General features: G+C 46.3%; 2 protein-coding genes across 4 annotated transcripts; one reads left to right on the top strand and one right to left on the bottom strand.

Moving 5' to 3' along the window:
- Positions 1–17,511: 17,511 nt before the first annotated feature.
- Positions 17,512–25,434, top strand: Oxa1l (OXA1L mitochondrial inner membrane protein). The gene is made up of 10 exons (XM_057786055.1): positions 17,512–17,624; positions 18,026–18,175; positions 19,688–19,901; positions 23,417–23,560; positions 23,767–23,852; positions 24,021–24,185; positions 24,338–24,442; positions 24,542–24,704; positions 24,922–25,002; positions 25,083–25,434. Exons 1-10 carry the CDS (start codon positions 17,562–17,564, stop codon positions 25,205–25,207), a joined length of 1,296 nt encoding a protein of 431 aa, XP_057642038.1. The 5' UTR covers positions 17,512–17,561; the 3' UTR covers positions 25,208–25,434.
- A 731-nt stretch (positions 25,435–26,165) lies between these two features.
- On the bottom strand, positions 26,166–69,338 carry Slc7a7 (solute carrier family 7 member 7). 3 transcript variants are annotated; one of them, XM_057786052.1, is made up of 10 exons: positions 69,168–69,338; positions 67,668–68,210; positions 34,934–35,059; positions 33,637–33,781; positions 30,410–30,533; positions 30,066–30,169; positions 29,712–29,808; positions 28,229–28,378; positions 26,997–27,180; positions 26,166–26,616 (listed from the first exon to the last, which is right to left on the bottom strand). In XM_057786052.1, exons 2-10 carry the CDS (start codon positions 68,164–68,166, stop codon positions 26,513–26,515), a joined length of 1,533 nt encoding a protein of 510 aa, XP_057642035.1. In that variant the 5' UTR covers positions 68,167–68,210; positions 69,168–69,338; the 3' UTR covers positions 26,166–26,512. The 3 variants fall into 3 exon arrangements, with proteins under 3 accessions (XP_057642035.1, XP_057642037.1, XP_057642036.1); XM_057786054.1 differs by lacking the exon at positions 69,168–69,338 and adding an exon at positions 68,869–68,887; XM_057786053.1 differs by lacking the exon at positions 69,168–69,338 and adding an exon at positions 68,296–68,454.
- Positions 69,339–71,268: the final 1,930 nt, after the last annotated feature.

Here is a 71,268-nt window from a genome sequence, read left to right as displayed (position 1 = left end):
ATCCCCCCCTCTGGAAGCCCACCTATGCTCTCAATTGTCTTATTTTCTTCCTGGGCATCTTTTTCCTCCTCTTAACCCTTGTGCTTAAGATCTATATTAAAAATGCCATTTTATAGTCAGGCGGTAATGGTACATGTCTTTAATCCCAGCACTCAGGGGGCAGAGTCAGGCAGATCTTTGTGACTTTGAAGCCATCCTGGTCTACAAGAGCTAGTTCTAGGACAGGCTCCAAAGCTACAGAGAACCCCTGTCTTAAAGAAAAAGAAAAAGAAAACCAAAAAGTCATATTATAGAGCACAGTTGTTCCCCGCCATGCTATGCTGCATGTCTGCCTATGAGCTGAGACAATATTAATAAAGTTCTTCCCTGGAGGACAATTTGACTCGCCAACTTTCTCTCAACCCCTCCCCTCAATAACTTTACACACCCACGTCTGAGCTGTCTCACAATCTGTAGTGAACCACGAGACAAACAGCAGTGGTTGTATGAGTTTGGCTATGAGACACTTCAACCAGCCTTCCCTGGAGAAGAGACAAGTTTACCTGCATTGACTCCTTTGCTACAGAGACCATTTATTCAAGCCGAGGCTTAAGGAAAATGGGGCAGGCATTTCCTCTTAAAGAGCCACCACTACTCACGGAGGGGAGTTGACTTTCCTGCTGCTGGGACAGAATATATCCTGGCCAAAAGCTACTTAGGGAAGAAAGGGTTTGTCTTGGTTTCTGATTGCAGAGAGATAGAGTTTATGTGCTTGTGAGAAAACAAGACAAGAGCTTTGGACCTCAGTCACAAAGACACAGGCAAACCTGTGTTATATTCTGTCCAGTTTGAAGGAGCGGATTCCCCGAAGGGAACTCTGATGTACAACACTGTGCTCTTCGATAACTGTTGCTTGGAGTGGACAGTAGAGAAGGCAGAAACCAAGATGAAGGTGAGTCTGGAATCAGCAGAAGAATGGATGGCTTTTAAAAGCTGCAAGGCAGATGGGACAACTTCAGGTCTGGTTGCAGGAAACTTCTTGGGGGTTGGAAGTCGCCAATGGAGAGTCACTTTCAAGATGATCATTTTTGCAGCTGTGATGCAGACTTCACAAAGAACCTACAGAGAAGAAAAAAGCACAGGGGCTGGAGAGATTGCCCAGAGGTTAAGAACACTGGCTGCTTGTCCAGAGAACCCGGAGTTTAATTCCAAGCACTCATATGGCAGCTCACAATCGGCTGTGGCTCCAGTTCCAGGGGACTTGACACCTCATCCAGGCATATATGCAGGCAAAACACCATACGCATGAAAGAAAACAGATGTGGGGAAAGCACAAAGACCATGTAAATGTTACAGCGCTGAGGGGAAATGCTTCTCAGTGGAAGTCTTACGACTCTGCTCAGGTGGGAGAAGGTTTTCCCTAATGTAAATATTACGGCTCCAAAGGGAAAGGTATCCTGGCAGTCGGGAAGCCAAGGAATACCACAAAGTCATGCCACACATCTCTCCATAATAACTCTGGGGTATTAGAAGTTTCAGGTCACTGATAAAAAGAGACAGAGTAGCACACTGACTTAGAACACAGGACCCGTCTTCTTGTTGTCTCCAGCTTTGATGACCCATCACCCATGGGGTGGACTTTGGTGATGCAGCATCTTTAAGTCATTTCTGCTCCTGAAAATAACTCCAATAAAACCCACTGCCGGGTCGGTGGTAGCGCACACCTTTAATCCTAGCCCTCGGAGGCAGAGGCAGGCGGATCTCTGAGTTCAAAGCCAGCCTGGTCTACAAAGGAAGGCCAGGGCTACACGAAGAAACTGTCTTGAAAGAATAAATAAATAAATAAATAAATAAATAAATAAATACTTTACAGAAACAAAGCCAACCCAAAAACAGTAGACAGGAAGAAATCGTTAAAATCAAGGCAGAAGCTGAAATGTAGCCTGTAGTGGGAATTGCTGGTGTTTTACTTCCATCCTCTGTAGTCAGAGCCTGGTACCAACTAAAAGCACAAGTGGGCCACGTTTAAAGATTATCTCCTGCTATATAGCAGGCAGGGACATCAGTTGTTAGACTTGGGGCACAAATCATATGAGCTGCCGGCATTACAGCAGCAGCTATGAGATGAGAGAGATACTCAATAAATACGGTTGTAAGTGCCAGACCCAGGAGGAAGATAAAGGCTATTGCTGCCATGGTACTAAAGTGGCCAAGACCATCAGATGTAGGAAAAAGAAATGATTTTCTGTTGTTTGCCCAGCCACTTGCTTCCAGTTTTATATATTGTCAAGAGTTTCTGCGTCATTGTGAGATAATTATTTCTACTGAAAAAGACCTAGAAAGACTTAAATATGTCCTTGAGGCATGGGAATTTTCCCCCAGGAAGGATGAGTAATTGCATAAACCATTTCAATAGCTAGAGGAAACTAATAAAGCTGACGCTATTTCCATTAAAAAATCAGGGTAATTCCCAGTAACCACACTGTGGCTCACAACCATCTATAATGGGATCTGATGCCTTCTTCTGGCATGAGGGCACACGTGTAACAAAGTACTCCTACACATAAAATAAATAAATCTTTTTTAAAATGTCAAGGTAGAAATTAATGAACCAGGAAAGAATAAGACGGGCTAGAAAGATGATTCAGTGGTTACGATCATGTATTACTCCTGCCGAGTTGGTTCACAACGCACACATCGGACAATCACCTGTATTTCCAGCTCTAGGGTACAGCTGCAACTTGAAGGAATTCAACATCCCCCTCTAACACCATGAACACTTTCATTCACACACATGCCCACACACAGGCATCCAGGCAGGCAAAACATTCCTATACACAAAATAAAAAATAACTAAAACAAAACAAGAGATGAAAACAGAGACATTGCAATAGATACCAATGAAACTCAAAATCATGAGGGCATGCTTTAAACACCTATACTTCAATAAATTAGAAAACTTCACAGAAATGGCATAATCTTGTATAAAATATTAAAGTTAAACTGAGAAGAAATGCGTAATTTAACTAGATCTATAACCAGCAATAAAATTGAAGCCATAGTAAAACATTTCTCAACTAAAAAAAAAGTCCGGGACTCAGCCCAGATGGGTGAAAGACACCCACAGGCCAGCCTGGGTCCTCACAGTCCAGGCTGGCTGGAGGCATCCATAGTCCGCACCACCCCTCCTCCACCTCCCACCCATGCCCTGAGTCACCAGGCAGGTAAGTGTCAATATGATGAGCAAATATACCGTGGAGAAATAGGAGAGAAAGAGAAGCAGAGCGGTTCATGTGCTGTGGAAACAGGCAGAACTGAAGAAGAGAGGTCAATGAGGAACAGGCCGATGTGAGTTGCCTGCGTGCCACCTGGGGCCAGGGTGATGTCTGGGCCTGGAATGCTGCCAAGGGCCGTGTCAGGTTCATGGCCCTATCACAGTCAGGGTCTATGTCAACGTCCATGACTCCTGTTACCACTGAGGGCCGTGCAGATGCCCAGAGTCTGGTCAGCCACCTGAAACCATGCTGGTGTCTGAGGGTCATGTTGCCACCTGGGCCATACTGATCTGGGTGGCTTGTATTGCCACAGGGGTCATGGTGACAACCGGGCCTTAGCTGCCACCAAGGGCAATGTCTGGGTCCATGATCCTGCTGCAGCTGGGGTCTGTGCTGATGTCCATGGCCCATATTATCACAGGGGAGCACAGGAACCATGTATGTTGGAATCTGAGGGCCATGATGAGCTCACCCTGCCCTTCACTGGCCCTGGGAGAGCTGGCCCTGCCCCCTCTCTGGACACTGCAGTGGGAGAGCTGGCCCCACCCCCACTTGGGAGAGATGAATCCAACCCTCACCACAGGCTGTCTCTGCCCCGCACCTGAGGTGGGAGCAGTCCCAGCAGCCCAGATTGACCAGCTCAGCTGCCACCCAGGCACACATCCCGGACCATGGGTTGGCCTATCCTAATATCTACCCATCTATGACCTTCTGGAGCACATGAAGGGACTGGTTTTACAGAAGGATAGCCACAGAATGTCCATGACTCAGGCCAGCAGCAGGACATCTGAGAGGAGTTCCTCTGAGGGTCCAGTGAGGATGGTGTGCCAGAAACCAGAGGCCTTGAACCAGAGCAGTGACTTATTGCGATGCACAGCTGTAGGTGGGGCTGATCAGACAAAGGGTACTGTGTGACACACCACAGCTCCCAGTGCCACCAGGATGAATGAAGAGGTGTTGGAAAGATGGAGGAGCAAGGTGGATTTTTGTTGTTTTATTTTGTTTTTAATTAATTTGGGGGGAGTTCTTTGGGAAGGATGCTGCAGGAATGAGGGGCAAATATGGAGGAATGGGACGTGAACAGGTTGGGGAGCCTGATTAAAAATTCCCAAAGAATCAAAAATAAATATAAAGAATATGTTATTCAATAAATAAAAATAAAAAAATAAAAGTCCCCAAAGATACACAGCTTTGCCAGGCAGTGGTGGCATATATCCTTAATCCCAGCACTCGGGAGGCAGAGGCAGGCGGATTTCTGTGAGTTCAAGGCCAGCCTAGTCTACAAGAACTAGTTCCAGGATAAACCTCAAAGCTACAGAGAAACCCTGCCTTGGGGGAAAAAGATATACACAACTTTGTATCATGGGGTATAAACCTGCTATTTGGGGCAACCCCCAACGACAGCCACTGTTCTACACAGCCAAATGTAAGACACCGTTAGAAATTCGTGTGACTGTGTTTTGTAGGCTGTTGGTAGTGACTGTCCCTCTGAGCAGTGGGTTTGAGGACTATTTTACTCATTTATACTCATGAGCAGGTAGCATACGTTACATAGTAAACCACCACATAAGCTTAAGCTCACTGAGACACTGGCTCTGAAGGCAGGTTTGGCCCCCACTTCAGACCCGAGCACATTCGTTTTTTAGAGTTCCCTTCAAGGCCCCTTGTCTGGAAAGTGGCTTGACCCTGCACTGTGTGAGAAAAGGAAAGGAGAACAAAGATGGAAAATGTTGTGTCCTTGAGAGTGGGGGTAGCATGAGCCATCTTTGATCCCATGGATCAGAGCCCCGGCTAACACTCTTGGTTCCTGGGGCTTCCTCCCCAGTGGGTTGCTGAATGGTGGAAGTGTCTGAGCCAGGACTTGCTCTTTTATTCTTTCACTCCTGCTCATTGTAAACTTAGTAAGCTCACTCATTGGAAACCCAAAGTATGTGGATCATTTAAATGATTTAGAACCGGCAAATGCCACTTAACTCTTCTTCCTTTGATTCCAGAATATCATATTTCTTCTCTGCCCACTTTAGACACTGTGGAGGTCAGCTGGTCTTTAGGAAATCCACAAGTTTAACAAATGAACATTGCTCTCACCCAAAGTCATAAGATTACAATAGACAGCAAAGCACATGGTGCTTTTCTGCCCTCCAGAGGCCATTTGACTTCAGGCCCAGGGTCGGGGTGGTTAGAATTGAAGAGGCCTACCCTTGTCTATCCTGACCACAAAACACTTAGGAAGCCAGCTGATTCCAAAGCCCTTCTAAAATGAGTGCTGCATTCCAGAACTGACCCGAAAAGCCTCTTCCCATCCCCCCCAGCCAGACCAGTCTCGCTATGACAAGGTTCCAGCTTGCTCTGGGGAAACACTGATGAGAACAGAAATATAGAAAACCAAGACTTGAAGTGGCTCTGTCCACACACACCCAGCGTGGTGGTGGCTCACCCTTCACATTTTTCCCCCACCTGTTTATATTGATTCCCTTCCTCTCTTCCCACTAAATCAATGGTTCTCAACCTTCCTAATGCTGCAACCCTTTAGCTCAGTTCCTCATGTTGTGGTGACTCCCAACCATAAAATTATACTTATAACTGTAATTTTGCTACTGTTACAAATCATAATGTAAATATCTGGGGTTTCCGATGGTCTTAGGTGACTCCTGTGAAAGGGTCGTTCAAGCCCCAAAGGGGCCATGATCAACAAGCTGAGAATGACTACAATAAACATAATTAACTCTCAAGCATTAATCACTTTAAGTTATAAAACATCCCAGCACAGTGGAATGTCTTCAGGTGCCAAATTCTTACTTTGAACATCTTGAAAAGTGTGAGATTCTTACTACGGAGATGGATGAGTATCAGGATGGCTCTTCCTCTTTCCTTCACATCCTTGCTTATTCTGAGAAGGAGGGATTATGACATGGAAGAGGCAGACACAGTAAGACAGGGAAGCAAAGCAGATGTTGATCCAGGAGAAGGTACTTGGAGCTAGACCAGAAAGGTCAGCAGGTCAAAAAGAAAGCTGGAGAGGAAGCAAACCACGTGATTGAAATGCTGGTGATGTCTAGGAGGTTGAGAATGTAAGGCTGCTGTGGAATAATCTTTTTGTACACTGTGAAGATGTGTCTCATTGATTGGTCTAATAAAAAGTTGAATGGCCAATAGCTAAGTAGGATTTCCAGGCAGAGAGGACTCTGGGGAGAAGAAGGCAGAGATGCTAAGAGACACAGAGCAAGCAGGTTTTACAGCATGGAGACGAAGCAATAAAGCCACAAAGCAGAAAGTAAATTAGTAGGAATGGGTTAAGTTATAAGAGCTAGTTAAAAACAAGCCTAAGCTTGATTTCTTAGAAAATTGGGAAACAACCTACTAGCAATACCACTTTTGGGTATATACCCGAAAGATGCTCAATCATACCACAAGGACATGTGCTCAACTATGTTCATAGCAGCATTATTTGTCATAGCCAGAACCTGGAAACTACCTAAATGCCCCTCGACTGAAGAATGAATAAGGAAAATGTGGTACACATTTACACAATGGAGTACTACACAGCAGTAAAAAAAATGACATCTTGAAATTTCTGGGCAAATAGATGGATCTAGAAAACATCATATTGAGTGAGGTTACCCAGACCCAGAAAGACAAATATCATATATACTCACTCATAAGTAGCTTTTAAACATAAAGCAAAATAAAAAGCCTACAATTCACAATCCCAGAGAACCTAGACAACAAAGAGGACCCTAAGAAAGATGTACGTGGATCAAATGTACACAGTAAGTGGAAAAAGACAAGCTCTCCTGAGTAAATTGGGAACATTGGGACCATGGAAGAGTGTAGAAGGGGAGGGAAGAAAAGGGGAGGGGAGTGCAGAAAAATATACAGCTCAATAAAAACAAGAAAAGAAAAAAGGAAGGAAAGAAGGAAGGAAGGAAGGAAGGAAGGAAGGAAGGAAGGAAGGAAGGAAAGAGCCTAAGTTAAGGTTGAGCTTTCATAATTAATGTAAGTCTCCATGTTGTTTTCTGTGAGCTGGAAGCCCAAAGAAAATCCACCTATATAAGATAACATATCCAACATGAGTGCCAATTTATTGATAATCAACACAGAAATTTACATGAGTGGAATTGAAAAAGACCAGGAAAAAAGCTGAAGCACTAAATTGGAATTGGAGGTATTGATGTTAGTTTATGCTTGACAGATGATGAAAACGATGGATAGAGAGGTAAATAAAATTAATGTGTGCATGTGATAACCTAATCACAATGAACTTTCTGAGCACTAAAGATTTTGGTTTCTAAATATCATCCTCCAAAAAATCCTCAGAGAAATGATCAATGACCAATTCCAGAACTGGGGTATAAGATGAGCTGGAAACATTGCATCATCTTGAACAAGAAAGGCAGTTCTCAAAGAAGGATGGGGAAGCGTTCAAAGGGCCTGGGACTCAGATTGACAGGATTCTCACTGACTAGAACTGACACAGTTTGAACTTCATACTGTTTAATAATGAGAGCAACAAATCCTAATTCATCAACTAACACAGAATTCGGGATATTCATATTGATATGAATAAATTAATGAAGTTGTTAAATAAGAAAAATATTGGGACTGAGAATGTAGCTCAGTAGGTGCTTGCCTAATAGCTCCCACCAGTTCATTTTAAAAGTGGGATGGGGCATCTGGAGAGATGGCTCAACAGTTAAAAGAGTACTAGCAGCTCACAAAGGCCTCTGATACCCTCTTCTGGCCTCAGTGGGCACTAGGCATGCTCACAGTGCACATACATGCATGCAGGAACTCACACATATACAAAGAATAAAAGTTTAAAAAATGGTTTTGAAGGGGAAAACATGGTGGCACATAGCTATAATCCCAGCACCCTGAGGATCATCCTGGGCTACATGAGACCCTGAATCTAAAGAAGAACATTTCATTTTTTTCTTTTAAAGCAGAAGGAATAATGTGCTTTAAAAGTTGTCAAGTGAGGTGGGGAAATCATTTAATTGGTACAGTGCTTGCTTGACAGCCACAAAGTCCTGGGTTTAATCCCTAACACTTCATACTCCACATGCCTGTAATCTCAGCACTCAGAGAGTAAAAGCAGGAAGGTCTGGAGTTTAAGGCTATCTTTGCCAGCCTGGGATACATGAGACCCTACCTCTCAAAAATAAATAAATAAATGTTGGTGGAAGGCTGCTCAGCCCCAAAATAATCAAACAGAAACCATATTACTTGCTTATTACATATTACTGTTTGGCCAATAGCTTAAGCATATTTCTAGCTTGCTCTTATATGTAGAAGGAACTGCGGGCAGGCCTGCTTTTCGTCCCACCTGGCTCCTGCACGGTTAGCTCTACACCCAAAATAACAACACACAAATTGTATTCATTTAAACACTGCTTGGCCCAGTAGCTCTAGCCTCTTACTGGCTAACTCTCACATCTTGATTAACCAATTTCTATTAATGTGTGTAGCACCACGAGGTGGTGGCTTACCAGGAAGATTCTAACCTGCGTCCATCTCAGAGAGGAGAGCTATGGCATTTGCCTCACTTCCCTTCTTCCCAGCATTCTGTTCTGTCTACTCCACCCACCTATGTTCTGACCTATCAGGCCAAGCAGTTTCTTTATTAATTAACCAATGAAAGCAACACATAGACAGAAGACCCACCTACATCACTTATATCCTAAACTAACCCATCTCCATTAATATGTGCATCACCATGAGGTCGTGGCCTACCGGCAAAGTTTCAATGGGAGAAGCCCTGTAGCCTCCACCAGAGACAGGTGCCTCTCCCTGACTCTGCCTTCTTTCTCCCAGCATTCAATTTCGTTTTCCCACCTAGCTCTATTCTGCTAAGCCACTGGACAAAACCAATTTATTCATTAACCAATAAAACAAAACATAGACAGAAGGACTTCCCACACCAAATAAAAAGTTGCCATGTGGCAAATAGCACAATTGTGACTGCTGAACAGGTGCAAGGAATGAGGCCGGTAAGAAATGTTTGCAGAGTGTCCTGGTTTCTTTCTGTTATTGCAGTAAATACTGTGACCAGAGCAGCTTGAGGAGGAAAGTTTATTGTATCTTACACTGCCAGGTAACAATTCATCTCTGAGCCGGGGCACTAGAAACAGAAACCAAGGAGGAACAGAATTTATTGGATCATTCCCAGACTCATATTTAGGTTTCTTTATTATTCTTCCCAGGACCACTTGGCATTGTCCACAGTGGACTGGGCCAACCAAAAAAAGGCCATGGAAACATTTACTCATTTGAGGTTCTCTCTTCTCAGGTGACTCTAGTTTGTGTCAAGCTGCCAAAAAACAAAAGCAAAAACCAGCACACAGAACAATAGGATAGAAGCATACTCATGAACTATTCCCACAAAATACTTCTCAATTGCTCATGAGAAAAATGAACTTAGTCAATAGCAACTTGACCAGGTGATCAAGGTTAAGCTCCAGCAAAAGGGAAGGTAAAGAAGGTATAGAATCAACTGGGGGCCGGTGGGCAAGCGAGGGTCACTCTTGCCAAAAAAATCCATGACATGAAAAAACACAAAACAAACCCCAGCTGAGTGAAAGGGTAGAATTTTTTTAAGCTGCCAAATGTTGTGATGAGCATGGGGCCCCTTTGTGCTGTCCTACCCAGCTAGCTTACACCTAAAATAATCACACAGAAATTGTATTGATTAAATCACTGCCTGGCCATTAGCTCTAGCCTCATATTGGCTAACTCGCACATCTTGATCTAACCCATTTCTATTAATGTGTATCACCACTTAACTGTGGCTTACTGGCGTGAGTCTAACCACCATCTGTCTCGGGCAGGAAAACCATGGCGTCTGCCACACTGCCTTCTTCCCAGCATTCAGTTCGGTCTACTACACTTAAGTTCTGCCCTATCAAAAGGCCGAGGTAGTTTCTTTATCCAACCAATGAAAGCAACACAAATACAGAAGGACATCCTACACCAGCCAAAGTCATAAAAGACAGAGAAGGAATCAAGAACTATTGTGTGACACCAGTTGACTGCCATCATGGATAAGGGAAATCTCCCAAGACCTCACCCTTAGATGAAGACTAAAGAAAGACAGCAGTTTCTGAGAGCAGAAATAAGTCTTCTCCAAGGATGAGTTTCCTGATAAATTATCCAATTCCAAGTGGGCTGCACTAGACACACATACATACAAAGAATGCTGAATGGATTCAGTAGTGCGTGTGTGTGTGTGTGTGGTATGTGAAACAATAATCAAAGAAGAGGTCATGAATGTGAGATGGAGTAGGAGGACACAGAAGGAGCTGAAATGGGAGAAAGATGTGGAAAAAATGTGAAAGGAAATGGTGTACGTGTATAAAATTCTCACAAATTTTTATTTCAAAAAAGAATAAGAATGTAGACATATTTTTCTTTGGTCCACCAGCTCACAAATAGACACAGAGACTTATTATTAATTATGAAAGTTTGACCTTAGCTTAGACTTTTTCCTAACTAGCTCTTGTAACTTAGTTAACCTATTTCTATTAATCTACGTTCTCCCACGTGGCTCGTTTACCTTTCCTCTGTACCGTGTGCTGACTTGTTCTGTGGCCTGTTGTTGTCTTCCGCACGCCTAGATTCTTCCCTCTGACGTCCCCTCTCTGCCCAGAAGTCCAGCCTTTTCTCTCCTGCCTAGCTATTGGCCATTCATCTTTTCATTACACCAATTACAACAACACACCTTCTCACAGAGTACGAATAACGCACAACATAATTCTAAATTAAGGAAGATTAAACAGGGGTCTCAGGAGACATCCCAGTTGGTAATTTACTTGCCCTGCAGACATAAGGAGTTGAGTTTGAGCTAGTCAAGCAGGCCATGTACCTGACTAAGAGACCATACCTTGGGAAGGCTAATCCACCTAACATCAGTTACCTTTTTTATTGTTTTATTGAGCTAAATATTTTTCTCCACTCCCCTCCTTTCCTTTCCTCTCTCCTTATACCCTCTCCCATGGTCCCCACGCTTCCAATTTACTCAGGAGATCTTGTCTTTTTCTACGTCCCATGTAGATTAGATCCATGTATGTCTCTCTTAGGGGCCTCTTTGTTGTTTGAGTTCTCTGGGATTGTGAATTGTCTGCTGATTTTTCTTTACTTTATGTCTAAAAGCCACTTATGAGTGAGCACATGTGATAATTGTCTTTCTGGGTCTGGATTACCTCACTCAAAATAATGTTTACTAGTTCCATCCATTTTCCTGCAAAATTCAAGCTGTTGTTATTTTTTTCTGCTGTGTAGTACTCCATTGTGTAAATGTACCACAGTTTCCTTATCCGTTCTTCGGTTGAGGGGCATTCAGGTTGTTTCCAGGTTCTGGCTGAAATTACCTGACACAAGTGAGAATGAAGCACGAAGCACACAACAAACAAACAAACAAAAGTTAAGAGTTTATCAGAGACACGTGAACAGGCCTGCGGAAGTCAGTGTGGAGAAAGAGAGCTTGAAGATGCCTAGCGCATGAGCACAGGGGTGTGGGGGTGATTGATGTAGCTGCATCATACACAGATGATGGAGCGCACACATGCGGGCACAAGGGCTTATGTAGCTGCATCATACGTAAGTGATGCAACCATGCCGCACGTAGGTCACAGAGGGCCTTTTAAGGTCTTCCACCTTGAACCATCTCTCTGACTTTTTGATATTCTTTTTTTTCCCCCTTGGCACATTCTTAAATTCTTTTATTAACAAGATAAGAATCTCAAAAGGGGACCCCAATTTTCCTGGTAACAAAATGGTAGGATCAAATAATAGAAGTGAGGATAAAAATTCCTGCCTTCCATGTGACTCAGGAACTTTTCCTGATGACCCTAAAGAAAAAGACTTTGAAGCCTGAAATCAACCTCAACAGAAAAAATAGCTCTTTCATCACTATGAAGAGCAAGCAACCTTCCCAAGGGCATGAGGATCCTACAACATACAGATGGGGAAGCCAGGGTTTTAGAAGAGACGGGGATGGAGGTAGGAAGTAGGGGTTGAGGCAAGAATTTTTGTGGCTTTTCTGAGGATGAGCGGTTGAGTGGACACCTGAGGATTTAGCTTGGGTTGGGCTTCTTTATCAGAAAGGGTGGATGTTCTTCTCAGGGAATAGGAGATTCCTTAGCCTCTGGACTTCCTTATCAGAAGGAGCAATCTTCTCTTTGGGGAGAAAAGATTCCTTAGTTTACAGGGCCACACAGACCTTCAAGGATGAGCTTCCTGCATCATCATAAATCCATATTGTACTTGCAAATTTTTGGCTTATATTTAATTTATTTATTATTGTTAATATTTGCATATGATGTGTCCACACAGTAAAATTCAAACTCCACATGATTCAGTGTTTCCCCAAAACTCAATGCCATTTGAAAATCATTTTTAAGCTGATACTTCAATGAGGTGATAAATCAAACTCAGTGAACAATTAATCTCGAGAGTGTCAGCGTGGTCATTTCATGGATTTTCCCACAACCCTTTCTCCCAAGAGAGTGAGTTTCTTTTGTCTCACAGTGGAAAGAATCACTCCAGTTGTGGTGGGGTAGGCATGACAGCAGAAGCAACTTGATTTGTGGCCCCTGGAAGGAAACAGAGAAAAGGCAATATCAGCCCTCAGCTGGCTTTCTCTTTCTCCAATTCATGAGAGGGAGCTGCCCACTTTCAGGACAGGCCTTTCCCTTTCAAACTTCCCAAATTCTCTGCAAAACCCCTCATGCACATACCCAAAGGTTTACCTCAGCAAGGCCTTAAGTGTTTCCTTATCAAACTGACAATCAAAATTAGCCATCTCATTATCTAACCAACAATCAAAATTAGCCATCACAAGTCAACTCGGCACCCACACACATCGCTTTAAACCATAATATTCCACTCCTGGCTCTTAAGTCTCAGGTTCATTTCATAATTCAGAACACTTTTAGTCTATCTCTGAGGGTCCCTTAAGTTCTCACAGTTACACCACTATTCAAAAGTCTAAGCTCACCAATATCTCTAAAAGTTACAACCACTATGTCCTCATTCCCCACGTCCAAAACTTCACCTCTCTCTCTCTCTCTCTCTCTCTCTCTCTCTCTCTCTCTCTCACACACACACACACACACACACACACGCACACACACACACACACACACACTACCACATTCCACTCCTTGACCCCCAGAAGCTTGTAACAATATCATAATATAAAATGCATTTAGTCCACTTGAAACGTCTCCATAGTCTACCACAGTCTCAACCATGTCAGAGAAGCAGAGGAGCAGCCAGTCCCTTCCTACCTCTTCAGGTCCTCTGATTTCAAAGCTTCCCTTTTGGAAAGTTATATTTGATCAAATAAAAAGCATCTGTCAGTCTTATAAGTCAGTTCAGATTGAATGGTTACCCTGTTTGATGAACCACTAGTTGGCCATAGTGATTTGGAGGACTGTAGAAAAAAGAACAGAAAGTGGTACGTCGGGGCTAAGACAGGCCTTTTGGTCAGAGGAATCAAAGAGGTAGGAAAGGACTGTGACCTCTTCTCTGACTCCAAGCAAGCTTTATTTGTCAGAACACAATGAAAATATCACACAATGCATTATCATCATGGTGGGACATGGTGGCATGCAGGTAGACATGGTGCTGGAGCTGAGAGCCCTACAACTTGATCAGCAGGCAACAAGAAGTGAACTGAATGACTGGGTGTGGCTGGAGCATATATGAGACCTCAAAGCTTGCCTCAACAGTGACATACTTCCTCCGACAAGGCCACACCTACTTCAACAAAATCACACCTCTGTTGGTAGACTTTTCTGTCCCACCAGTCAGTTCCCAAATAACCACACAGAGACTCAATTATAAATGCTAGGGCAATAACTTAGGCTTGTTTTTAGCTAGTTCTTATAACTTAAATTAACCCATTTCTATTCATCTATGTGCTGCCCTGAGGCTTGTTTACCTCACGTAAGTACTGTCCCTCCTACTCTCTCTGCACCTCATGGGATCTCCTCTGACTCCTCCCTTCCCCCCAGAACTCTTAGTCTTATTCTCCCACCTAATCTTACCTTGCCTAGTCATCAGTCAATCAGCTTTTTATTAACCCATGAGAGTAATACATATTTAGTGCATGAAGACTTTTCCACAGCACACCTCCTAATAAGTGCTACTCCCTATGAGTTTATGGAGGCCAATTACATTCAAACTACCCCAACTATAATTACATGCATATTTTTTAAAGATTTATTTATTTATTATGTATATAGTGTTCTGTCTGCATGTATCCTTACAGGCCAGAAGAGGGCACCAGATCTCATTACAGATGGTTGTGAGCCACCATGTGGTTGCTGGGAATAGAACTCAGGACCTCTGGAAGAACAGTCAGTGCTCTTAACCTCTGAGTCATTTCCCCAGCCCTAATTACATGTATATTATACCATGGATATTATTTCACAGACCACTGAGTATATGTATAAATTTTTATTCTTTTTTCCTGTGCCTTAGTTTAAATGGTGTCTATTGTCTTCAAATTCACTTTTTTATTTTACAGTTTAATATGCTATTAGTTGATCTTTAAGCTCTGTTTCTCTTTTAGACAGATTCAGTCTCATGTAGCCAATGGTGCCCTTGAACTCACAGAGACCTGTCTGCCTCTGTCTCCTGCATGCTGAGATTAAAGGTGTGTGCCACCACTACCTGACCTCTATGGCTAACTAGTGTGGCTAGCTCCACACTCTGATCTTCAGGTAAGTTTTGTTTGTTACAGCACAAACAAAATATCACCACATTCTGGCCTCCAACTCACAGAGAGATACATGCCTTTGCATTCTGAGGGCTCGGATTAAAGCTGTGAGCGATCACATCTAGCTGAAAAAAGTTTTTGGTGTATGCGTGTTGTTCTTGCATGTATGTATGTGCACTATATACATGCCTGGTATCCACAGAGGCCAGAAGAGGATGTCAGATGTCCTGGTTCTGAAGTTACAATGAGTTGGGAGCTGCCATATGGGTGCTGGGAACCAAACCCAGCTCCTCTGCCAAAGCACAATGCTTAACCACTGAGAAATCTCACCAGCTCCTACTAATAAACTTGTTTGTATTTATTTAGTCCACAATTTTAAAATATCAAGCACTAGTGACTTCAATATTATTTATTCTTGTCAGGTGGTATTATTAATTATAAATGATCAGCCTGTAGCTTGGGCTTAGCCACTAACATCTGTGAAGCCAGATGCAGAAGAAGCAACATGAAAAGTTCATAGATAGGGTAAGTGAGCCTCAAGGCAGCATGTAGATTAACAGAAATGAGTTTATATAAGTTGTAAGAGCTAGCTAGTGGCAAGCCTAAGCCATAGGCCTATCATTTATAAGTAATAAAAAGTTTCTGTGTGATTATTTGGGGACTGGCTGGTGGTACAAAAAAAGTTCACCTACAGAGAACATTCTAATAAAATTGGAAAAATCTAATAGAAATTAAACAAAACTGTGGTGATGGTTACACAATTTTTGTAACTACCTTTTATAAAACACTAAATGGTTTTCTTTTTAAATGGGTAAATTGTATCTTTAAAACACTCTTACAGGGGCTGGAGAAATGGCTCAGTAGATAAAGCACTTGTTTTGCAAGCATGAGGACCAGACTTCAGATTCCTAGAATGCATTTAAAACAAAGCAAGCAACTTGGCAGTGGTGGCACATGCTACTGCCCAGTTCCTGGGAGACAGAGGCAGGTGGATCTCTGAGTTTGAGGCCAGCCTGGTCTACAGAGTGAATTCCAGGACAGCCAGGGGCCACACAGAGAAACCCTGTCTTAAAAAAAAATACAAAAATTAAGCAAGCATAGCAATTGCCTATCCTAGCACCTAAGGAGGCAGAGAGAGCAGACCCCAGGGCAAGCTGGCTAGCTACACTAGCTGGAATTGATTAGCTCCAGTTCAGCAAGAGACTATGCCTCAATAGAGACACCCAATGCCTACTGTGGGCCTTCACATGCAAGCACACATTCACATATACAGGAACATGCACACACACACACACACATTCCAAAATAAAAGTCACAAAATAAATTTAGAGAATAAATTTAGAGGCCGAATATGGCTCAGTGGTTAAGAGTACTTGCATCTCCATGGTAAGTATGAGAGTTCAGATCTTAGAACTCATGAAACAAACATCTCCAACTCCAGCTCAGAGAAATCCCATGCCTGTTTCTGGCCTCAGAGAATGTGTGTGTGTGTGTGTGTGTGTGTGTGTGTGTGTGTGTGTGTGTGTAAGTAGAAAAAAAAACCTATCAGCTAAAGGTTAAAGAAGTCTTTATTCCCCCAGAGAATCAGCAGTTCCTGTCTGGTAGCATGTGGAGAACTTTACATGATCAACCCCACCTTTCTCAGCAGTAATTTATTTTTCACATTACATATCTTTTTCTTTTAGACAAGCTCTCTATTTGTAACCCAGGCTGGCCTTGAACTCACCACCTCCGACCATCAGCTTCCTCCTCAGGGCGGGGATCTCACAGGCATGCGATGCCGTGCCCAGCTTGCTTCGCCTTACACTTAGGGAGGCTTTCAGTTTCAAGAAATACACAACGAATACAAATAGTCTACAAATAGTTGGTAACAAGCTCGAAGCAACAGATCAATGACATCATATTCAACTTCCTAAAAGCTGCCTTCCCTACAGTTCTGTCAGATTCCAGGCTACCTTCGAATTTCATTGGACCTGTAATTACAGTATTATCTTTCATTAAGAATCCATTGTCAATGAGCAAGAGAAAAAACCCATGCCAAGCACAGATATGACGGCTATTGTTCTGTTTTGACTTCTCTGGTCTGCCTGTTTGTGTGGTTATTTCTGGTCGGCGATTTTGCTTCTTTGCTTTCTTTTGGTGACAGAGTCTCTCTCTTGCAGTCTAGGCTGGCCTTAAACACACTAGGTAACTCAAATTGACCTCAAACTCCTGGCCATACTCCTGCCTCCACCTCCCAAATGGCTTGGACCATTCCAAGCGAGAAGGTTATTTTTAACCCAAGAAATCAGGGGACAATTACGGTTTATAAAATTTATAAAGGGCAACATGGGAAATATGCCATGTTTACACTGCCACTAAACAGAGGTCACCATCGCGTCTCTTAGCTTCCATCTCTTAGCGATCTTGTTGCCGACGTCCCCTATTGAGGCTTCTTAACCACTTCAAATATGACCGCCTTAGCTTCATTCTTCCTCGCCGCTGTGACGTCATGGCAGACTTCCTGCCCATTTCCAAAATGGCCGCTCCCGCAGCGTCGAAGTTCTAAGTGCGCATGCGCGAAAGTAAGCTCTCTTTCCCGCAAAATGGCGATGAGTTTAGTATGCGGCCGCCGGCAGCTTCTGCGCCTCCTACGGCCCCAGCGTTCGGTAAGGTTGCGTCTATACAGCCGGCATGCTGCCTTGTCCCTGTCACCCGAGCTGAGGTCATGAGGAGACGCTGACCCGGTCACTGTAACCTGCGTGTCGTGACCTCAGGTCGCGTGAGGACGCTGCAGGGTTACGTCCAGGGGTTGGTGGCCCGGTTTCTCTTAGCTGTCTGGGAGCTGCCTTCCACCCTGAGCCCTGACCTCTGAGCCCCGTTGCCTGGCTTCAGGAACGGGATGCGAGAGACCGGGGCCCGGGCTGCACCCTACATGCTCCGGTGCACGCCTTCGGGGCCTGCAGACTGCGCGAGCAGAGTTGCAGTGCTCCGACTGCTGCAGCAGGCTGTCAGCGGGACAGCAGGGTCGCTGGGACTCAAGGGGTTCCCTTTCCTTTCACACGGTCAGTTCCACAGCGTCGCAGGGTCCCTGAAACCGCTGGCCACCGAGCTCCTCGTCGCAGCCCACCTGGGTAGTGGGCGGCCACACTCTGCTGTTCTCGCCGCCCTAAGTCCTCGCTGCATCAGTACTTCAGCCACCTTCTTTGCAGAAGCCCAGGTAAGAAGTCCCCACATGTGCCAGGAGCGCAGCTTCTTGGCCAGTTTCTTTTGTTCTGTGTTTTTGTCATTTTGAGAGAGGGAATGTGTAGCATAGTTTTTCCACACTCCACGCGGTTCCTAATAATATTAGCCTCTCCGTTTGGAATAGAAATAGAGTCTCAGTAATTCGGCAGGGAAACTTTTGAAAGTACTTGAGAAATTTGTGGGGCTGGTGAGATAGCCCAGCAGTGCAAATGCACTTGCCTTGCAACTCTGGGAGCTTGAGTGCCAATCCTGGAACCCCAGTAAAGGTGGAGCCAGTTGTGATAGAGTCCCTGGAATCCCAGCACTTGGGAAGCAAAGGCAGACAGATCTCTGAGTTCAAAGCCAGCGTGGTCAACATAGCAAGTCAGGGCTGCATAGTAACCAAGCAGTGGTGACGCTCTCCTTTAATCCCAGCACTCGGGAGGCAGAGGCAGGCGGATCTCTGTGAGTTCGAGGCCACCCTGGTCCACAAGAGGTAGTTCCAGGACAGGCTCCAGAACTACAGAGAAACCGTGTCTCGAAAAAAAGGGGGGAAAAAAAGTAAAGGAGAAAAGTGAAAGCTGGCTCCACAAAGTTGTTCTCTGACTTCCACACAGGCCATGGCGTGCATGCATGCACAATAATACTAAATTAATTTAAATTTTGTGTTACATCCAAGACACTGATTACCAGAGTGGTGGCAAGCCAATAATGTGAACTGTGATTATGGCTGTGTGTATTTACATACTAATATTTGTGATTCTGTGAATACTGTTTCTTAGAAGACTAAGTAGGTTTGTTGATTTTTTTTAAGATTGATTTTATATTTTATATTTTATTGCCCATAGACACCCAGAAGCGGGCAATAGAGACCCTGAAGCTGAGGTTATAGGGGTTGTGTGCTGCCTGCTACAGGGGTGCTGGGAGCTGAAACTGGATCCTCTACCGGAGCTCTTAACCCTTGAGCCATCTCTTGGGGATAAACTCTATAATACAGCTCTTGGTTAGCATGCACAGGGCCAGCCTGAGCTGCAGAGCAATCAAGATCCTGCCTCCAAAACTCACCCCCCACCGTCCCAAAAAAAGAAATTGAAAAAAAAATTGAGTTGACTTAAAAGAGGAGCTGTGGGCTGCAGACTAACTTGGTAGTCTTTGTGCTTGTCAGATGTGGGTGAGGCCCTGGATTCAGTGCCCAGCACAAAACAACAGTAAAGAATCCCAAGCGCTGTAGTTTCAGAGTATAAAAAGGATGGTAACCATGGTGCTCCAAAGACCAAAGTCTGGGCAGCGGGACATGAAAAGCAATCTCCCTGCTTCCCCTGGGGGGAAACCCTGAGACACTCTAGTTCTTATACTAGTGGTAAAAGCAGGAATGTGTAGACCTCATTGGGCATCTGGAAGAGCATGAAGTCGAAGCAAGAAAATGTAACCCAGAACTGGTTCGTATAAGGGAACCTTGCCTTTTGTGCGTCCCGCTTACGATGATTCTTGGTCTCCTTTGTCACAGGTCCAGGCACCCCCTGTGGTTCCTGCTACCCCCACCCCTCCTGCGGTACCTGAGGTGGCTTCTGGAGGAGCTGCAGATGTAGCCCAGTGCGCTGCAGAGCAGAGCTTCGCTGAGCTGGGACTCGGGTCTCACACCCCTGTGGGGCTCATCCAGAACCTCTTGGAATTTATGCATGTTGACCTGGGCCTGCCTTGGTGGGGGGCCATCGCCACGTGTAAGAGTGCATACCCAGGAGGGCAGAGGGAATGGGGGCAGAACCTCAACGATGGCAGTTGTCAGTGGGTTAGAAACAGGAGCAGACAGTGAAAGGTCGGAAAAGCAGATAATTCAACCTTTACTTCCTAAAGAGCACTGGAAAACCAGGTGTCATGTATGATTCAGAACATACAGCTATTTGAATGTGACCCGGGAGTTGGAGTAGGGAACCATATTAAAGGTAATGAAGCTACCCTGACTTAGCAGAAAGAAGGTTGGGTCAGGTACTTATGCTCCCAAATTAGAAAGCTGTTCTCATTGCTCTTAAAAAAGCTGAAACTGTTTTCATCCTGTTTCTTCCTGGGGAGACCAGTAGGACTTTTTATCATCAAAAGCTAGGTTGTGTGTAGAACTATAGCTCAGTGATAGAGCACTTGCCTGTCGTGCACAACACCAGCCCGGGCTGCATAGTAAGACCCTGTCTTAGCATTCATCTGACCCCAGTGCTTGGGAGGTCGATGGGATGCAGACATCCTTAGTTAAATAAAGAGTTCAACCTGAGTCAGGCCTGAGTCGCTGTTCTAGTGCTGTACAGAGACACCGTGATCACAGCAACTCTTAAAAGGAAAGCATCTAACTGGGGACTTGTTTACAGTTTCAGAGGCTTAGTCCTTTGTCACCATGGTGGGAAACATGTCAGCATGAAGACAGGCGTGGTGCTGGAGAAAGAGCTGAGAGCTACATCCTAATCTGTAGGCAGACAAGAGAGAGAAGTCACTTTTTGAGACCTGAAAGCCCACACTCAGTGACACACTTCCTACAAGGCCACACCTACTCCAACAAGGCCACACCTCCTAATGCCACTCAAATAGTGCCACATCCAATAAGTAAGCATTCATATATGTGAGACTTTGGAGGCCATTTTTATTCAAGCCGCCGTGCCTGAGCTTCATAAAATTTAGCCTTTAAAGGGTTTTTTAAAAGCCAAGTGGTGGTGGCGGCGGCGGCGCACGCTTTTAATCCCAGCAGAGGCAAGTGGATCTCTGTGAGTTTGAGGCCAGCCTGGTCTACCAAGCAAGTTCCAGAACAGCTAGGGCTGTTATACAGAGAAACCCTGTCCTGGGAAAAAGAGTTTTCACCAACTTTGAGCTAGATGTGGTGGTATACGCCATTAATCCCTGGGGGAGGGGGGCAAAGACGGGAGGATCTCTAAGTTTGAGGCTAGCCTGAACTATATAACAAGTTCCAAGCTAGCAAAGGTAATAGAAACCCAGGGAAAAGGGGGTGCTGGAGATGACTCAGTGGTTAAGAGCACAGCTGCTTTTTTAATTATGCATACAATGTTCTGTTAACATATATACACCAGAAGAGGCACCAGACCTCGTGAGCCACCATGTGGTTGCTGGGAATTGAACTCAGAACCTTTGGAAGAGCAGGCAATGCTCTTAACCGCTGAGCCATCTCTCCAGCCCCCGAGCACAGCTGCTTTTGCAAATAACCCAGGTTCTATTTCCAGCACCCACATGGTGGCTCACAGCTGTCTGACTCCAGCTCTAGGGGATCTGATGCCTTTTTGTCCTTCATGGGCATATATGCAGACAGGCAAAACACCCATACACATTAAATAAAAATGAATCTTTTGTTTTTACTTTTTTTTTTTCTGTATGTATGAATGTTTGTCTAAATGCATGCCTGTGCACCATGTGTGTACAAGGCCTGGATGCAGCCATCTTGCAGCTCTGAGGCAAGTGCTCTACCGCTGAGCCAAATTCTCAAGCCCTTGGTTTTTGAGGGTTTTTTGGTTTGTTTGTTTTTTTTAAGATTTATTTATTTATTATGTATACAACACTCCTTCCATGTATGCTTGCATGCCAGAAGAGGGCACCAGATCTCATTATAGATGGTTGTGAGCCACCATGTGGTTGCTGGGAATTGAACTCAGGACCTCTGAAAAAGCAGTCAGTGCTCTTAACCTCTGAGCCATCTCTCCAGTCCAGGGTTTTTGTTTGTTTGTTTGTTTTAAGATTAATTTTAAGCTGGGCATTGGTGGCGCATGCCTTTAATCCCAGCACTCGAGGGGCAGAGGCAGGCAGCCTGGTCTACAAGAGCTAGTTCCAGGACAGTCTCCAAAGCTATAAAGAAACACTGTCTCGAAAAACAAAACAAAAAAAAGAACTAATGTTGTCATGCATGCACTAAATTTAATATTAAAAAAACTCATGAATGTGTGTGCATGCATGCATTTGCCTGTGAGTCTGTACACTTACCTGCAGAAGCCAAATGGGTATTGGATCCCATGGAATTGAGGTTAGAGGCAGTTGTGAACTACCTCACATGGGTACTGGAAACCAATTCAGGTCCTCTGCAAAAACAGCAATCACTCTTAACCACTGAGCATTCTCTCCAGTCCACCCCCTTAGTTTTTTTGAAGTAAGGTCTTACTGTGTGGGACAGTAAGACTTCACACTCTTGAAACTCTTGGCCTCTGTGGTGCTGAGATTAGAAGCACACCCGCTGTCCTTGGTTTCAGTCCCTTCCGTTTATGCTAAGTATATAAACAGCTTTAGCATAACTGTGTGTTCTTTGAGGAATCCAGTGGGCCCACTTTTTTCTAGTCTTTGACCCTCAGCTAAGATCACCTCAGTGTACTGCTGGTGATGGCATTACTGAATCATCTTTTCTTATCGTAGACCTTCCTGCATTTGACACACTAGAGCTTTGGCTTTTGTGGCAATCTTTCCTATCCTCTCCAGCTAATTTCCTGTTTTCTAACTACACTTCCCTAACTTCACCCTTCTTCAGGAATGGTATTCCAGGTTGTGTCCTTGCTTCCTTCTTAGCCCAGGCCACAGATAGCGTAAACTAAGTATTTGTTGGCATGGCCAGTAGTCAGGAGTGTGTGTAAGGAGAGAGGAAAGGTTAAGCCACCAGAATGTGGTGGGTTACTACTTTAGGGACTTGTAAAAGTGACTGGCCAACTTTGTTCTAACCTGGGTATGATGGCAAATACCTGTGCTTATAGTACTAGGGAGGCTGAGAGAGAAGGCTGAGTTCAGGGCCAGCTCGTATACACCAAGACCCTGTCTCAGAAAATAAAATCATACTTCATTCTAAGACTCAGTTCTGGAGAGGTGCTGAACAGGGTGAAGGTAAGGTAGATGTTCTCCCTTGATCAAGAGTGACTTCATTTGTGTATTTTCATCTGCAGTGAACAGTTGAGGAAAAGATCTCCACTGATGATAGAAAGTTTGGAGCCTATTGAAATACAAAAGGAACGTTTGCTTGCTGGCGGACGGTAGAAACAAAAAAATCCCTGCTCATCTGCTTAAAGAAGTTATGCTTAACTTTTATTCTATGGCTGCAGTCTGAGCCTTGAAGAGCTGGGTGTGCCCTGTCCTTACTTCTGGGCCCCTTGGGTGACAGCCATTGTATGGAAAAGACTGGAATAAGACTTAGAGTGAGGACCTGAAACCTTCATTCTTCTGGGTGTAGGCAGCTTTTCATTTCGCTCCAAGCCCATGTTGTATTTTCCAGGTACGGTCGTTGCCCGCTGCCTCATTTTTCCACTGATTGTGAAGGGCCAACGAGAAGCAGCCAAGATCCACAACCACATGCCAGTGATACAGAAGTTTTCCACCCAAATCAAAGAAGCCAAGTTGGCAGGAGACCAGGCTGAGTGTGAGTCGGCTCCAGGGAAGTGTGGGAGAGAAGCACATTTGACGTGAGACATTCTGCTGTGGGAGAGGGGCAGGTGCTGCAGTTGGGCGGTTCTGGTAAATCTAAAGGTTTAGCCTTTCCTTGGAAAGGTCATGGGCCCAAGATGAAGTTGTTCACCTTCACTGATGTCACTCTTAGCCCAGTGACTCATTTCCCTCCCCTCCCAGTTTACAGGGCCACCATAGAGATGACACGCTATCAGAAAAAGCATGATATTAAACTCTTCAGACCGCTCATCCTGCCTCTCACTCAGGTGAGCAAAACTGTCCTGCTTATCCATCCTGAACCCAGTAAGCTGTGTCCTACTTCCCATGTCCCAAGATCCCCAGAAAAGCAGGGGATGGTGATGTGCATGGCTTTTAGTAATGGGGTCCTGAAAAAGTACCCGTTAGATGTGTTGACTGTTTATCCTCTGTAACAGGCCCCCATCTTCATCTCCTTCTTTATTGCCTTGAGAGAGATGGCCAACCTGCCTGTGCCCAGCCTACAGACAGGTGGGCTCTGGTGGTTCCAAGATCTCACGATATCTGATCCCATCTACGTCTTGCCACTGGTAGTCACTGCCACAATGTGGGGTGTCCTTGAGGTAAGCTGGGGCTAGCCAAGTGTGAGACCTGCCAGTAACAGGGAGAAGGGATGAAGTGGCATGCAGAATGTACCTTCCATTCCCTGGGAGAGTAGAGTTGACAGGTGAGAGATTGGAATTCACTGTTCTTTTCCTCGACCCGTTTCGGGCAGCTAGGTGCGGAGACGGGCATGCAGAGCTCTGACCTCCAGTTCATGAGGAATATTATCAGAGTGATGCCGCTGGTGGTCTTGCCCGTGACCATCCACTTCCCCTCGGTAGGTAACGGCTTTGTGCTGCTTCCAAGTCCTTCCGCCTAGTGCCTCTGAACAAGCTGACTCGACAGAGCTCTGAGCATCTTCTCTTTGCTCACGCAGGCGGTGTTCATGTACTGGCTCTCCTCCAATGTGTTCTCCCTGTGCCAAGTGGCCTGCCTCCGGATTCCAGCTGTGCGCACAGTGCTCAAAATCCCCCAGCGTGTCATACACGACCCTGACAAACTGCCTCCTCGGGAAGGCTTCTTGAAGAGCTTCAAAACAGGTAAGGGGTAGCGGGCGGGCGCTGTGGTGTGATGAGGAAACATGTAATCCCAGCAAGGGAGCCGCAGCAGGACTGCACTGCCTAGCCACCCGAGGCTCCACAGTGGGTCAAGACCAGCCTGCGCTATGGAACTTGAGACTTTTCTCAAAAAGGAAGGGGGTGGGTGGTCAGGACCAGGAGAGAGTATCCTGAAAATGAGAGAACTCTCCTCACACAGGCTGGAAGAATGCTGAACTGGCACAACAGCTCCGAGAGCGTGAACAGCGAATGCAGAAACACCTGGACCTGGCTGCCAGAGGTGAGGAAGCCCTTCAGGCTCGAGTCTCTTCCATTTTTTCTTTCTCTCTATTGACTGAGATTTGTTCTCTCTTCTTCCAGGTCCCTTACGGCAGACTTTCACCCACAACCCTCTGCTACAGCGTGATCCGAGTCACCCTCCCAACACGCCCAACAACAGCAGCAGCAAGCCCAAGTCAAAGCCTTGGAAGGACACTCTCGGCTGATTGCTGTCCTGTGCTCATTCTGACAAGAACTGCATCTTCACGGACGCCTGCACACAGACTTGATGCTGTGTCCTCGCCCCAAACCTGGGAACTCCAGGGTTTGGAAGTGTCCGTTTTAAAAATTGTTTGTACCACAGACTGAAGAGACTTCCTCCTGTGTTTAAAAGAGCACTAGAGAGGAAGCACCCTTCTCATCCAGAGTTAGTAAACGTCTGTCTTGTCCGGGCTTCTTGTTTGTTAAATACGGAAGGGGAATGGCGCTGCAGAACCTCACTTGCCCTTGCTCTTGGGAAGGAGCTTTGGGTTTTACCTGAGCTTCAAAGCTCAGACCTGCCTCCCACATTGTCCGTCTGCATCTGCATTTGCACTGTAGAGAGGATAGGCAAGACTGTGTGGCGGTCTCTCGTACTGGGGACTGACCCTACATCTCCAGCCCTGAGTCATGTTTCCTGACCTATACCCCAAGATTACCTATACAATTTCTTTAAGAAGTAGATGCGTTGGAATTCTGAATGGTGATTTGGAAGAATGAAGGGGGAATGACTCAGCAGGTGAGAGTTCAAATCCCCAGCACCCATGTGAGAAGCTGGGTGTGGCCCTGTTCTTACATCTCTAACCCCAGTTCTGTGGGGTGTAGAGACAGGAGGATTACTTGGGCTAGCTCCAGGTTCAGTGAGAGACCCTGTCTCTGGAGAATAGGGTGGGGAGTGACAGACAGGACACCTGTGTCTTCCGGCCTCTGCACGTGTACCACACAAGAAAGGGGGAAGTTCTTGTGCACTAGCTTTTTACATTTATAACATTGTAGTGCGACAGTTCACATGTTTTTATAAAAATTGGCTTTATAACCTTTTGGCGGCTGGCTCCTGAGGGAGAAGTTGACTCATGTACTTTCCAAGCCTGTCTTTTAAACTGCATAAGCACCCAGAGTCACTAAGAAAGTCACTCAGACTGTAGGAACATAACCTTTTTATTGTTTTGCAACTATGACAGTTTTGTGTCCCTCTAAAGGAGACAAGTTTGGAGCATTGTTGGTCCCTGTAAAGGAAAGGAGTGGGTAGGCACACCCAGGCACTTCCAGAACCAGGCTCCAGAAGTGGCCTGCTTCCTGCCACAGTCTGCATTATCCCTTTATGAAGTCTGAAACAACACATAGCAAAACAAATAAATTATTTTTCATCCCTCAAAAGCAAGTTCAAAGTTGAAGCTGCCAAGACTGGGCTCCTGGATGGAGTACCTCCAAAGAGGTTCTGGCCAGTGGGACGTAAGAAGCACCCATTTGTCCACATCTCAGAATTCCAAGCTCTACTTAGACTTGCGACCTTGTTGTTTGGGCATCTCTCCATCTTCCAAATCCAGTTCTGTAGCAACTGACATGCAGAGGATCTGGAGGTACCGTGTGGTGGAGGCTACAAAGAAAAATCTGAGTTAAAACTAGAAACAGGTTCAGGGGGCTGAGTTCAGCGGCACCAAAGGGGGCTGGGCCTGAAACAAGCTAAGCCATATGGTTAGAAACAGGTACCACGCCAGGCAGTGGTGGTGCATGCCTTTTAATCCCAGCACTCGGGAGGCAGAGGCAGGTGAATCTCTGTGAGTTCGAGGCCAGCCTGGTCTACAGGAGCTAGTTCCAGGACAGGTTCCAAAGCTACAGAGAAACCCTGTCTCGAAAAAAAAAAAAAAGATACCAGTTGTGGTAAGGGGGACTTGGGAGCTTAGGTTTGCAGGAAATGGCAAACAAACAAAACCAGTCTATTGAGGTAGCTGAGCAACTGGGAGATCCAGAGCTTACCTACGATCCTGCGAAGGCAGAGAGGTCGCTTGTGCTCGGGGACCCTGATGATGAGGAAGTAGAAGGGCAAGCCTGAGAGGGCAATGGCGATGCCGATGAGGGAGTTGATGGTGTCACTGTAAAGTGGGACGGCCACCAGGAAGATAGTGCAGAGGCAGAAGACAATGGGGAAGAAAATGCTGAGCTAGGGACAGAGAACAACCCAGAGTTAGCTCGGTGTGCTCTTGGTTGTTGTTTGGAGGTGGTCTCACTTTGTGGCCCAACCTAGCCTTAAACCCATTACCCTGCCTCAGCCTGAATGCTAGGATTGTAGGCATGGGTTGCTACACCCAGCTCGGCATTGCTCACAGCCTAGACAGTCCTAATCCCCTGAAGATGAAAACACCGAAGGGCTGGAGGCAGAACACAGTGGTATAGCACTTGCCGGACATAAGTGCCCAGCCTCCTTTCTGCTGTCTGCGTGCAGGCACCACCAGTCCCTACCATTGTCTGTTGGTTATTTTAGGGCAGTGGGGTGAGACTGCTCAAGATCCAACCCAAGGCCTGTGCAAGACAGGACACACCACTGAGCTGGATCCCCAATCCTTGCTAGGTTGTTTGTGGGGTTGTTGGCTCACCGACCTTTACATGCTACCAATGCCTAGCTCCCCAACCCTTGTGGGTTTTGGGTTTTGTTCTTTCCTAGAGACGTTGAGTTTTTTGTTTCTTTAATTCATATGGGTGTTTGTTGCATGTATGTCTGTGCACCACATACCTGTCTGGTACCAGAGGAAATGAGAAGATACTAGATCCCTTGAAACTGGAGTTACATTTGTGAACCATCATGTGGGTACCAGGAAACCTGAATCCTCTTCAAGAATCAATGCTCTTAACTACTGAGCCATCTCTCCAGCCCCTGTTGTTAGTTTTTTAACAATTTATTTATTTTCATTTTATGTGTCTGAGTGTTTTGCCTGCACATATGTGTGCCTAGTACCCATAGAGGATCCCCTAGAACTAGAATTACAGACAATCGTGAGTTGCCATAAGGGTGGTGGGAATCAAACTCAGATACTTTGCAAAAGCATCAAGTACTCTTAACCTCTGAGCCACCTCTCCAGCTTAACCCTTGATTTTTTCATTGCAGATACATGCCACTATGCCTGACGTACAATAAACTCTTGTAAGATTCCTGCAGCAGCAGTTCTAGCTGCACTAAATGGAACAAAGGTAGGGTAAGGGAAATGGATTACCTTGAGAGGGCGAGGCCGGTCAGGTTCCTTCCAGCGTAGATAAAGCTGACCCACGATGGAAAGCCCCACAAAGAACCAGTAGCTGAAGCTATAGTAGTTAATGAGCTGGAAAATGTCCTCCACACACAAGTAGACCAGTGCCAAGATGCCCTGTTGATGCAAGACCAAGTCAGTTCCTCTCAGGCCCTGGTTGTTCTAGGTGCGTTCTACCACGCTTAACCCCTCCCAGGCCCATACCAGGCCATATCTTCACAGTCTCCATGTTTGCCTTCTGCTCCAAACCCTGCAGCACTCTTGGTACTTAATTCCACCTCTATTAAAAGAAGCTTGCCTTTAGTCAGGTGGTGGTGGTCTTTAATCCCAACACTAGGAAGGTAGAGGCAGGTGAGTCTCTGTGAATTCAAGGCCAGTCTAGTCTACTGGAGTTCCAGGGCAGCCAGGGCTACACAAAGAAACCCTGTCTGTCTGAAGTAGGGGTGTGTGTGTGTGTGTGTGTGTGTGTGTGTGTGTGTGTGTGTGTGTGAGAGAGAGAGAGAGAGAGAGAGAGAGAGAGAGAGAGAGAGAGAGAGAGAGAGAGAGAGAGAGAGAAGACAGGTGTGGTGGCACATGCCTTTAATCCTAGGTCTCAAGAGGTAGAGGCAGACTGGCTCACTCTGTGAGTCCAAAACCAGTCTGGTCTACAGAGTGAGTTCCAGGGCAGTAAGAACTGTTAGACAGGGCTGGAAAGATGACTCAGAGGTTAGGAGCACTGGCTGCTCTTCCAGAGGACCCAGGTTCAATTCCCAGCACCCACATGGCAGCTCAAAACTGTAACTCCAGTTCCAGGGAATCTGATGCCTTTACACCAATGCACATAAAAATAAAGCTAAATAAATTATAAGAATAAAAGAACTTATGCAGAGAAACCCTGTTGGGGTGGGGGACAGGGAGATACTTGCCTCTCATCTAAAATTTTAGTGTATTCATCACACCTTCACCAAGTTAACCCTAACAGTTCAAAGTCCACAGAAGTCTTGGGCAAACCCTCCCTGTAATGTCCCCAACTAACATGCCTAGTTCTATGACAAAATTCCACAAAGCTTTATTGCAGGACTTTGAGATGCTTCCTCCCTTACCTAAAGCCCATCTCGGCAACCCTAACCATCATACTCCATCTTAAAATGCCCTCCTCCACAAATTTTTTCTCAGCCAACTTCTGCCCTCATGGAAGTGATCATTTCTTCTCTTAAAGGATGTATCACAGACCGTCATAGCAATTAATCATTACAGAGTGTCTGTGTGCCTTACTCCTTACCTTAGACCACAGGAGTTAGCACCTCTCACAGAAGTTTGAGGCTAGGAACTTCATCAGTGGTTGGCACAATGCATCAATACTTTTTAGGTCGGAACCCCCTTTCTGGCTTCGAGAACCTAGAGTAACTAAGTCTAGTACTACACGTCTTCCCGCAATCCAGCTCTCAGTGTCATCCCCGAGATCACTCACATTGAAGAGTAGAGAAGGCACTGGTGTGAACCGTTCAACATGAATCATACAGATGGCATCAGGGAGGTGGCCTTCTCTTGAGCCCACAAATAAAAGCCTGTTGAGGTAAAATAAGGGAGGTTGACCAAACTGTGGGACACATAGGGCAGCCGGGTCACCTGTCACCTTAGCCTCCCTCTGCAATCCCTTCAAAAGAAATTCAGTTCACAGCTTAGAAGTGGAAGCTGCTAATGGTAATAAGAAGAAAGGGACTGGGGGAACACTGGCCACTGAAATCCCAGCACTAATGTTTGACTGTCTCCGCCAAAGCTTTTCCTGATACCCGCCCTGTCAGCAAAAAAATGACAGTCCTACCTAGAAGCAGCCACAATGGAAGCATTGAGGCCACCAAAGCAGGATAATGCAACTGCCACTGGAATTGTCCAGTTGAATATTCCAAAAATCCGATCCGCAAAGGTCTAAGAGAAAGGAATAGAAGTCATTAGCAGATCCTAGAAGGGGGATGAAAATCCTGCACAGGCGCATGCCCAAATCCGCCATCAGGAGCCCAGTGCTCGCCACAGTGAAGGCAGCAGGCCTTGCAGGCCCGCTATCCTAAGTGTACTCCTATCAGGCTGTCTACTCCCTTTCCAGGACTGAAGCTGGAATATTCCAGAAGCCCGCAACACACCCTCATCATGCTAGTGAAAATCCTTTACCACAGCAACAGCTTCACTCGCCAGGATGTCCTTCATGTCGAGCACACTGTAATAGGCCACATTGGTCAAGAGGTAGATGATGGTGACGATGGGCATGGAAATGCCAATGGAGAGGGGCAGGTTCCTAAGGCCAAGCAAACAGAATGATACGTCAGTCCTACCGTTTTATCTCCACCTCTCCGTCCTCAGACTCGGCCACGCAGTTCTCTCCAGGAATGCAGATGTCTGTGCTCCCCAGTTCCTTTGCCTTTGAGGTTGCCTGAAGTATTGGCGTAAGCTCTGAACTCTTAAAAACTAAAAAGGAGCCACATGGTGGTGGCAAATGCCTTTAATCCCAGCACTCAGGAGGCAGAGGCAGGCGGATCTCTGTGAGTTCTCAGCCAGCCTGGTCTACAAGAGCTAGTTCCGAGACAGGCACCAAAGCTACAACAAAACCCTGTCTCAGAAAGGAAAAAAAAAAAAGAAACTAAAAAGTAGTAGGGGGAAGAAATACTCCCGTAGAAAAGTTATGCAGGAAAAAGTGACGTTGCATGCAGTGTTATTTGTAATCCCAACTGCTCTGGAGTCTGAGGTAGGAGGATCCCAAGTCTAGAGAGATTGTCTCAAAATAAAACAGGCTTGAGATGACTCAGTGGTTAAAAGCATTTGTTGCTCTTGCAGAAGACCTGGGTTCAATTCCTAGCACCCATATGGCAGCCCACAATCTTCTGTAACTCCAATTCCAGAAGAGCTGAACCCCTCTTCTGGCCTCTGAGGCACTGAGTGTACATGCAGTGCACCCATGTATGCAGAAAAACACCCACACACAACTCTTCACATAAAAGGGCTAAGGGTAGAGCTTGCTGGTAAAGAACTTGTGTGGCATGCCTGAGGTCCTGAGCTCAAGTTCCAGTGCCACCAAAAAGACAACAATGAAAGGCAGAATTGACCCATAGCTGCCCTATGTCCCAGCATAACAACAGGAAGGTGGGCGTGGTCTGTTTCTTTGACCAAGTGGCCGGGGTCAGGATTCAGTCTCTGAGCACTGGGAAGTGTGTCTTCAAACTGAGAGATAGAAGAAGCAGGAGGCAGACTGTGGAATCTCACATCTTCAGCAGGAAGACCAGTGTGTGCATCCAAACAGGGATGTCATTTCAGAGAACTCCAGGTACCATCCTAACTAACAGCCAAGAAAAAGACACAAAGACCCCTCCAGGTCTCTCAAGTGCCAAGATCACTGTCTATACAAATGCCCTTGACAATGAGACCGAACAAACCTGGGCTGCATCTGGTTTCTGGTAGTGGGAATTGAATCTAGGCTCAAGGACACATGCTAACAAATACTCTACGTGAGCTACAACCCAAGCCCTCTTTTTTTGTTGTTGACAGAATCTCAGTTAAGTTTCCCAGAGAGGCCTTGAATTCACTCTATAACTGATCTTTGAACTTGTGATGATCCTGCCTCAGCCTCCAGAGTAGCTGGGTTACAAACCTTCTCCATGAGGCAGGATTGCAAATAATCCAGTCATTCAGCTTCTGGCCAGTAGGTGGAAGCACCACTCCCTAGCCTCCACTTGGATCTAGTAGCCCTGCTCCTCCAAAGCCAGCAAATGTGTACCAGGAAGGCTTTTTGTTTTTCAAAGTCAAAAGTTGATTGGTATGGGAACTGTTATAATTTAGGGAAATTATTTCCTGGCATATTTTAGTTTCTAGGATCATAATATCTTAGACTCAGGAAAGTTCATGGAAATTCTATAATTAAACCCCTTAATTTTGTATTAAAGAAGCAGGCAAGGGCTAGGGAAATGGCTCAGTCGACGAAGGTGCTTGCCTTGCAAGGAGGGCCTGGGTTTGAACTCAGAACCCACAGGCAAATGCTGGGTGGGCTGTGGAGGATAGTGTGCACTTGTAACCCCAGAATTAGGGAGATGGGGACAGGAGGATCCCAGCACTCGGGAGTCAGAGACAGGCGGATCTCTGTGAGTTTGAGGTCAGCCTGGTCTACAGAGTGAGTCCCAGGACAGGCTTCAAAGCTACAGAGAAACCCTGTCTGGTGGGGTGGGGGGGTCCTGTGAATGCTCATGGTGTGGTCATGACTGTCCATAACTCTGGCCTCTTCTGACCTCAGTATGCTCCTCCACCAATGTGGTGAACACCCAAGCACTCAGGCACACAGATACATACGAGAATAAATATATTTTTTTAAGTAGACAGTATCTGAGGAATAACGCCCACGTGGTTTCCACAAGCATGTGTGCAGACATATACACAAAAAGAGTACCAGGCAAGCTGGGCATGGGCAGGAAGGTTACGAATTTGAGGCCAACCCGGACTACATACATAGTGAGATGCTGTCACAGAAAGGAAAAAAAAGGAGTCTTGGTAAAGAAAAATGGAAGGGCCAGCATGGTGGTGCACACCTTTGATCTGCACTTGGGAGGCAGAAGCAACCAGATCTCTATGAGTTTGAGGTCAGGGTGAACTATCTACATAGTGAGTTCTAGGCCAGCCAGGACCACGCTGTGAGAGCTTGTCTCAAAACAAAACAAAGAAAGAACATGGAACAGCAAGTACATGGCTGCAAAAAGGAAGGGCAGCTGTTGGACCTCTAACTAATAAAGGGAAGAAAGGGAAGACTGATTCCAAGACCTGAGGCTCCCAGTCCAGGGCTCTCTATTGTGCACGACTCTGAGGCAATGCAGAGCAACACCGCCAGGGCGATCTGGTGAATAGCTGGAACGATTCCACACTGGCGGTGTGAACTGGGGCAAAAAGAAAGGCTCAGGAGGGAGGCGGAAGAAGGAAGTCTATGACCTGAAGTTAGCTACTAGGGATAAAGCGGAGTGGAGGTCTGAAGACAGATAAGGCATTGCGACACTATTTTCACAATGTTGTTCAAATCAGTTTACAAATTTGAGGGCAAAAGTAATCCTCTTGCTTCAGCCTTCTGAATAGCTTGGCAAGGACCTTGGGTGCTTCAAAGCAGATAGAAGCATGAATATAACCTGCTTTATTTAGAAATCAATCAATGTACAAACTTTTTCCAAAAAGATTGCAAAGCATAGGAGGGCAAGCGCACATTTTAGCCTAGCTACTACAATCATGGACAAGAACGTCTCTAGGTCTTGACTCGGTTAAAATCAGGCTGATGAAATGAATCCCAGAGTGGAGAAGGCTTGAAGGCCAGCTTGGAGAAGCTCAGTCAGCCATGGCTCGCTGGTCCGGAAGGCTGACGGTAAGATACCTACCGCTCAGGATTCCTGATCTCTTCGGTGACATAGTTAAGGGTGTCCCAGCCCGAGTAGGAGAACAAAGCTGAGTAGAGCGCCAGGGCGATGTCACCCATTGCAAACGATGAACCCTCGAAGGAATTCTCGAAGTGACTCGTGGTTCCTGGAAGGTGAGAACAACACAAGACAAGAGTTAATGGCCAATCCTGCGCAGGGAGAAGGCATGTGGTGATATCAGCAGGTAACATGCCCTGCCAGGGGGACCACTGAGGGGCGGCAACCGAAGAGCCGTCAGCACAGCTGCCGTGCAAAGAACCATGGCTGTGGTCTCGACAGGAAGAACTCGGGTGAGTCCAGGATAAGAAACTACCACAGAGCTGAGAGGGGCTAGCATGGGGTGTTCTGCTCTAACTGTAGGCTGCCTTGAGTCCTTGCCACTTTCTAACCCTAGACAGGGACAACACGGGAAGAGGCCAGACAGGGTGCAGGATGCCCAGGTCAGCGGCGTTGTAGGACAGGCTTCATCCCTGGAAACCAGGTGAGCACAAGGAGTGCCATTTCTGACTGCTCACTTCCGAGGGCAGAATTGGCAGAGCAATAGCACTAGGCCCAGCAAGCTGTAAAAGCCAATCCCGGGGGCGGGGCAATCCGCCTCCTTGCCAAGGTCAGTTTCCTGTAGGAGGCAGCAGAGTAGAAGCTGAAGGACCAGCTTTGGAGTCAATCTGTGGGGCACACATTTCACATCTTCTAATTTACCATTAGGGACTTGAGGAAGATCGTCTGGGTGATCTGTCTGGGGCTTTGTTGTTTTGTTTTAAAATAGGGTCTCACCGTGTACCCTGGCTGGTGTGGGACTTGTTATGTAGACCAGCCTGGCCTCAAACTCGGAGATCCACTCTACCTCTGACTGCTGGAATAAAACACCCAGTTTTTTGTTTTTATTTTGAGATAGGGTCTTCTGTGTCTCAGGCTGGCCTCAAATTATCTATGTAGCTGAGGGTAATCTTTAACTCCTGCACCTCTGATTGCCACCTCATTCTGCCCAGTGTAAGATAGGTCATTCCGGGGCCTGTTTCCTCACCTATATAAAAGGAATAATAATAGTGCCTACCAAACACGGTATTTGGAGACTTAAATAAGGCAAGTTATCAGCTCCCAATGTTAAAGTAAGGCCAACGTTGTAGATCTGAGATCTACGGCTTGCCTAGCATGGCCCAAAACCCTGGGTTTGATCCCCAACACTCCAAAGAAATAGGAAAAAAAAAAAGGAATGTTTAAATAAAAGCTAATTGCTAGTTGGGATTGTTTTCCTTACCCTGGCCAAGTGTAACAATGCCTGCAATGATAACCGCAATCAGCGCCAACACTTTAGCATAGGTGAAAATGTCTTGGACCAGGGTTCCCCACTTGACATAGGCACAGTTAATGAAGGTTAAGAGACCTGAAAGAAAAAGAATACTGATGGTGACCTACCCTTCCCACCTGGAGGGCCTCAAACTCCAACTTTTCCTGCACTAGACGTCAAGATGAACCCATCAAGAAGTCAGCTGTGTATCTGGACTGTGCCTGTTCGCCCCCATTAGCCTCAGTGTCATCACTGCAAGGCATTTGGTGAACACCTCCTCTTCCACAGCGACACTCCCAAACCCTAGTGTCTCAAACTGGAGTCACAGAGCAAGGTGGAAAAATTCCTGGCCACAGATGTGGGAGGCACCTGGGAGTTGTACAGATTAGTGGTGTATTCTGGTCCTAGGCTCTTTAAAGTCAGTCTCTCCTTTCTATGCGCATGCACGTGTACACACACACACACACACACACACACACACACACAGGTCTAATACCCAACATCCTGGCTCTATGCTGTTGCTATTAACCCTGACAAATCCTGTTGTAACTTATTCAGTGTCTAGGCCAGCAGGTCAGCATGCATGTCCAAGGACTAGGATGAAGACAAAACTTCCTGTCCATTGCCCACCAACCACACTATTTGTTTTGTGCTTGGTAAAATTCTTGCAGCTAAAAATGTCATGGGGCCCCCACAAAAGCCAACAAAGAAGACCAAGCCCCTTATGTAAAAGTAAAGAGCCTTTATTTTACTTTTTTTTGGGGGGGGGGGGGTTGGTTTTTCGAGACAGGGTTTCTCTGTGGTTTTGGTGCCTGTCCTGGAACTAGCTCTTGTAGACCAGGCTGGTCTCGAACTCACAGAGATCTGCCTGCCTCTGCTGGGATTAAAGGCGTGCGCCACCACCGCCCGGCCAAGAGCCTTTATTTTAATCAAGTTTGCAAACTCGGTCTCTCCACATGTCCAACGTATTGGAATATCCAGAGAGCCCCGAGCTCAATTAGAATTGGGTTTTTATAGTAGTAAAGTGGGAGTGAGGGGTCTCTGAGGTTCAGGACCCCTGATTGGCTGACATTTGTCTACGGGTGTCCTGGCGAAGTGCACTGGCAGGTGATTCTATCTACAGCAGTTGGAATATCAGACATTTCCTTTGAATGGTCTGCCCTTGGGTGGGGGTCGGGTTATCTCAGCTTGTGGTTCTTTCCTGCCACCAGGTATTGCTTCAGGGTAAACTGAGACTCAGGCCTCTTATTAAATTTATCTGTGGCCAGAGTCCCAGGTGATAATGGTTGGAAGTAAAGAAGTTCCTTTGTGTGACCTGCCCAGACTTAGATTATCATGGCTGACCCCCACAAAAACAAGTTCCTGTAGAAAGAGGGCAAGGCACTTTTCCTGCCTGGACATTCCTCAAGCCCTTCTACCCAGATGAACTCAGAGAAGTTCACAGACCATCCTCAGAGTAAGTGTTTGTAACAGGGCAAGACAGTCTCTCACAAAGGGTTATGGCGTATGAACATACACATTTCCCTAAAAAGAGCCAATCTCTTTCATCAAACGCTCAGAGTAGTGGCAGGGGGTTCAGCTCAGTGGTAGACAGTGTGTTGAAATGCATGAAGCCCTAGGCTCAAATCTTTTCACCCAATAAATAAATAAATAAGAATCTCAGAAAAATTCATTAGCCCAAAAGTTACAATCCAATACTTTGGAAGAAATTCAAGAAGGGAAGCCCACACATGCTGTGAGGCTGGCTGGCAGCCCAGGGCTTCTGGATCCGGAAGGAAGAAAGGGCAAACAATCCAGAGACAGGGAATCGATGCACAGCTTCTTCTAGCTCAGCAACCGGAAATCCCCCGCGGAGTACCTGACTGGCAAGTCTCCCTACCAAGGCTCTCAGAGAAAAGCTAGCCTTGCCAGTAAGAAAGAGGTCTTGTTTGATCCAAGCCAGCAACACAATTAAAACAACAACAACAAAACAAGCAAAAGCAAACTTTCCAAGTCCAAGGGCAGTGGCTCAAGACTTTCAGCACTTAGAAGACTGAAACAGGAAGATTGCCTAATATTAGTTCCAAAGGAGAATCAATTCCCAAGCCTGCAAAAAGCAGCCCAAACATCCGGAAATGAGCTCAACCTGAACCATAAGAGGATTTCTGGAGGTTAGATAAAAGCCAACATTCCTCAAGCACTTGTGAAGCCAGTGCAGTCCACCAAAAGAAGTCATTTCCCCCTACCTGTGGGACCTTATCAGCATCCTAAGGCCTCCAGGCTTCCTCAGTATCACAGGTACCTGTCACACATTTCAAAGTCCACCCAAGTATCCTAACCCTTCTCACGTTCTCCCCTACCCTAAATTCCCTCCAGTTCACTGGCTTCCCGCTCCCTTCAGCTAGTCCTACTTCTTTTTTTGTTGTTGTTGTTGTTGTTTGTTATTTTGTTTGTTTGTTTGTTTGTTTGGACTTGATAGAGTCTTTAATAGTCTCTCTGAAATTTTACAATTTAGGCCTCCATCTTCTGCACTGCTCTTTTTTTTATTTTTTATTTATTAAAAATTTCCGCCTCCTCCCCTCCTCCTCCCCGCCTCCCTTTTCTCTCCCCCTCCCCCCACTCCCCACCCCACCCCACCCCCGCCCCGTACTTCTTATAACACAACTGTACTTGCTATGCTCATGCTCTCTCGCTCTCTCTCTCTCTCTCTCCTGCTTCTTCCACTGTTTTCTTATTCCTATCCCCTGCTATCCCTCTCTTCAGATAGCTCTGTCCATGTCCAGTCTCTGCCCACGTTCGGTCTACTTCTTCCTCTCTCTACTCTGAACCCCCCCCCCCATCTACAAGGAAAACCTTCCCCTTGACCACACCGTGGAGCAGTCGTGTTGTTAGTTTACATACCTACAAATTTTAACTTGAGGCCAGCCTGGGCTACAGAGACCTTGCCTCAGAAGGAAAGAAAGCAACCTTAAACCCTCAGGGTCCGCAGACTTCCTGTTTGTTAGCCTCTAGTTTCATTCTCATTCTAACCCAGAGGCCAGTGCACTAGGAAGCAGGGAAAATTAGCCATCTTCTATTCCAATCTCCTTCTAACGGGTGTGTGGGTGTGTGTGTGTGCACGCACACATGAGTGCATGCACATGTGTGCATGCTCACTAATGCGGGCACATATGCAAGCCAATGTCAGGTGTCTTCCGCGATCACGTCTCCGCCTTATGTTTTGTTATAATTATTTTCATGTCACAGCACGCCCATGGAGGGCAGAGGACAACTTGAGGGAAACAGTTATCTCCTTCCACTGTGAGGCACCTGGGGATCAAACTTGGGCTTCATGGCAGGAGCCTGTACTGACTGAGCCAGCTCTCCGCCCTCCTTTTCGGAGATGATATTCTTGCCCCACCAGGAGCGCACTGCCGTTTCCCCTTCAGCAGGTGCTGAGAATCTGAACTCAGGTCTCCTAGCTTGAACAGCAGGCACGCTGCCCGGTGAGCCATCTCCCCGGAGGGGCCCCCTCCGCTTCCGTTCTATTAATGGCCTACATTGTTTTCTGATTTTACTGAGGGGCTTTCCAGCTCTATCCAATACATGTCTCCGTGCCTAATAGACATGACAACAAACAACTGAACCTTATCAGAAGGCTGAGCAAACATGTACCCATCTCCAGGCCAGACCAGTGCTAAGTTAATAATTAAAGGCACAAGTAGACTGACTCCTCAGTAATCCCACAGAATGAAGCGCCTGTCTCTTGCTCTCCACCAGCCTGACACAGGCCGATCTTCCTCAGCAGTCACCCAGCCCTTCCTCCCCACTGGACTTCCACCCTCAGCTGCGCCGAGCAGGTCTCCCCACCCTGTGATCTCTAATCCTTTCCTTCAGGCTCTGCTCTGACTTAGAAACACAACACAAACCGGGTTTCCTTAAGAAACACAGCACAGGCCGGGTGGTGGTGGCTCACGCCTTTAATCCCAGCACTCAGGAGGCAGAGGCAGGTGGATCTCTGCGAGTTCGAGACCAGCCTGGTCTACAAGAGCTAGTTCCAGGACAGGCTCCAAAAACCACAGAGAAACCCTGTCTCGAAAAAACCAAAAAAAAAAAAAAAGAGAGAAAGAAAGAAACACCAGCACATACGCCATATGCCTGACCGGGAGAGTGGGAGGGATCCCCTAGGACTGGAACCACCCGGCAGAGATGAAGACATCCTACAGTGAAACTTCTGTCCCTCCCAACGTGGCTAGCCAACTATTGAAGCAATGGTCTCCAAGAAGTTGGAATTTCCCTAGGAGTCTCATGCTGGGAGAAGAAAAAGGTTGAAGCCTGGTGCCAACGGGAGGAAAAGGAGGGGAGGAAAATCTTGTCTCGCTGGAAGAGATTTCACTGGGACCACTTAGCTGTGTGTACCTCTTACCTCTATGTAAGCCTAAACCTCCTATTAGGATCCACTGGACCTCTTCACCAGTTTCCCTTCCCAGTGCAGCCATATGGAGTCAGTCCCCTCCCTCCATTTCCACTATTGCTGTGTCTCTTCGAGTGGCCTACTATGGCCCAGCCTCGCTCTGTAAGGTTTCCAGGGCCCAGCGTCTTCCCCTAGCAACTCTAGTAATATAGCAAGTTCCTGGTTGGGCTGCAGAGTAACTAGAGGTCACAGCATGGAACTGGAATAGATATAAGGGAATCACTCTAGTTTCTTGGCTCAGTTCCGTTCGTGGACATACACACAGAAAAGTAGCAACAGACACTCACTCACTCCCCTTTCCTACAGCAACCCCTGTCATGAGAATGTTGAGCAATGGTTCACAACCTACCTAATACGGAGACCTTTTAATACAGTTCCTTCTGTGTGGTGACCCCCAACCATAAAATCATTCTATCGCTATTTCATAACTGTAATTGCGCTATTGTTATGATCGCAATGTAAATACCTAATATGCAGGACATCTGATATGTGACCCATGTGAAATGGTCATTCGACACCCCAGCCCACCCCCGCTGTGGGGGTCGTGACCCACAGGTTGAAAACCACTGATGTAGAGGTTGTTTCTATTTTGATCCCTACTGCTTCTGCACCCATTCACTTCATCCTTCTTGTTACATCCATGTTCCCTGCTACCGTGCTTTTGTTCCAGCCACAGACCCAGTGTCGTGCGCTGCTCTACTCTGTGGGGAGGGAGACTCGGTCTGGATGCTGTACAGAGAACGAGGCACTGAGAACTGTTGGCTTGCCCCTTCCACAGCTCCCTGCTTCCTCCAGAGCTCCTGGCCCTGGGAACAGGAAATGAATAAGGCAAGCCTCAGTGGCTGAGCAGGCTCTTTGTCCCTACCCGGAACAGATACAGCTGACCAGAGTCCCCAGAGCTCGGCCAAATGCACGGCTCTTGAAACAAAGCCCAACCTCCTGCCTCAGAGTCAGAGACACAAGAGGAGAAGTAGGGGTAGGATAACACGGATGTAACTATAAGTTAACCTCCAGACGGATGCCTGAACCTTCTACCTCTGGGAGTAATTCAGTCCCCACCCAGCACTGAGCCAAGTCCATGGGAGGATTGCCTAAAATGACCTTTAACCTTGACCCAGCTACTTCTCTGTCCCTGCTTTAACTTCAAGGGGAAAGCAGCTGCTGCACAGATGTTACTCCTGTAACCTGAAGAGGCATTCCAGAATAGGACATCCCAGCAGATACAAGGTCCCCAGGGAGGAGGCTGACTCTGCCACTGAGGTACAGAACCAGCACTAGAACAAACCAGAAATTTCCAGTTCAGGTTGTTTGGAAGAGGAACAAAGAGGTTCCTAGCAGTTAAGAGCACTTGCTGTTCTTGCCAAAGACCCCGGTCTGGTTCCCAGCGCCCACACAGTGTCTCACAGCTACCCATAACTCCAGTTCTAGGGGACCATACACACTGTCCTGAGCTCTGCAGGTTGCTGCATGCAGGTGACACATACATACACTCAGGTATACATAAAATAGTTTTACTCAAAAAGGAGCAATGCCTTTAGCTGCTTTGATCAAAGCCCAGGTTTGTTCCAAATAGTCTAAAGTCCCACAAACACACTGTAAGTCCTTATCCTGTAGAGATTAACCCTGAAGTCTTTATAAGTTAAATGTTAATGATGCTTTAGATAAACCTCAGTAGTCTCAGGGCAGTGACGACAGTGACAGTTCACGCTGTGCTGGAACCCCCCATGCTCATCCTGCCATTCGCTCGTATTGCATTTCTCAGTAATAGAGAGGCAATGTCTAGCAAAGGATGCTCAAGGAGTTGATGCTTCTTTTTCCATTTTGTACATATTTTATAATCTTTATTAGGAAAGCAAACTGTTTCTTTCTCTAATCTGTTAACGTGAACCACATGCCACAATTCCAGAACTTCTCTCTGGTCCTGCATCTGTCCTAGACTGTTTTCCTCGGCACGACTTGTTCTTCACCATAGGCATTTATTTTCTTCAAAGTGTTTACTTCCTTACTTTATATGTGTGTGTATGTATGTGTATGTGTATGTATGAGTGCCCAATTGTCTGCATGGACACCACACCAGAGCAGGTACCTGGGAAAGCCAGATGCTTGACTTACAGGCAGATGCAAGCCACTCATTGTAGTGCAAACCAGGTCCTCTGCAAGAGCAGCAAGCGCTCTCCCCTGCCCTGATTTTCATGCACAATTACAATAGCAGACCTGGTTGTACATGGTGGTGCGGGTCTTTAGTCCCACCGCTGGGGAGGCGGAGGCTGGTGAACCTCTGATTTTGAGGCCAGTCCAGTCTACATAGTGAGTTCCAGGCTAGTCAAGGCTAGATAGTAAGACCCTGCCTCAAATTAGAGAGGGGGGGGCTGGAGAGATGGCTCAGTGGTTAAGAGCACTGGCTGCTCTTCCAGAGGTCCTGAGTTCAATTCCCAGCACCCACATGGTGGCTCACAACCATCTGTGATGAGATCCGGCGCCCTCTTCTGGCATGTGGGAATACATGGAGGCAGAATGTTGTATACATGATAAATAAACAAACTCTTTAAAAAAAAAATTAGAGAGAGAGAGTACTTTAGAAAAAGTATTGCAAATGGAACCTGAGAGTCCAAGAGTGTTGTTAGCAACCCTTCTCCTTAAGGTAGGAAGACACATTTACGAGGCTGGCATCTTCACGCCCCTTCTAAGATATGGGCCACATCTTTTAACTTCCTACATGCGGGCAGAGAACTGGGAGTGCTCAGCGGAACTGTTCACTACACTAGTTAGAAAACAAAGAAAGATGTAAAATCTCTAGGCCTCAGTATCTTGGTGTACTGAAATTTTCCTCTTGCCACAATCAAAGACTACAACTATGACCTCGATGGAGGTAGCAGGCACACCTTTTTATGGTAGAGCCTCATACAAACCTCTCTTTCGGATCGTACACCCCAGTTCTAGCAAATCCATCCAATTATCATCTTTCACTGTTCGACTCTAACCGAGTACCATAATGATCGCTAGCGTCTTCTTGGAGTAAAAAGTCAAAGATGCTTCTCGGTCTTGCTTAGGGTAATTGTACAAGTCACCAGCTTCTTTCAGATTTACGGAGCAATTCCTCCAGCCTCATCCATCTTGTTGTGTAGCACCAGATAGCTTTGAAATACTCATGGTTTGGGGCTAGGAAAGGGTTAGATGAACAGGAGTGCTTGCCACGCACGCCAGCATAAGGATCTGAGTTCGGGTCTCCAGCACCAACCTCAAAAGTCAGGCACAGTGTACTGCAACCATGCTGTGTGGGGCACAGCTAGGAGGGTCCCTGGGCTTCCCGTCACCAGGTCCAGGTTCAGTGGGAGCGTGTTTGAAAAGAAGCAGGAAATCATACAGAAAAGCATCTGCTGTGGGCAGGGCACGCATGCACACAGAACATGCTCACTTTTTCCCATCTTCACCCTGCTTCTCCCTGCCTCCAATTTCAGTTTAACGCTCTTAAACTTATCTCTCCTATAGCATCTCGGCTTCTTAGGTAAAATCAGATATAAACATCTCTCTACCAAGCATGTGAACCTGCTCTATTCCCTGCCCCAACTCTGTCTGGCGGGAGGGTTTACAGTCAAGCACTGTGTGCTCCTCATCCTTTTTTCAGAAGAGAGCATTGGATCCCCTGAAGCTAGCGTTGCAGGCTCTTGTGAGCAGTCTGACAAGAGAGCTGGAAACCAAACTCTGGTCCTCTCCGAGAGCAGCAAGCACCCTTAACCACTGAGCCGTCCTCTCACCAGCCTCCTGCTCTGCGCTCTTCATTCCTTCACAAACACATCCTTCAGCTGACAGGAAGAACAATGAACACTCCACAGAATTCAGTTTGCTGTCGTGAGTGTCAGCGCGACCAGTGGCTTATTATTGTTATTATTTATTATTATTATTTGGCATCTTCTAATAGGTGGTATCTTTTCCCCATAGCAACCTGCAGAAGGATGGCAGTCCATAGGCTTAACTTTTCCCCAGCACAGCCCCATCACACTATGCAGAAACTACACCTCCCTCCACTAGACGAGCTGTACGTGGAGTCAGCGGACTTGGGGAAGCATCCATGCCCTGTGTCTGGTATGGTCAGGGCTCCTGAATATTCTACATTGTTTTTCCAGAAGGCCTAACGTAAGCTATCTGGAAAAGCCTCGCCACTGTTTCTTCATCTTTCTCCTTTCCTCTGTTAGATGCCTGTTTTTCTTGTTGTTGTTTTGTTTTTCCCCTAATGCTACTTTGGATCTTGGGGCTGACCTCAAATTCACTTGAGTCTGGCTAGACTTCCCAATGCTCTTACCTCCCCAGTACTGAGATTCTGCTTGTACCACCATGCCTGGCTTAAGATCACATTTTTTTCTTCCTGGCTTTCTCATGTGATTTCCTCCCAGGTGCTAGTCCAGCTTCAGAAGAGTTTCACTGACTCAGGCCTCATAGGTGAAGAAGACACAAACACAAAATGACCATGGGTCACTGAATCAGACCCCTCCCCGTGTTTTTCCTGAAACTCAGTCAGCACTTTAACCCCCAAGGCTCTGACATCTCTGAGGAAGCAAGCACAGAATTTGTACATCCCTTTTCAAAGCAACTAGAGGGCAAGCAAGACGACTCAGTGGGTAAAGGTGCTTGTACCCAACCAAGCCTGACAACCCAGATTTGATCCCCAGGACCAGAATGGTGGAAAGAGAACCAGGTACCATCCACAGTTTCCCCCTGGCCTTCACAGGAACACCCTGGTGCGTGTGCATGCACATGTGCGTGCGCACACACACACACAATACATAAATAAAATGCAATTTTTTGAAAGTAGCCTGATCCTCAATGTTTGCTGAGCTCTCAGTTCAGTTCAAATTCTCAGAAACCAGGCATGAGGCCTGAGCAGGCCTAAGAATCTCCTGCCGCATGGAGGCTCCTGGGGAGTTCTGATTCAGGACATCAGGACAGGATTTCCCAGAACAGTATGATGATGGGGAGGGGGACACACCACATACACACACACACACAGCACACAACTACTTTGCTTTTCACTGAGGTAATCACCCAGCAAGATAATCACATACAGACCAACTTGGAGCAGAGCATGCCTGACCTCTCACTTACCTGGGGCCCCTCCGTCACTGCAGCTCACTGCCATCACTGGACAAGCTCAGGTGCCACCCACAGCAATGAAGTCAGAACCTCTGCTGTCAAGTTGTTAAAGCTCCGGGTATCCATGACAACACTGAGAACTACTCTTCTGCCTCCTGCAACAGGGGACTCCCAGCAGTGGTTTGGCTCCCTCAAGTCTTGTCTTCCCACAGACTCCCATCTTCTCTGACAGCTCAGATACTTTCAGGCAGAGAGTCAGCAAGGAATGCTTTGGGGTTTGGGTTTTTTTTAATTCTCTAGATGAGCTGAGAGTGGTAAGCCCATGCCTTTAGTAAGGCAGATCTCTATGAGTTTGAGGCTAGCCTGGTCTACATAGTGACCAAGGAGGCCACAGAGATGGCTCAGCAGCTATGAGCACTAGATCACTAGATGCTCTTTCAGAGAAACCAGGTTTGATTCCCAGCACCCACATGGTAATTCACAGCCATCTGTGGCTTCAATTCCAGGGGGTCCCACACCTTCTTCCGGTCTCCTTAGACACCAGGCACGAACAGAGTGCACAGATACGCATGCAGGAAAAACACCTATACACACAAAATAAGCACTTTTTAAAATTCTCTGGATAATTCCATTGTACAGTCAGGATTCAGGCCCACTGTCCCAAGCTCCTCTCTCAGCCTTCTCTAGACCATTCCCTTGGTACTTCTGAAGTGGAGACAAAAGTAACAGAGAAAAGAGACAAGAATAAGCCCCTAAGAGCTGTATCAGGGGCTGGAGAGATGGCTTAGAGGTTAAGAACACTGACTGCTCTCCCAGAGGTTGTGAGTTCAGTTCCCAGCACCCACATAGAGGCTCACAACCACCTACAATGAGATCTGGTGCCGTCTCCTGATGTGCAGGTGTACATGCAGGCAGAACACTGCATACATAATAAATAAATAAATCTTAAAAAAAAGCCATATCAACCAAGCCCTAGAACAGCTCCGCCCCTTCATTTCTGTTCCCAAATTCACATTGATCCTATACTAGGAATAACCCAAGACTCTGATGCCACCCTAATTGTTAAGGTAACTGTGGGACATGACCTCACCTCTAACTTAAGATGGGTCTTGGGAAAACCTTTCCAAAATAGGAAAGTAGGAATTCAAGGGGCAAAAGTCAGTTGGATGCCCTGCTGTCCCACCTCATTAGTCACAAGCTCATGAGATCAGTCATTCTAGTCAGGAAAAACTGCACACATGGTCAAAACTGCACACATGGTCAAAGATCTCAGACAGACACGCACAGAGATCCGAAGTCCTGCGCCAGTCAGCTCCTGGTGCCTGCCCGCCCTCTCCTCTGCCAGTCCACTTCCACAGAAGCCTCAGGCCTCAGCCTGACTCTCAAGAGTTCACAGCATGAAATGCCTTGTCTCAAAGGTGCTGAATCTCGAGTTCTATCTTCTGTATAGTCAGCAAACCAACATCTCCTGGAGCTCCTATTAGCACAAACAGTTCAGTAGGGCCAAAAGTGAGGCACGCAAGGACATTTGCCTGCTCCCCAAAGAACGGTAGGTGCCCTGTCCACGGCCCTCAGCAAATGCTGCTGGATGATTGGGGCAGGAGGTGAACTAAAGTCATGTCCTGTTAACAAGAGGGAAAAGCTAAACCAAAATAACTAGTTTGCGTGAGCGACAATAGACTAACAGTGGCCGGAGCATGCCAGCTCCGAGAAAGGACCAGTCGGACAGGCACTGACTTCTGGATGCTCAGCCCCAACTCTGCCAAGAGAAAACTCCACCTCTGCCTCTTCTGCAAAACTGAGAGAAGAAAAGCTTTAGCTTTCTTTTCCTCTTTTTTTTTTTTGTTGTTGTTGTTGTTGTTGTTGTTTGTTTATCAAGACAGGGTTTCTTTGTAAAGCCCTGGCTGTCCTGGAACTTGCTCTGTAGACCAGGCTGACCTCTGCCTCCAGAGTGTGCCATCATGCCCAGCTTTCCTCTTTGAAATTATTTTATTAGTTTATGTGTATGTGTGTTTCACCTGCATGTGCACCATGTGTGAACCTGATACACTGAGCAACAAGAAGAGGGCACCAGACCCCCGAGAACTGGAGTTACAGGCAGTCATAAGCCAGCATGAGAGTGCTGGGAATTGAACCTGGGTCTTCTGGAAGAGTAGCCAGTACTCTTAGCCACTGATCCTTCTCTCCAGCCCCCTCTGCTTTCTTTTCTGCTCTCTGGGATAGTACAAAATTAAAACTGTTTTTAGGTTTTAAAAAGAATGCAGAAAATAAAATTTTTAGACACTAAAAGAAGTAGAAGGCATGCCTTACTACCAAGTATGCTCCAGGCCCTGTGTGTATGTACACATGTTTTCTAACTTAGCCTGACAATAGATTTTATTTTTAAATTATTTTTATTGCATTTACTTGCTAGGGACGCATGCATAACAAACACACATATTTAGGTCGAGGGCAACCTGTAGGAATTGGTTCTCTTCTTCCACCACATCGGTCACCATCAAACTCAAGTCATCAGGATCCAAGGCGAGCTCTTTCCCTGGCACTGAGCCTTCTTGAGATCCAGTTGTAAACCGGGCGGTGGTGGCGATGCCTTTAATCCCAGCACTTGGGAGACAGAGACAGGCAGATCTCTGTGAGTTTGAGGCCAACCTGGTCTACAAGAGCTAGTTCCAGGACAGGCTCCAAAGCCACAGAGAAACCCTGTCTCGAAAAACAAAAAACAAAAAAACAAGAGATCCAGTTGTATTGTCATTATCTTAGTGCTAAGAACAACCACATCTTTCAGTCAGCAATCATCCCTAAGTCTATGTCCCTTTCTCCACACCACATTCTTCCTTTTGTACAAACATGTAGGCCTAGAGGAGGAATTCTATATGATGATGCAGACTGCACCTGTGGAGAACCACAGCAATCCACACAGCTCTGAGAAGCCAGAACAGCCACCCTCAGACGGAGCTGATTGGGAAAATAATCCTTTTTAGTAGCCTGAACTGGACTACTGTCCACTGTGCTTCAGACATTGCAAACCTGGCCTTCACAGAAAAACAGAACACAGCCAATTCTAAGAACTGAGCGCCAGGAAAGTCCCTGAGAGCAAGCCTCCTGTCTGGGGCTGCAGGGATCGCTGCATAGAAGCTGCCGTGGCATGCATCGATTTTCCTCCCAGAGCTGGCAGCATGTCACTACCCTGAAGATGGAATCAGCAGTGGGTAAAGACACCCACTCACCCAAAAAGATGCCTAAGCAGTAAGCAGCAAGCAGCTTCAAGTTCTATTAGCCATACCGGCCTGCCCGCAACAGTCCCCCAGTGGGACTGCGCCTGACAAGGTCCAATAAGGAGCAGAAATTCGGTGTGCTGTTTTGAAATTATTGCTGTTTGAATGGGGAAAAGATGAAAATGCAGTTGAAATACTGGTCATGCCTCCAAGAGATAAGGACCTTATTCTAAGAAGTGAAAACCCGAAACCAATACAGTTGGCTTAAGATTAAGCCCAGTCCTGCCTGACTCTTTGCCCTTAACCACTATGCATGGATTCCTCCGAAGGGAGGAGGCTATCTCTAGACCATTCCAAGAAGAGCGCTTGTTAAGGGCACCCGAAGCCAGAGGAGGTCTTTATTCTTCCCACTGATGACCTCCTTGTTTTCAGAGCCAATTCAGGCGTGGAAGCAAGGGGATGACAGCAGGTGTTACCTCTGGTGATTTCCACCCTATGTCCAGGGACCATCCTGTCTCCACGTCCAGCATTACAGACTTGCACCTCAGCCAGCACTCAGCTTTTACAGGGATGCTGGGGACCCAAACTCAGGTCCTCATGCTTGCAGGGCAAGCACTGTACCCGCTGAGCCATCTCTCGGCCTTTCCTGGCGAGCCAGGCTGGGTCCTTAGTCATGAAAGAGTTCTACTGATCAACCATACACCTAGCCTCTCCCTCGGCTGCACCCACCCCACCCCAAAACACACACACATTCACACAAATGGTGCACACCTTTAATCCCAGCACTCAGGAGGCAGAGGCAGACGGGTCTCTATGATTTCTAGACCAGCCTGGTCTACAAAGTAAGTTCCAGGCCAGCCAGAGCTACATAGTGAGAATCTGGAATGAGACAGAGAGACAACAGAGACAGAAAGAGACAAAAACAGACTATCTTCATTCCCTTTCCTACGAGGCAGTCCTGCATCGCGTGTCCCTTGTCCATCAGGCCAAAGTTTCCTTGAGCTCCTGCTTGGGATCTGTTCATTCCAAACAATACTGCGTTCCTTCTTCACATTTCTTCCTGAAAGACTACTCTGAGTATGAACACACCAGCTGCCCTTATAGCACGCTACCCTTCCTCTGTGTCCCTCTTTCCCACACTACCATGGTGGCTTAGAATGGTTTCCATATCCACCACAAGCTAAATAAAGACGGGCTGTTTAATGGATCTTTGCCTTCCCTAGGCACGGAACAGAAGCAAGCACACAGTAACAATGAGTAGTAGATGAACAGTTCTAAAATCCAGTTCCAGCCTCACTGCCTTGAAACCGCCTTAGGAGAAAGCCCGCGTGGGACATCACCACCGGGCTCCCCGTCACTTGTATCTGATTCAGGCTCCTAGAGAATCGGACGCTGCTGCTCCCTCCCTGGTTGTTTCTCAAACCCCTCTCTCCCAGTGCCATCTCTCTGTCTCCCCTCTGGACAGGTTGTCCTGTGTCATCACTCTGCCGAACAGTAGCATTCCTTAGATTCTGTTCTTTGTCCTCCCTTCCTACCACCTGGCCCAAGGTTTCCTCTGTGCCCGGGGTTTCTACTACAACATGATAACATCCCCAAAAGTATGATAGCAGCCAGCTACCATGACCCTAGGAACACGATGAGTCAATTACTGCTAGCAGGACTGGAGAGACGGGTCAACAGTTATGAGTGTCTGCTGCTCTTTCCAAAGGACCAGAGCTCAGGTCCACTGGGCAGCTTACGACTGTTTGTAAAACTAGCTCCGTGGGACCTGACACCCTCTTCCAGCCTCTGAGTGTACCCAAACCCATGTAGCATATATTCACACAGACACACATACATAAATTTAAAAAAAAATAAAGCTTTAAAAATAAAATCGCTACTGGATGGTGCCTGGCACAGCATCTCCAACTCAACATATTGAGAACTAATCCCATCAATTCTCTCGAAACTCCTCCTCCTCAAACCCGTGATCAACATCAGCAGTCACCATTTGTCACCATCGGCCCCAGCCAATCAGATCTAACCAGACCCTTATCCCCAAACCACGATCTTATGATTCTAGTTCAAGCCACAGGATCAACTAGCATACATAACTATCTCTCTGCTGTGGCCTGTATACTTAAAAAAAAAAAAATCACAGATTCAAAAGTACAGAGTTTCAGGCTGGAGAGATGGCTCTGTGGTTGAGTACATGAGCTGCTCTCGCAGAAGACCCAAGTTCAGTTCCCAGCACTATATCAAGAGGCTCACAACCACCTGTGACTCTGGTTCCAGGGAGAACCAACACATTTGGCTTCCAACGGCACCTGCATGCTTGTACATATACCCCACTACACACACACACACACACACATTTTTAAAATAAAATCTTAAATAAATAAACTAAAAACTTTTCATGATAAATTAAAGAGAGGCTGGAGAGCTGGCTCCTGCAGAGGAAATAGGTCTAGTTCCCAGCACCCACAGGGCAGCTCACAAACATCGGTAACTCCAGTTCCAGGGGAGTTTGACACCCTCTCCTGGCCTTTCTGTATGTGTACCAAGCATGTACATGGTACACATACATATACGCAGGCACTTACTCGTATAAAATAAAAATAGACTTTTTAAAAATAGACTACAGAAGTCAGGCATAATAGTGTATGTCTTTAATCTCAACACTTGAGAAGCAGAGGCAGGTATAACTCTGTGAGTTCAAGGCCAGCCTGATCTACATAGATAGTTCCAGAACAGCCAGGGCTACATAGAAAGATACTGCCTGAAAATAAATAAATAAATACATATTAAGTTTTAAAAAGTAAAAATAGGCCAGCACTCAGGAGGCAGAGGCAGGTCATCTCTGAGAATTCGAAGTCAGCCTGGTCTACAGAGCTATAGAAACCCTGTCTCAAAAAAAAAAAAAACAAATAAATAAATAAAAAGTTTAAATAAAAATAGACAAAAAGCACCAGGCAGTGGTGGGGCACACCTTTAATCCCAGCCCTCAGGAGGCAGAGGCAGGTGGATCGCTGAGTTTGAAGCCAGCCTGGTCTACAAGAGCTAGTTCCATGACAGCTAGAGCTGTTACATAGAGAAACTCTGTCTCGATAAAACAAAAACAAAATAAAGCAAAATAGACAAAAGGAATTTATGACCACTCTGCCAACTCCACAGAAGTACTTGAAGAATTCTTCAGACTGGAAGGAAAGTCAAATCCCTCCAAGAGCTACAGGAGGTAAACTACACTAGAACAACAGAGAAAGAAAAAAAAAGCTACGAGCAAAATGGCAGAAATTGATAAACAACTTCCAATAATAACTGAATATTTGTGTTCTCTTCCCCAATCAAAAGAAAAAGACACGCCGGGCGATGGTAGCGCACGCCTTTAATCCCAGCACTCGGGAGGCAGAGGCAGGCGGATCTCTGTGAGTTCGAGACCAGCCTGGTCTACAGAGCTAGTTCCAGGACAGGCTCCAAAGCCACAGAGAAACCCTGTCTCGAAAAACCAAAAAAAAAAAAAAAAAAAAAAAAAACATAAAAGCAAAAAGGTTTTAATACTTATTTTTTTAAGAGAAGTTTGAACACAATAACCCTGCACTGGTGAACAATGCTTACCCCAGAAAACACGGGTTATTAAATAAAAATCTCAGTTCCAGGCATGGAATACATCCTTATAAGTCACTTCTTAAGGAAGCCCCAGAAGCTCCGAAACAACACAGGCTATTGCTATTGCTCTTGATCACCCAATGGACAAGACCCTATTACTGTAGACACAATACACATTGGTTACAGGAATAAAAATTTCACGCTGGAACTGACCCCAAAACTTCCTCCTCCTTAGCTTTGATAGTGCTGGAAGGTGCTATGCAGGCCAGTGGGAGAAAAAAAAATAAAAGCCTTCAATGGTATTACTCAGTGGTGAGCCCTGAATGCTCTAAAACCCCTGGTGCAATAGTGGCACAAAGGTTATGAAGGTAACCAATTGCTTTATGATTGAATCTGATGCCTGCTGCACGGGAAGGATCTCTTGTCTGGTACTATGAACCTAGTCAAAAGCCCACAGCTGAGGTGGTCACAGGCCCTCGAGAAGAACCTACTACTGTTGTCCTAGTAAATGGTCAAAGTGCTGAAAATAGGTGACTAATGAGTATTCATTTTTAAATGAGATAGCCACATCAATCCCTCTCCCCAAGGTCAAAGGAACACCAAGGAAGGGGGGCAGGAAGAACGGAGGAGTTGGAGGTGGAAGATAAGGCTGTGGGATGCTGTCTTCTGGTCACCACCTGGACACTGTTCTCATGAGCCCCCTGCAGCTGTGGCTACCTGCACAAGACCTGGACAAGCTCCATCCATCCGACAGACAACACTAACTGGACTCCCTGGCTTACAGAAAAGAAAGAAAGGAGAAGAAGAAGGGGAGGCGATGAAGGGAGAACAAAGAAGTGTGTGTTCCTGAGGGGAGAGGGGGCTGAGGTTGTTAGATGGGATCAGACACATTGCTTACACATATGAAACCGTCAAGGAATTAATCAAAGATATTTCATCTAAAAACACTAACAAAGGTTGGAGAAATGGCTCAGTGGCTAAGAGCATGTGTTGCTTTTTCAGAAGACCCAGGTTCAATTCCTAGCACCCTCATGCCAGCTCACAACTGTCTGTAACACCAGGTCCCAGAGGATACGATGCCTTTTTCTGGCCTCCTTGGGCACCAGGTGCACACTAGTTAGTGTTCACTCCTAAAAAAAAAATAAAAATAAAACAAGCCAGTTGTGGTAATTCAGCACTCCAAAAGCAGAGACAGGCAGATCTTAGAGTTCCAGGTCAGCCAGGACTATACAGTGAAAGCCTACCTCCAAAATAAAAACAAACAAGCAGAAGTTGTTTACATATATGAAATTGTAGAATAACTAACAAAAGACACTGCAAAACCCTCACTGGTTGCACTAATTACAACCTCTAAACTGCTCTCAGAGCCATCATTTCTGTCCATCCAAGTGCCATTTCCCTAGTTCAGGTCTCTCTCTCTCTCTCTCTCTCTCTCTCTCTCTCTCTCTCTCTCTCTCTCTCTCTCTCTCTCGTGCTTTCTCTCTCTCTCTCTCGTGCTTGGGTGATTTTTTTCTGCTGGCATATCTGTACCACATGCATGCCTGGTGCCTGTGGGGTCAGATACCCTGGATACTAGAGTTAGGCAGCTGTGAGTCACCGTAGGTGCTAGGACTAGAACCCATGTCCTCTACAGGAGTTTGTAACTACTGAGCCATCTCTCCAGCCCCTGAAAGAGCTTCCTAATGGTATATCTGCCAATGGCCTTGCCCTTATTCCAGTCCAGCTATATTGGTCCTGTTTAAGGTTTTTGAGACAGGGTTTCTCTGTAGCTTTAGACCTTATCCTGGAACTAGCTCTTGTAGACCAGGCTGGCCTCGAACTCACAGAGATCCTCCTGCCTCTGCCTCCCAAGTGCTGGGATTAAAGGCGTGCGCCACCACCGCCCGGTTTATTGGTCCCATTTAACCCTGGCCCACTCCCACGCTTTAGGATAACTCTGACCCCTCAGGAAGGTACAGCTCAAGTTGCAGACCTGTGCTTTGTTTGCTCCTTTCTATCCCATGGTCTCCTATAAACACCCATACCCTGCACTTTTTCTCACCAGAGTGTCTTTCTACTGCCTTTTTTTATGTCTAGAAAGTCACACCTCCTTTTTCAAAAGGTTTAATGAGTACCTAGAAGAAGAAAGTGCTAGAGAGCCAACAATAACCAATATAAAGATCTTATTCCCATAGTGTTTGCATTGTAGAGGAAAAGTCAGACAATAAACAATAAATCTTTGATGCTTGGTGGTAATGAGCGCCACAGAGAAAAATGAAACAGGGAGTTGGGGTGTGGCTCAGTAGGAAAGTGCTTGCCTGGCATGGATCCCAGGCCTGCAAAACAAAACAACAAAAAGACGAGAAGGAGACACAAAAAGAGAAGAGGGACCCAGCGAGATGGCTCCGCCAATAAAGGCCTCTCCCTCCAGGCCTAATGACCTGAGTTTGACCCCCAGAATCCACATGATGGAAGGAGAGAGAGAACTTATTCCTGCACATTGTCCTCCACACGTGTGCTATGGCGTGTGTGTACATACACACACAACATCAATAAGTGCAATCTTTAATTTTTTTAGGGAGGGGCTAGAGAGACGGTTCAGTGATTAGGCACACTTGGTGCTCTTGTAGACTTGGCATTCAATTGGACCCACCCACATGGCAGCTCATACAGCAGCCTGTAACTCAAGTAGCAAGAGGTCTGATGTGTCTTGGTATACCCTCTGAGTGTACCTGCACACCCTTGGCATTCACACCATACACACACACACACATACACACATACACACACACACACACACACACACCTCAGTGGATAAGGCTCAGTGGATAAGAGTACCCAGGCTCAATTCCCAGGAGCCACATGGCAACTCACAGCTGCTATAACTCAAGTTCCAGGGGGTCTGATACCCTCACACCAATGCACATAAAATTAAATAATTATTTTTTTAAAAAAAGAGTTGTTGTGTCATGCTGTCTCCTCACAGCAAAAGAAACCGAATCCAACATGCTCACCACTGCAACTAACACCTGATGCATCTATTTCTTTTGAAAGCAAACATGACTCAGCTCCCCAGAAAATGAGCCAACTCTGGGTCATAGTGACCCATAAAGCATTGCATATAGAAATAAGACAGGATAAAAGACTGAGGGAATGAAGGGAAAAGAGACTGAAGCAGCCCTCACTCCAGAGTCTGGCTGAGATCCCTCAGCAGCTGAAGGTTGAGAATTTTGACATGACTGAGAAAATTGGCCACAAAGATTACCTAAAGGAACAATATTCCTTCCAAACAGAAATAATTCAAATGTTAAAATAAAACTGGACCATGCTTACACAATCTTTTAATTTAACTTCTTTCTTTACCCAGATGCAAACCTGTCATTTTTTGAGGATCTCACTAATAAGATTATTGACTTTGGGGCTGGAGAGATGGCTCAGTGGTTAAGAGCACTGGCTGCTCTTCTAGAGGTCCTGAGTTCAATTCCCAGCAACCACATGATAGCTCACACCTATCCGTAATAAGATCTGGTGCCCTCTTCTGGCCTGTAGACAAACATGTGGGCACAACACTATATTCATAATAAACAAATAAATTGTTTAAAAAAAAAGATTATTGACTTTGTTTATAACCAAACACACTTCTTAACTCCCTTGTAAGTCATGAACCACCCTATGATCTCATTTTCCAAAAAGGAGGGGGAAGTTCTTGGCAACTCTTTGAACCACGTAACTTCAGAAACCATGCAAATTATATAAATGGATACTGTTGAGAGCCCAAGAGCAAACTCTCCTGGAGAGGCCCGCCCACATCTAGGTAAATAACCACTTTTCCTGAGCAGCCCTCCCTCCCTGCAAGGGTCACGCTCAAACCTGTGTTAAAACCTTTTCTTTAGAAACTCCAGCTTTGGGGGGAGGGGGCTGGAACAATGGCTCAGTCGTTAAGAGCACTGACTGCTCTTGCAGAGGACCCAGGTTCGATTCCCAGCACCCACATGAAGGCCCACAACTACCTTCAACCACTTTCAAGTCATCTTCTTGACTCTGTGGGTACCAGGCAAGCAAGTTGTGCACTTTACATACAAAACAGACAGGAGAGATGACTAATTGGCTAAGGGCACTTGCTGCTCAATTTATAAGGATCAGAGTTCAGATCCCAGCACCTATATCAGTTGACTCACAAACACCTCGAACTCCAACTTCAAGGTATCTGACACCTTCTTCTGGTTTCTGTTGGTACCTGCACACACATCTGTGTACACAGATTTACACACACACATATATACATAGACACACACAAATAGATAAATAAACGAATGAAGGAGTGAATGAAATCTTTAAAAAGAAAAGAAACTCCAACTTTCAGGCTGGGGAGAGGACTCAGGGACTAGAGGGACCTAAGTGTTACGCCCAGTACCACTTCAGGTGCCTCACAACCACCTATAAGTCCAGGTCCACAAGGATCCAATGCCTTTGGCCTGTTTGGGTACCTGCATGCACACGTACCTATCCACATATGTAAACGTACATGCACATAATTAAAAAGAAAATAAATCTTTTTTTTTTTTTTTTTTTTGGTTTTTCAAGACAGGGTTTCTCTGTGGTTTTGGAGCCTGTCCTGGAACTAGCTCTTGTAGACCAGGCTGGTCTCGAACTCACAGAGATCCGCCTGCCTCTGCCTCCCAAGTGCTGGGATTAAAGGCGTGCGCCACCACCGCAAGAAAATAAATCTTTAAAAACATATTATTATTATATAGTGAAGAACCAAATACACATACCTTTAATCCTAGAACTCTAGAGACTGAGGCAAGTACATCTTTATGAGTTTGTTTGAGTCTGGTCTACATTTTTTTTAATTCTTTATTCCAAGCATGATGTCACATCTTTAATCTCAATACTCAGGATACAGAGGCAGCCGGGTCTCAGTGAAATAGAGACCAAGATGTGCGTGTATATCTATGTATGTGTGTATGTGTGTGTATATGTGTATGTATGTATACACAAGAAACGCCAGCTTTGCTTCATACTGACCCATACTGAATTACTTTCCATGGTGAAGCTGAGAGTCCTGGCTTCACCTGAGTGGAACTCTGCGAAGAGCTCTCAGGCGGCTGCAGCTGCAGTGTGGATCTGGGCTTCTCACTCCTGCTGTTGTCGACAGAAGAACTGTAGGAGCCAACACAAGCCCGGAAGCCTCTACTCAGGTGTCCCCACCACGCTGACCTGTTCACGTTCAAGCCCCTTGTTCGTTCTGAGAGCTCCCATCTCATTAAAGAAATTACAGCAGTTTATCCAACCCCGCACCTCTGTCCCTAAGACCACTCAGTACTCTCCATGGGGACTCAGGTTTCTTTTCTTTTTTTTAATTTTATTTCTTTTATTTTATGTGCATTGGTGTTTCACCTGAATCTATGCTTGTAAGAGGTTACCAGATCTTAGAGTTACAGATTGTAGTTAGCTGCCATGCCGGTGCTGGGAATTGAACCTGGGTCCTCCGGAAGAGCAGTCAGTGAACTCTGAGTCCCAGGACTCAGGTTTCTAGCCCTAAACCTTTCTCCCCATCTTCTGCCTCACATTCTTTCCAAAAACACTCTTCACATAGCTACCAGAGTTCTCCTTGGAGCCAACTGCATTTGTATTCAGTGCCTCCCACCTCCTTTAACTTTACCGGCTTCAAGAAACCAACAGCTCCCTTACAGCTGAGATTGAGCCCATATTAGGCACCAGACAGAACCATCTTCACCCTGGGCCATCTCCTTGGCCAGCCCACATTCCAACTACCTAGGATTCTCTGAACATTCCACAAGTTGCAAATGCGGTTTCCTCTGAGAAGCTGTGTAGCGCTCAGACTTGTGTCTGAACTGAACATGATTGTTCTCTGAAAAGTCTTCCTAAATTCTCCTCCCACAGAACGTTCTGCCAGGAATGGTAAACACTTGTAATAAGCAGCAATCGGGAGAGCAGCCTGGGCTACATAGTGAAACCATTTCAAAGCAAAAGGCAAAGCTACAGTTGTCTTACTGGCGTCTCTCACGCCTGCTACCACACTTCCAATACATGGCATGCTATATGACAGCATCTGTCTCCTCCTGCCATATGAGTTCTTGGATGGAAAGGGATAGACACCATTATCCTTTCCCAATACCAAATAAAGTATCTAGCACATAGTATGCGTTCATCATGCTTTCTGAAGAAGAGAATGGATGAGAGCTGTATATTAAAGTCTTTCTTGTGTTACACATGAAGATTTAGCTTGAGTCCTCACATAGGCTAACCAAAATGTCCTTCCGGGCCTCTGCTATGGGGATAGTCCTTTTGTACACTGTGAAGATTTGTTACTTGAATTGGTTTAATAAAATGCTGACTGGCCAGTAGCCAGAGAAGAAGTATAGGCAGGGCAACCAAGCTAAGGATGCTGGGATGAGGAAGGGCAAAGCCAAGGGAGACACCAGCAGACACAGAGGACACAGAATGTGTAGAAAACAAAGTAACAAGCCATGACCCATGTGGTAGAAGGTAGATAAGAAACACTGGTTAGGGGCTGGAGAGATGGCTCAGTGGTTAAGAGCACTGGCTGCTCTTCCAGAGGTCCTGAGTTCAATTCCCAGCAACCACATGGTGGCTCACAACCATCTGTAATGAGATCTGGCACCTTCTTCTGGCATGCGGGCATACATGAAGGCAGAATGTTGTATACATAATAAATAAATAAAATCTTTAAAAAAAGAAAAGAAAAAGAAACATTGGTTAATTTAAATGTAAGAGCTAGTTAGTAATAAGCCTGAGCTATTAACCGAGCATTTTGTAATTAATATTTGAGAGCTGTTGGTAGGACAGGAACTTCTGACAAAAGGCTTCAACAACTTACTTGCACTATGAGCTTATGTAACAGTGACTGAAGAACTGAAACCATGAATCATGTCAGTAAATTCTTACCCTCTGCCCTTCTGAACCATCTTCCCAATCTCTATCTCTCACTGAACGAAGTCCAGCTGCCATGCCCACTCCTCCCACCCCCCATCTGCCAAGGCAAGGTGATCTTCAGTTTCTAGCCTGAGTCCCTTCCTTTCCATCTCCCTCTCAAAGAGACAGTTTCTGTCTCTCTCTTCTCCCCTTCCTCCTGTTTCTCTCTCTCTCTCTCTCTCTCTCTCTCTCTCTCTCTCTCTCTCTCTCTCTTTCTCTCTCCTCTTCTCCCCTTCTCCCCTTTCCCTTCCATAATCCACTAAATAAATATCCAACCTCACTCTGCATGGCATGCCTATTTATGTCTCTGTCTCTTGCCTGCTGCGTGGCTCCCTGCCCAGGACCAGCCGCCTTCAGAGACCCGTGGTGTGGTCTCGTGGTATGCCCATCCACGAGGTATGTCTCTCCTCGTGTCCCATCAAGGTCTCTCACCCACTACGCGGCTCCCTGCCTGGGACTGGCTGCTCTTGGGACCCTCTGCCTGCTGCCTGCTACCACTTTGGGGACCTCTGGTGTGGTCTCATGGCCCACTGCCCACTGCCACTTCGGGGACCTGCAGCATGGTTTCAGGACCCATTGCCCGTTGCCTGCCACATCAGGGGACCTGCAGCATGGTCTCATGGCCTGCTGCCTGCTGCAGCCACTTGGGGATCCACAACATTTTACTTTTACCATAACGCTACCTATGTAGTATCTCATGGATGGGACCAAACTGCAAGAAAAGTCAACACCTACAAATACCTGACAGTAGCTTCAATCATAATAAAAATCAATACCTTACAGTTGAGTTCAATGTATGGCTTTCATTGAATCTTTCTTACAGATGGGTTCTGCTTTTGTTTGTTTAGAGACAAAATATCACTCACTGTGTACCCTTGGTTGGCTTAGAACTCACTGACCAGACTGGCCTCGAACTCACAGTTCACCTGCAAGAGCCTCCAGAGTGCTGAGATTAAAGGCACACCCTGTTTGTTTTGGGTTTTTTGCTTGTTTGTTTGGTTGGTTTGGTTTTGTTTTTGGTTTGTTTGGTTTTGAGACAGGGTCTTGTTATGTAGTCTGGGCTGACCTGGAACTCATGAAACATCCACTCTTACCTTTCAAATGTTGAACTGGGAGACAGGTGCCACATGACCAGCTGTTTTTCACCAAATTTCTGAACTATGTTATCAGGAATCCATGGGCTCAAGTAGTCATCCTGACTCTGTGTGTGGAGTAGTGAAGTCACAGCAGCTGGATTCCCTGACTCTTAGTTCCTTCTTACCTTATACCAGAGGTAAAGTAACTTCCCCTTATACCGTGAAGCTCAGCCTCAAACACACATGGAGCACACTCTTCACTCTACAGGGTAGTCTTAAAAGCACGCCCTGAACCCACATGCAAACCCCGTGCCTTTTACTCACTGGGGAAGTCCAAAGATTCTTCGTAACTGTGGCTGCTTTGCATGTTTTCTTGTGCATGCGTGTGTGCGTGCGGGTGTACAGGGTTTGAGTACATTTCTATTCCTAATTTAGAAACAGCAAATTAGAGGGGAGTGACTGACAGATGGAGTGACAGATGTAGGTGGGCATAATGCCAAAATCAAGGAATGACAGGCAGCTGTCACAGATGGCACAAACAGGAGAGACTAAAACCCAGAGGACTAAAGTCAAGCCAGCAGTCAGTAGCCACTAAGGAAGCAAATGTTCTTCCCCATCAAGGGGCCTAAGAAGACCTCACAGTTTCAGGGAAAAAAAATTGAGATGTATTTAGGATCACCCTTTGTTATTTAGCAAGATCCTGTCTTGAAAGTAAGGGAGGGAAGAGTGGGGAGGCTGTGCAATAATAGCCCTGAGTCATCAAAAGAAATGTCAAATTACAAAGGCAAGCAAATGCACCACTGGTTTTAAGGAGATGTCAGCAAAAGTGGTTAAAAATAATAGCGGCCTGGTGCTTACAGTGATGCAGTCACCTTAAAAATATCACTTACGAGAATAACCCTCTCTACACAAGCCACAGTACTTCATACCACATTCGAGGAGCCCGAGACCAACAAATATTGAAAGGGGTTTCATCAGTCAGTGACCTACCAGATCACACAAAAGCGACACAAGAGAAACCACAGGTCACATCTGAGACCTCGGGGAAAGGCTTCCTTCCCCAAGAGTGCCTGCTGGCCTTCCAAACATTTGCCTTGCAGGACAAACATCCCCACGCAGAGATCAGTGTCAGCCACAAACATGGGTGTGTAAATCGCAAGAAATTCTCGGTTGTAAAGCAGGGGAATGGAAGAAGCTGGGAAAAGAGAGAAATGAAGAAAGCAGAAGAGAAGAGAAAATAAGAGTTGGGGTTTTGCTAATTGTGCTACAGAGGTCAGCCCAGGGAACTGTTGCACTGCGTAAAACTCCCGCACACGCTGGGCTGTACGCCGCTGCTGCTGCATAAACGGACAGAATGTCTACACTCCACAGCTGGGGATCAGAGCAATCTCCAAGGTCCTAGGCTCACCCAGGCTGAAACAGGAGCTAGAAGCAAGGGACGAGGGCAGCAGTTCTCAACCTTCCTTATGCTGCGACCCTTAAATACAATTCCTCATGTTGTCGTGACCCCCAGCCATAAAATTATTTCTTTGCTTTCAGATCAAGATGTGAGCTCTCAGGTGTTCCTGCCACAATGCCTTTGCTTGGCCATCATGGACGGCAATTCTCTGAAATCATAAGTCCAATGCAATACTTTCATTTATATCTTGCCTCGGTCACAGTGTCTTGACAACACAACAGAAAAGGAGCTGATGTGATTTGTTAATCTGCAGTAAGTCCTCAGGAGTCAGTTCAAGGCTATTCCATCTGGCGGAACAATAATAGTAGGGGCACCCCAAGGTCATTGACCTATCCGGTCACAGGTCATGGCCCTGATAATAGTGCCATGGGATAGAACATACTAAGCAAGTGTCCCACCACTGAGCTGCCCCCCAGACCATCGCCAGCTGGTTTTGTCGCTATTTGTTTGAAGGAGACTTCAGTACCAAGGACTGAATCCAGCCTCTCACAAATGCTACCCAAACAAACATTCAAGTGCCGAACCACTCACTCAGCCCACAAATATGGTGGTGCATGCCTGTAATCCCTGTACTCAAGAGGGTAAGGCAGGAGCAAAAGTATCAGCAGCTCAAGGCCATTTGTGACTGCACAGCCTCTGATATGTCAAAAAAATTTAAAATTTTAAAAAATAAAAAAAGTCAGATGCAGTAATAAACACCTTCAATTCCAGCACTCAGGAGACAGAGGCTGATTGACCTCTGTGAGTTCAAGGCCAATCTGAGCTACATTCCAAGTCCCAGTCCAGTAAGGACTATACAGTGAAACCTTGTCTCAAATTAAAATTTTAAAGATTATAGACAATATCAAAGGGAAATATACAGGGATGCAAAATGTTTTAATATATACAGTATACAGTCAGTCTGGGGATACAGCTTGGTGGCAGAGCACTCATTCAGCATGCACAAAGCCCCTAGTCCAGTTCCCAGTAGCAAAATAGAAGAGGGCAGGGAGAGATGACTTAGTAGGTAAAGGCACTTACTGCTAAGTCTGACGACCTGACTTCCATCCCCAGGACCCTCAGGACAAAAGCTTACCAGCATACATATACACATGCACACATACAAAATAAACAAATGTAAAATATTTTAAAAGCTATACAAATCAGTATATCTGATATATCAATCACATTAATAAAGTGAAGGATTAAAAATATATTAACCATTCAATCGATGCAGAAGTCAACATTATTTTATAATAAAAATCCTCAGAGTCGAGATTCCATCTTATACCTGTAAGAATGGCCAAGATCAAAAACACTGATGATAACTTATGCTGGAGAGGCTGTGAGGTGAAGGGAACACTCCTGCATTGCTGGTGGGAGTGCAAGCTGGTACGGCCCCTTTGGATATCATTAAGGCAATTTCTCAGAATATTAGGAAACAACCTTCCTCAAGACCCAGTAATACCACTTTTGGATATATATCCAAAGGATGCTCAATCATGCCACAGGGACAGGTGCTCAACTAAGTCCATAGCAGCATTGTTTGTCATAGCCAGAACCTGAAAACAACCTAAATGCCCCTCGATCGAAGAATGGATAAGAAAAATGTGGTACATTTACACAATGGAGTACTACACAACAGAAAAAAATAACGACAGATTGAATTTTGCAGGAAAATGGATGGAGCTAGAAAACATTATTTTGAATAAGGTAACCCAGACACAGAAAGACAATTATCATATGTACTCACTCATAGGTGGTTTTTAAACATAAAGCAAAGAAAACCAGCCTACAAACCACAATCCCAGAGAACTCAGACAACAATACGGACACTAAGAGAGACTTACATAGATACAATCTACATGGGAAGTAGAAAGTATAAAAAGACAAGATCTCCTGAGTTAATTGGGAGCATGGGGACCTTGGGGGATGTCTGAAGGGGGAGGGGAGAGGCAGGGAGGGGAGCAGAGAAAAATGTCGAGCTCAATAAATATCATGGGGAAAAAATGGTCAATGCAAAAAAAATCCTCCGAGTCGGTGATGAGGAGATGACAATATAGCTCAGGAGCAGAGCACAGAGTAGGAAAGAGCTCCGTTAGTAAAATTTGATATCTAGCACCTACACTAAGAAAAAAACTGGTGTGGGGCTGGAGAGATGGCTCAACAATTTGTGAGAGCACTTGCTGCTCTCAGAGAAGACCCAGATTCAGTCCCAGCACCCACAAGGTGGTTTACAACTGCCTATAACTCCAGTTTCAGGGGATCTGACTCTGCCTTCTGGCCTCATTGGGCACAACACACATGGTGCACTTATACACATGCAAGCAAAACACTCATACGCATAAAGGTAAAAACATCCAAAAGAACAAAAAAGCAAAGGAGGTTGTGGTGGTAAACACTTGTAGTCCCTGCACTGGAAAGCTGAGAGAAAATAGCCCCTGGAGCCCCCTGGCCAGCCAGCCTAACCTACCTGGTAAGCTTCCGTCTCATAAAACAAGGGCAGGAGAGATGGCTCAGAGGTTAGACTGGCTGCCATTTCAGAGGGCCCAGGTTCCATTCCCAGCATCCACATGGCTCACAACTGCCTGTCACTCCAGTTGCAGGGAATCTGACACCTTCTTCTGGCCTCCTCAGGCACCAGGCATGCTCATGGAACACATATGCATATGCGAATAGAACAGTCATTCACACAAAATAAAATTAAATAAGGCAAAAAAAAAAAAAAAAAAAAAACAGAAAGGTGAATAGCTCCTGAAAAATGAAACCCAAGGTTTATCCTTGACCTCCAACACTCCCCCGACTCATACACCGGGGGGGGGGGGGGGGGGGGGGGGGACACGTGTTATTTAGGCCAGCCAAGGCTGCATAGTGAGAGACACCGGGCTAGAACAGAGTTGCAAGTTTCCTCACCCCTGGGTAGCTTTCATAGTGCCAGAAGGTGCCATATCCACTGCTGGGGAAGAAAAAGTCCTCAGTGATCTTACCCAGCTGAGAACCGTGCCTGCTACAAAGCCCACCTACCAGGCAAGCTGTCCCTCTGGCACAACAGGGGATGTGACTGTTGTGTGGTTAACCAACCACTTTGTGATTGGATTTGAGGCCGGCTTTACTGGAGGGAGGGAATTCGCGCCTGGTACTGTAACCCTTGTCTAAAGCCCATGGGACAGGAGGTCGGAGGCCTTAGGGCAAACCTGCTACTGCGGGGTTGCTGAACGACACGGTAGCCAGCTGCCTTCCAGATATTAATATGCATACGTGCAGATTAGTGCCGCTCTCAACCTTGGTCAGAGAAGCTTCTTTTGCTCTGGACAATGATTGATGCAGAGGCTCCCCGCTGGTCAATGTCCATAGGACAAGTGGCTCTGAGTGCTCAGCCCAAATAGGACATCTATGTCACCTGCTCCAAGGCTGAAGGAACGTCTCAGTAGAGAGGGTGGGGAAAAATGGAAGATCTGGAGGATGGGGGGTGCTGTGAAATGTCACTGCACTCATGAACTCCAGCAAGAGCTGCTCAAGGTGAGTCAGTCCACACGGCATCAGAATCGGGGCCGGCGCGGGTCGCACTGGGCGCTAAAATCGATGGAGGAGGAGGAGCTCGTTACTTTCTTCAGTGGTCTCGCCCAAGCACCAGTAAATAACTCCCCACGAATGCTCGAATGCTCGTGCAAGTAAAACTCAGCAGGTCACAAATAAACAAACAAAAAGGATGTGAAGTGGGAAGGAGACTTGCTGAGAAAGACATGGTTCATAAGAGGGAGAGGGGAGGAGAGAGGGCAGCAGAAAGTGAAAATGACCCAAATGTGTTATATAAATGTATGGAATTATCAGAAAAATCATACTTTTAAAGGCATATTTTTCTCAAGCAGATGGCAAAGACCAATACCTGATTTGTCCTCTGACCCTACTTACAAACTGTGTCACAGACACACCCACATCACATGTGAAGGTGAACACACAAACACCACCCACACACACCACACACACACATACACACCACACAAACACCACATACACACTACACACACACACAACACACACACTACACACACACACCACACAAACACACACACACAATAAATACACGTATTACAGTGCTTGCAGCCTAGGGCACAAAGCAAACTGAGGCCAGGCTCAACTACGTAGTCAGACCTCATCTTGAAAACATGGACGACTTTGAACTGATCTTACAGGCGCGCACCACCATGCCTGCGGGCTCTCACGGAGTGCAGAGGGAGAAGTAAGGTCACAGAAGTTAGGTAAGTGAAGGAATGAGGAGCACAGAAACAGGGTAGAGGAAGTCAAGCTGCGCCTGTTTGCACACGACACTAGGCCATACATAGGAAAACTCAGGACTCCAGCCAAAAACTGTTGGAACTGACAAGTTCGGTAAGGTTGCAAAATATAAAACCAGCATTTTAAAAATAATTAGCTCTTTTATACACCAATACTGAAATTGCTGGAAGACAAATCAAGACCCATTCCCGTTCACAATAGCTGCCACAAATAAGGTCCCTGAAATAAATGTAAACAAGGAAATTCATGATTTCTACAATAAAAGTCACAAAACAACAAACGCTTAAAGCTAAAGAGAATACACACACACCTACACAAGAGGAGCCAGGCATGGTGGGGTCTTGATCCTTTGATCCTAGCACTTGAACACAAAGGCAAGTTGATCTCTGTGAGTGTGAGGCCAGCCTGGTCTACAAAGAGTTCCCAGATAGATAGGGCTACATTAAGGGGCCTTGTTAAAAAAGAAAGATGTTCACAGACTGAAGAACGGCACTAAAATGTCCGTATTACCCAAACAACCGACAGTATCAGTGCAGAGTACACAATGACGTTCCTCACAGAAGGAGAAAAACAATCACAACCATAGGGAAATAAAGACCTGAGTTCAAACCCTCAGAACCCACACACAAATCTGGGCATGGCCACACTGTCAGTGGCAGACACAGAAGCATCACTGGGCTTACTGGCCACCAGCTTCAGGTTCAGAAAGTCACCCTGTCTCGGTGCATCTCAGTGGAGTCAGTGGAGTACGGTAGACGGGAAGAGCTCAGAATACCTGACATCTCCCTCTGGGCTCTGCTTGTGCACACAGCTTTATTTTAAATCACAAAATTCTTGGGGGGGAGGGGGAGGCGTAATAGCTAGAGCAATCTGGAACATAAGTGAAACTTGGGAGACAGACGCAGGTTTGGAGCCAGCCTAGTCCACACAGCAAGTTCCAGACCAGAAATGGCCACACAGTGAGACCCTGTCTTAACTTTAAAAAATAGAAAGAATAATAGAACATTGGAGAAAAAAAAAATAAGAGGAAGAGGAGGATTCCCAGAACCCAGGGGTAGGAAGACAGATAGCACGGGTGAACTGGAGAAGACGAATAACTTCTAAGGTCCTACAGCGGTCAGCCGGCGGCTGACAACAGTTTGCTGAATGTTTCAGAACAGCTGAGCGTGATGACGCACGATGAGATGCAGAAACGCCAGCTACCCGGCTGATCATCCACGCTGTGCACACAGACTACAAGCCACAACTGGGGCTGGAGAGATGCCTTGGCCCCAGGCTAGGCTCATAGCCAAAAGCATAAGATGCCATACTGCTTCCCATAATACATACCGCTACTATGTGCCAATATACATATAAGCAGGCACAGTGGCACAGGCCTACAACCCATGAAGATCCCAAATTCCTGGTCAGACTGAGTGGCATGGTGAGTTCAAGGTCAATGTGTGTTGCACAGCAAGGCCCTGTCTCAGAAAGAGGAGTAGGAGGAGAGGAAGGAAAAGTGCATAAACTAAGTGGGTAACTATTGCAGTACACCATTACCCATGACCGCCTGCAAATCCGGGAAACTGGAAGTGGCATACAAGGCCAGGAACAGGACTGGCAGCTAGGTCATCTGATAAAGGCTAAGAATTACAGGTACAATTGTATTGTCCTACTTCATTTAAAAAAAAAAAAAAGCTGTTCTTGAAGGGGAACAAGTAGGAGCACATAAAAACAATTGCGACAAGCAATCAGAATTAGGGAAAGGAGAGGTGTCCTGCTTTCTTCTTCTTTTTGTTTGTTTGTTTGCTTGCTTGTTTGCTTGGTTACTTGGTTGGTTAGTTGGTTGGGTTTTTGGGTGGGGGGCGTTGAGGAAGTTGTTTTGTTTTGTTGAGGAGGTTTGTTTTGTTTCTGAGACAGGATTTCTTTGTGTAACTTTGACTGACTGTCCTGGAACTAGCTCTGTAGACCAGGTTGACCTGGAATTCAACGAGTTCGGCCTGCCTCTGCTTTCCTAGTGCTGGGATTAAGGGCATGCATCACCACCCAGCTCTTCCTTTACTTTTTAATACTATATTAAACTTTCTGCTTGCTTGTTTGAGACAGGGTTTCACTGTGTAGGCCGAGCTGGCCTTGGAAAGCTATCTAGCTGCCTTCTGGAATTAAAGGTATGCTCCATCATTAAAAAAAAAAAAAAAAAACAGTTTGTTTGCTTTTTGAGACAGGGTTTCTTGTCTGCAAGGCTGGCTTCAAACTTGCTAAGAAATGACCTTGAACTCCTGACTCTGTAGAGGCCTCTGTCTCCCAGATGGTGGGGCTACAGGTTCCACCACACACAGTTTACACAGTGCTGGGGATCAAAACCACAGTCGCATGCACGCGAGGCAAGTTCTGTACTGACTGGGCTACCTCACCAACCCTTAAACTAAGATGAATTGAACTTTCACACAAAACTTTTTAGGGGTAGTACTGGTTGTTGAATTCAGAGCCTCCCTTTGAGGGCTTATTTAGCTAGACCCTCACAGTATACATTAATTTTTACAATTAAAATAATTGTCATAGGCATCCATTCCCCAACTCCTTCTTCTTGATTGGGCTCACACCTCCACTTCTGCCCAGTCCTCCATATCCCCATTCCTGCCCCATCTCTACTTACAGATACAGGCAGCAGCCAGCAGGCGGGCAGCAGCATAGGGAGCAGCACAGCTCGGGAAGAGGGGCTGCACCATGTAGTTGGCAAAGGTGATGGCAATGACGGCCTGGCTGGTGGGTTCGATGATGAGCAGAGAAGTCCAGAGGCGGATGAAGGCAAGAAATCCTCCGAAGGCCTCCAGGATATAAGCGTAACTGGCCCCAGATTTCTTAATGGTGGTACCCAGTTCGGCATAACAAAGGGCCCCAAAGACGGAGAAAATGCCCCCAACGGCCCAGATGACCAACGAGAGGCCAAAAGAGGCACTGTACATGAGTACACCCTTGGGGGAGACAAAGATGCCGGAGCCAATCATGTTCCCCACTATCAGGGACACGCCGTTAAGTAGTGAGATCTCCTTCTTCAGTTTTACCTGCTCGGCCACTGGGCTGGCCCCATCTTCCAGAGCAGAGGAATCTGCCTCGTGCTGGGCAGCCGCTTCATACTTGGTAGTGTCGACCATGGTGGAGAGGAGGAAGGCCTTCACCAGCTTGCTTGCATTGCCCTCTAAGGAAGAAAGAAGGCAGGGTTGGCAACCGCACAGCATCTCTCCCTCCCACGCTGCAGGGTCAGCACCCACCACTTCAGAGACCTTTCTCACTTCCGACTTCCCTCAAGCCTTGTCAAAATGACCCCAACTGGACTTTTCCCCCAGAAGAAAAGCATCCCGGTCTCTCAATCCCGAGTCTCTTGTGACACGGGCCAGGCAGGAGGCAGTTGAGTAGCTCTCCGTATAACCACAGTGGTTTGAACCTTTTTCTGCCTCCCCACTCCCACCACCCCCAAAGAAGTCTGCCTTCCCTCCGATTTCACTTTCAAATGTCACTATGCTGAGTAGATGCCTGAAGGAGGAACCAGCCCTGCAAGAGACTAATTTGCTGGATCCTCTTTTTGCTGATAGACTGCTAGCTCCCCTGAATCCTGTGTGTCTGAAGCTTTCAAAGGGACGCATGGCCACTTCCCTACTTGGGAACATCCATTAGCAAATGGTCAGCTGGCATCTTCAATATTGGCAAAGCCCAAGCAGCCCCACCCATCCTGAAAAAAGACAGGCAATTCTCTTTATGTTGCTTTTCCTTTTCCAGATACCTGTCCCAGCCTCTACCATCCCAGGTCCCTGCCACCCAATCGCTTGCATCCACACCAGCCAAAAAGTAGGAACGACCTTTCAGAAGAGTGATCCAAATACACAGTAGGACCCAGAGGTGACTGGAGGCAGTGGGTGGTGGCCGCCCACCCACCACAGAACTGCTGGAGACATACCAGCCAAAACCAAGGAAAAGAGCTAAGGCTGGGCAGCAGATGTCTGGAAACACAGAGTTAGAGACAGCTGCACAAACTAGGAAAGCTTAGTCAGACAAATGGGGAAACACTAGAGCAAGAGGCGCTGGAGCTTGAGGAAGTGACGAGACATGCAGAACAGCAGAGAAGGGTTAGCAAGGGGACAGGGTGGGGCACACTCACTCCCTGGCTCTGGATAGAAGTGGGTTCCCACAGCAATGGTCAGCAGCAGGCAAAGAGGCGTGCACCCTCCAAGAACAGTGGTCTGGCCTGCTCCTCCTTCCTCCAGCAGTCAAAGGGAAGCCTAGACAAATGCCTCCCGGATTTAAGTCAGGTCAAGAAGGGAGGAGGAGGTGAGAGGGCTAGAAAAGGAAGGGGTGAGGGAAAGGGAGAGGATTGTTAAGCAACCATCTGGGTCCAAGGTTCACAGGCCCTTTCACATCTGCGAAAGGGGCAGCTTGGAGCTCTTGGCTCAGCACTTTCTGTGATAAGAAGGTGCTCGCTCAGGAGTCTCCTTTGTCAGCTCTGCCCCAGGACAGGAGGCCCAGAGGGAAGGGACAGCCAACTGGGTGTGTTCTCTGCAATCCTGGAGTGTCCAGCAAGTCAGCAAGGGGAGAGCAGTGGCACAGACCTCCAGGTCCTCCATGTCCCACCCAAACCTCACTTCTCTCTCACCCCAAACAAAAAAAGGCAGGAAGGGCTATAGAATGCAACCCATTGTTCATATGCTGAGATTACAGGAAGTGTGAGAGCTGCTCAGACGCCCTGTGTGGGCGTCCTAAGAGAGAGCTCTGTACACTTCCCCATGCGGGGAGAAGGGCAACAACCTCTAAGCTCAAGCCATCCCCCTGGATGACAGCTTGCGCCTCAAGCTATTTCCAAAGAAATATGATTCAGAAATGAGATCAAACTTCTGGGTACAACTCCATCCCACCAGTGAGCTCTTTCGTCCTTAGGGAAACCTCTGGAACATCCAAAAATTTCTATGAGGGGCGGTGATGGTGCATGCCTTAATCCCAACACTTGGGAGGCAAATCTCTGAGTTCAAGGGACGCCTGGTCTACAGAGTGAGTTCCAGGACAATCAAGGCTATGCAGGGAAACCCTGTCTCAATAATAATAACAAACAATAAGTGAATCAATAAGTGTATACATATCTATGGAGGGCTGGAGTGTCACTCAGTGGTAGAGTGCTAACCTACCCACACACAAGTGTGCAAATAAGGTTTCATGAGCTATGCTAGGCAGGCCCAGGATCAACAGAACAGGTTCCACATTTTGAAGACCACAGTTTATTCTGTCTTTAGAATCTACTTTAAATGTGGTATTGAGTCTTTTTTGACACCGAACTGTCTGTCCCTTCTTCTATCCTCCTACCCCTTTTTGATTATTCTACAAAAATATCCTGAAAATTAATCTCTACGGCTCACCTTCCCATTCCGGCCTGTTAAAACTTTTAGATAAACTTTTAGATAAACCATAGACCATGCTGGAGGATGGAGAGATGGCTCAGCAGCTAAGAACATTGGCCCTTCTTGAGAAGACCAGTGGTGGCTTGTAACTTCAGTTTCAGCTCTGATGCCTTCTTCTGGACTCCGTGAGCACTGTGCACTCATGGTACCCAGACATATGCAATCCAAACACCCATATATGTAAAAATAAAATTTAAAAAAATTTAAAGCTCATGTTTCTGACAAGACATCCCCGCATATGTCTGAAATTCACCCGGAAGACATTCTTCTTTTCTCCCAGCATCCCTCAATGCTTTTTATGCTTTCCAGAAAAACAGGGCTTGAGTTCTTGCCCAGATCAGACATGCTGCTGCGTGTTTCAGGGCATCGTCTCACTGAACTGTATGCACCCCCATAAGGCAGGGACCATACACTCTGTGGGGTACCAAAGCAGAGGGGAGGCAGCAAAGATCACAGAGCTATGCTATCTTCTCAACTTCCAGCGGTGGGCCCTGCTGGTCGCTGGTCACAGGAAACCACTCCAGGGGGCCCCCTAATGAGTTACCTAGAGAAGTCTGGGATCAGATTGAAAAGAAAGCCCCTGCGGTCTTAGGCGGCGGTGTGGGGGAAAGAAAGCATGACATTGCCTTCGGGCTGCTCCTGTCTTGATCATTTGGGGAGTGATGTGACATCTAGGGTGCGCACTACTAAAAGCACAGGGAAACACACAGCCTTTTAGGATCAAAATACACTGGCACCAATGGAGTATAAACCCAAATCTATGATAATGATAATAATAATAGTAATTAATAATAATGATAATAATAATAATAT

Source organism: Chionomys nivalis, chromosome 12 (assembly GCF_950005125.1).
Source record: "Chionomys nivalis chromosome 12, mChiNiv1.1, whole genome shotgun sequence".
Lineage (NCBI taxonomy): Eukaryota > Metazoa > Chordata > Mammalia > Rodentia > Cricetidae > Chionomys > Chionomys nivalis.
The sequence above is the reverse complement of the archived record's forward strand: the minus strand, read 5'-3'. Positions and strand labels throughout refer to the sequence as shown.

Bases quoted from the DNA above. Each gene is read 5' to 3' on its own strand.
- Slc7a7 (XM_057786052.1), bottom strand. From the start codon at position 68,166: ATGGTCGACACTACCAAGTATGAAGCGGCTGCCCAGCACGAGGCAGAT. The intron at 35,060-67,667 runs GTAAGTAGAGAT...TTTTTCTTTCAG, and splicing joins GCTGGCTGCTGCCTGTATCT to GTCTCTTAACCTTCATTAAC. The intron at 28,379-29,711 runs GTGAGTGATCTC...TTGCATCAACAG, and splicing joins TGCCTTCTCTACTCTTCAAT to GGCATCTTGGCACTGGTCTA.
- Oxa1l (XM_057786055.1), top strand. From the start codon at position 17,562: ATGGCGATGAGTTTAGTATGCGGCCGCCGGCAGCTTCTGCGCCTCCTA. The intron at 17,625-18,025 runs GTAAGGTTGCGT...TCACACGGTCAG, and splicing joins TCCTACGGCCCCAGCGTTCG to TTCCACAGCGTCGCAGGGTC. The intron at 24,705-24,921 runs GTAAGGGGTAGC...CTCCTCACACAG, and splicing joins CTTGAAGAGCTTCAAAACAG to GCTGGAAGAATGCTGAACTG.